General features: G+C 47.0%; 1 protein-coding gene across 1 annotated transcript; it reads left to right on the top strand.

Moving 5' to 3' along the window:
* Positions 1-19,593: 19,593 nt before the first annotated feature.
* Esyt3 (extended synaptotagmin 3) lies at positions 19,594-66,264 on the top strand. Its single transcript, XM_028788063.1, has 23 exons — positions 19,594-19,932; positions 38,316-38,357; positions 41,122-41,256; positions 44,074-44,150; positions 46,231-46,297; positions 46,863-46,952; positions 47,852-47,907; positions 49,682-49,802; positions 52,752-52,922; positions 53,568-53,650; positions 55,137-55,185; positions 55,603-55,692; positions 56,207-56,269; positions 56,352-56,414; positions 56,824-56,892; positions 57,196-57,282; positions 57,926-58,075; positions 59,169-59,668; positions 60,263-60,361; positions 60,839-60,970; positions 62,730-62,835; positions 64,129-64,178; positions 64,455-66,264. Exons 1-23 carry the CDS (start codon positions 19,594-19,596, stop codon positions 64,489-64,491), a joined length of 2,676 nt encoding a protein of 891 aa, XP_028643896.1. The 3' UTR covers positions 64,492-66,264.
* Positions 66,265-71,482: the final 5,218 nt, after the last annotated feature.

The raw sequence follows: 71,482 nt of genomic DNA, 5'->3' as shown, positions 1-71,482 counted from the left end.
TGCTCCTGCACCCAATTCTGCTCCTGAAACCTGTGCTTTGTTGCCCACCATGCTGGCACACTGAAGACGGAGCAACCCAGCCTGTCTCCCCACACCTATTTTCAATTTTACCCAGCTTTGAGGGAACGCTTTCAATGTGTGTCACACTTCCCCATGAGTGACTCAGCACAGAATTGTGAGCTTCAGTGACAGTTATTTTCCAGTCTGCACTAGAACACCACCCAGGGCAACCCTCCCTCACCATGGCCTTGGACCTCACCTCCAGTTCTGTCCCCTTGACTGCCCTTCCAACAGAGACTGTTAAGGCCAGGGGGCCTTACTCCTGTTCCAGGCCTCAGGCATTCTGCCTAGAGAACCTCCCATAGCCAGGAACCCTAATGACTGTCATCATTCCCTGGGGATGGGGTAGTTAGAGCACAGGCTTAGGGCTTAGCAGCTTTAATTTGCTTTTTAACAGGTTCTAGGTATGCTGGGCCCTCTAAGAACCATGAATTAGCAAATCCATGAGACACGTTTTTTGTTTATTTGTTTTACCTCTAGTCAGTCTCATAGCTTGTAACAGACCCAAGGCTGCTGCAAATTTCAAATAGTTTCCCAAAGTTATAAGATCTCATGGTGACCTCCGCATCTGTCTCCCTTCTACAGCCTCACTCCTCAAGTTAACCCCTGCCTCAGTTTCCACAGAGAAAACCCACCCTCATAACCATCTCTGAACTTTGCTGAGGACTTGTAGGCCCTAAGATGGCCTCTCAGTTGACCTCTGCTTGATCCTGCTCTTCTGCTCCAGCCAATGGAGCCCTGGATGCAAGCCACTCCTATTTGTTAACAGAGCAGTTCCTCTCTCTCCTCTCAGTCCAGACTTTTGGTTCCCTCTGTGGTTGGCATGACTGTGGCTCCAGTGTTGGCAGCGTGTAGTCCAGGCCAAGAGCTGTCTCAGTGGACGGTGTGCGCTTCATAAGAATGAAGACCTGAGCTTGGGTCCTTAGCACCCATGTGAAGAGCAGGGAGTGAAACGTGCTGTCTGTGGTATACTACTATCTGATGAGCCAATTGACCACCATCTTGAGAAGTTCAGTTGCACCCTCTTGCAGAAGGATTATCCCAGCTGGGTTTGTTAACTGTCTACACCTCCTCACTGAGGGGTTGGGAGGGTCAGGGTACCCTCACCTGAGCCACCTACCACCTATTTGTATGCAACTCTGCCTTAGTTGCTGGTGACCTTGTGAGCAACTGGGATATATAGGTAAGTGAAGACCAAGGGGAAAGGGGCTCTAACTGTGTGGCTCCAGGAGTCCCTCCTCCCTGCTGGGTAAAGACTTTCCAAGTATGGCCTATTGAGGGAAAACCCGTGACACCTTGGTAAGTAACTGCTCACCTATGCTCTGTAAGGAAGCCCACTAAATTCACTGGTTTTCTAGAGTGAACTCTAATAGAATGGTATCTTAGTTAGTCTTTGGGACCTTAGGAGGAAGGACTTACTTAGACAGGGCTTCAATCTCCTGTGGGAAGACATTTTTAGCAGCAGTACATGTCTAGGACTCAGAGACAAGAGGATCCTTGGAGCTCACTGACCTTCCAATGTAGCTGAAGTGAGACTCTGTTGTTCAGTGAAAGAATCTGTCTAAAAAAAATAAAATAAAATAAAGTGTCAGCTGGTGTAGTAGTACACACTTTTTTGAGAAAGGGTTTCTCTGTGTAGCCCTGGCTGTCTTAGAACTAGGTCTACAGACCAGTCTAGCCTCAAATTCACAGAGATCTGCCTGCCTGTGCCTCCTGACTGCTGGGAGTAAAGGCAGGCTCCATCGGTGCCTGGAGGTGGTGCACACAATCCCAGCACTGGGGAATCAGAGGCAGGCAGATCTCTGTGAGTTCTAGTCTAGGCTGCTCCTCACAATGAGTTCTAGGCAAGCCAGGGCTGTATCTTGTCTCAAAAAGGAAAATAAACAAAATAAGCCCAGTAAAATCTAGGTTGCAGCCTACAATCTTCTACCCCCAAAATTCCACTCTCTCCTAGGGAATAGAATTCGAAGCTGGTAAAGAAGATCCGTAAATCTTTATGTCAAGGACCTAGGTGAATCCCAGTTAGGGGATGGTTAAATAACTAAATACCGCATCAGTATAACAAAGGCTGGTACACCTAGTGTGCCAATAACCTTAAAAATCTTCATTTCCTGCATCCTCCTAGCTCTGGAGGTTACAACCTCTTTTGAAAGACCTGGGCAACCCTAGATGTCACAGACCTGTCGGTGAAGCTAATCGCGGAACTCTGACCCGATTCCCCAAGGTAGCATGTGCTCACTGGGTCTCTCTGGGTTGATGACTTCATGGACCTGGGTTTCTTCCTCTGATGCTGGAATCACATGACTACTCATCTCTAGGGCTAATGTGGGGATCAAACGACTTAATGCGTTCCAGGATCCTATCAAAGTATCCTGAGCACATGCTGACGAAGCTTCTCAGCGCAGAGTATCTATTATTTCTAGCATCACTATCGTTGTTATCTCTACTTGACATTCTGGCCTCATAAAAAAGCCTAGGAAGCTGGCCCAGTGCCTTTATTGACCACCAGAGGGCGCCATTGAAGAGCGAAAACAGCCTTTTGGGTTAGCTTCGGACTTCGCTCTGAGCCAAAGCTCAGGTACCTCAGCCTGCTTGTCTCCTTCCTTGCACATGCCCTGTGGGACTTCCTAACCTTCTAGACCTCTGGTACCAGATAAATATACACTTGGAGTTCAAGTCCACCATTTTCATGTGTCAAATGTTTGTCAAACCTCCAGACCAAAGGCCCATCTAGACAACTGTTCACTTAGCCATCTGGAACTAAACTTTGCCACCCCAGGCTAGCCTGGCTCTTCTGGACACTTTATGCCTAAGACTCTGCTCCAGTTCCTCACAGTTGACTTCATGTGCCTTCTGGAGACTTCTTATACAGTTCTACATTTTACATATGGAAAGAGAGTCTTCCTTGAATCCAGCCAGCTTCTTCAGTTGGAAAATCACTCTCATCTCAACATCTCCAAATTCCCCCTGACCTTTGGCTTTACCTGAACACCCTTCATCCAGTATCCAAGAGTGTTTGGTGAGGGACACTTCTGTGGATGGGGCTTCAGAGAAAGATTCCTAAGTCCAACTCTGGGTCAGTAGCCTTCAAAGTGTAGTCCTGGTACAAAGGGCATATGCTTGGGGACTTGTAAAAAATGGACATTCCCCAGAGCCACTGCATCTCAGTCTCTGGGGTGAGCCTGGAAGGCCAAGTGGATAGAACTTGTGGAGTAACATGGGGTCATTGAGGACGTCCTGGCCTGCACACCTCCTCACTTTGGGAGCTGCAGGATCCCTTCCACAGACTCTCTTGTAATGTTTCAAACACTCCAGCTTACAATTGGCCAGGATATGTTTTTTCCCTTTCAGACATAACGCTAAGCAATTTTTTCCCGTATGCAGGTATGGAACACTGTTGTGGTATTAGCCTTCAACCTTGATGAAAAGATGTCATGTTTTGTTTAGTTGCTTAGCAACTAGCCCTGACTTATGACATCCCCTATCAGATGATGTGATCCTGCTGTGGTCCTGCTCCCCAAGGCTGGGAGAGGGGAAACTCAGAATGGAGGGGAGAGGAGGCAGGCATTCTTTGTCCCATGAGACCAGCAAAAGTCCACCCTGTGTAACAGCAAGGGACAGAAGAAGTGTGATGCCCTGGGGAAGGAGAGGCATGGGCCTACTTTGTAGGAAGCTCACAGTCAGATCTTCAGATAGGCTCCTGCAGGAAGTGTGAAGGGCTCCACTCCCCACTGCTCGTCCCCAAGAAAGGTTTTATAGTGCTCAGAACTGTCCTTCAAATGCAGCACACGTGTACTAAGAGAGAAAGAGAGACCCAGTATCTGAGACTATGGCTCAAGGGTCATCTGATAATTCAACAGAAAGCTTCTGGAATACACTTCATTTTATTTATGTATGTGTGTGTGCACATGTTCACATGAGTACCCATGTGCGCATGTCCATATACAGGCCAGAGGTTTCAGTGTCTTCCCCAATCATTCTTCTACATTTTATTTTATTATTATTATTATCATTATCATTATTTGGTTTTTTTGGTTTTTCAAGACAGGGTTTCTCTGTGTAGCCCTGGCTGTCCTGGAACTCACTCTGTAAAACAGGCTGGCTTCGAACTCAGAAATCCACCTGCCTCTGTCTCCCAAGTGCTGGGATTAAAGGGGTGCGCCACCACCGACCGGCCACATTTTATTTTTAAAGACAGGATCTCTCACTGAATCTAGAACTCTCCAGCCCAGTGACACTTGGCCAGCAAGTCTTGGGGAATCCTCCTGTCTCTGCCTCCCCAGCGGTAAGGTTCCGGGTACCAGCCCCCACATCCAGATATCTTACATCAGTGCTGGGGATCCGAAGCAAGGTTCTCATGCAAGCATGGCAAGGACTTTATTGAGGAAGCTATGCCCCCAGCCCTTGATTCTTTTTTAAATTTAAATGCATATAGATTGAACAGCAGCTCCCGATGGTTCACTTTCTTCTTACCATGATATATGCATAACAAAAAAACAATAAAAAAAACAGGGAAGATTAATTTTGTTCACAGCTTCAAAGCTTTCAGTACGTGCTTGCCTGGCCCCATCTCTTCGGTCTGTAGCAAGGCAGTGAGTACACCATGACAGGAGCATGTGGTAGAGGCTTGTCACCTCATGGCAAACAGGAGGCAAAAGAGAGAAGGGTACAGGATAAGATACAGCCCCAAAGGACTTTCCCTCCTTCCTCCAGCCTACTTCCTCCAGCTAGCCTCCTCTTTCTCTTCCTCCTCCTCCTCCTCCTTGTACTCCTCTTCTTCTTCCTCCTCTTCTTTCTCCTCTTAAACTGCCTAGACCCTCCCAACATAGCACACCACCCCAGAACCAAGTGTTTAACCCATCAGCCTATGGGGGACATTTCATAGTCAAACCGCAACAGGCCCTAAATGGATATGTCTATATCCCAAGCTCCAATAACTGTAAACTTATTTGGAAATAATAGGTCTTTTTTAGAAGTGGTGAAGGATCTCATGGCTTCATCTGAGTTTCAAAAAGGCCTCGAGTCCAGTGACTGGTGCTCTTACATGACATGGGGGAGAAGATTGGAGACCAAGGAGAGAGGGGTTTGTAAAGACAGGCTGACGTTACAGTATCTACATACCAAACATATGTCTACATGCCAAGAAACCCCAAGGAGTTCTAGAATGATTAGAAACTAAGAAAGAGGTGAGGACACACTGGAGCCTCAGAAGAGACTAGGGCTCAGTGGTTAATAGTGCTTGGTGCTCTCCCAGAGGACCTGAGTTGATCTGAAGCATTCACATCAGCTGGCTTAAAACTGTGTGTAACTCTCCAGCTCTAGAGTTTTGTGCCCTCTCCTTGGGCACATACAAACATGTGGCACATACTCGAATGGGTATGCATATGTACATACAAGTAATGATACAAGTAATGGGTATGCATATGTACATACAAGTAATGATAACATCAAAATTGTTTAAAGAAGAAAAAAAAAAACTAGTCCTCTTAATCCTCGACTTTGCATTTCTGGCCTTGACAACTTTGGGGAAGTTAACAGCCACTACCTTCAGCCTCTCAGCAGAGGACACAAGGGCAAGATTAAGCACTCATCCCTGGAGAGACCCTGTTTCTCTGACAGACCACGGGAATTCCATATCGCCATTTCCAGACCATGGTAACATCGCACCCATCACAAACAACAACAAAGAATGGTGCTGGGTTCTCAGGGACACTAGGCTGCAGCACGGCACAAGACCGAGACACAGCCTGACCTCATGTCTTCAGTCACCGGCACTATCATCCACCACCATAGCCCTGTTGCTGGCACAGCTGTCCCCGCTGTCAGCTCCTCCATCCTTCACACTCTCCAAGACCGATCAGCTGGCTGGAGAAGGTGGCTGAGTTCAACAAAGAAGTTTCTCCATACCCAGTAAATAGGGTGACAGCACAGTCACCACAAAGCAACTTGCAACTGTTGCGAGGTCATGTGGTCAAAGCCCAGCAGAGGCTGAACTGCATGATATGATCTAGGAAGTAGAAGCTGATAACAGCACCATGGCATGCTCGGAATTTTTTACTATGATGACTAGATAAAAGAGAGAGAGAATAGAGATCCTTGATGTTCCGACAGATAAAAGATACAGAGAGAATAGAGATCCTCAAGGCTTCTGGGTCTTCGGTGGTGATGGAGATGGTTACAGCAGTGCAGTGGAGCTACATCACATGATGATATGAGAGAGCAAGGCTGATAGAATATGAAAGTGCCAGGGACACAGAAGTTGATGGAGCTGGGTGGTCAGCCATGGAGAGCTTACTCAGATGATGGTTCTACAATCAAGATCAACTTATAAACAACTCCTGCTTCCAGAAGGGTGCGACTGAACCCTTTACATCACGACTGCATCAACAAGAAGGCCATTTATTTATTCTGTTTCTAGTTAACAAAAGAGAATATCAAATGACCTTCTGTATTGGTGGATAATCCTGCTATGAAAGGCCAAGCCTTCTTGGTTTCCCGAAAGATTCGCTTTTCCTCAATGATAAAGAAGGTCTTAATGAATTCCTTAGGATTCTATTTATGAAGTCCAGCAATTAGAAGCCATCCATGACGACTTGAAGACCACATCACAAGGAATGGGCAAACTCTGAAAACATTACCTTTAATATCAGGTTCTTTAAAATCAGGAACAAGACAAATGTCTGCCTCATCACTAATAGTCAATGCAGTACTTGAGAGCTTAGTCACTGCAATGAATCATGGGAAAGAAAAAAAAGACATAGAAACAGGAAGGAAGAAGCCAAATACCTCCACTTAAGGATGATGTGATGTTAGAAGGCCTAAAGATTCCACCAAATGCCTTCTAGACCCTAAAAGGAAGCCTAATAAACAAGATATGAAATTAGCAAACAAAAATCCTGTGGCTTTTAAATATACCAATAACAAAGCCATACTGTACCAACCAAAATAGCCACAGAATAATAAAAAAAAAAAAAAACTTGGGAGCAAACCTAATCAATGTGGTGAAAGATTTCTATGATGAAAAGTATAAAAATTGGAGAAAGAAGTTAGGAAATACAAGATGGAATGATATGTATCATCAGAATCAATATTGTGAAAATGACTGGATGCTAAATGTGATGATCTTAACATATTCAGTGAGATCCCCATCAAAATCCAAAATATTTGCTGAACTAGAAAAAAAAATGTAAAATTCACATGGAGGCACAAAGATCTCAAAAAGCCAAAGTAACTGGGCAAAGAGAGCATGTTGGAGGGTTGTAATGCCTGATTCCAAAGTATGGCATAGTGCTGTAACAGGAAAACCAGTGGGACACTGGCATGCAAACAGACACTGTGCTGGTTGGCTTTTATTGCCAACTTGATGCAATTTGGAGTCACCTGGGAAGAAGGATATCGATTGAAGAACTGTGTCAATTAGGTTGACACATGCCTGTGAGGAATCATCTTGATTGGTTGATGTGAGAGTGTCCACCATGGGCGGCACCATCCTTGACAGATAAACCTAGGCTGTATAAGAAATCTAGCTGAGCAACTCAGAGAATGATGCAGTACACAAGTTCCTGATTGCTTTCTTCCCTGATTTCCCTCAGTGGTAGACTGTTATCTGGAAATGTAAGTTAAAAAAATCTTTTCCTCCCCTAAGTTGCTTTTGGTTGGGTTTTTTTTTTTTTTTTAATCATAGCAACAGAAAAGCAAAAAGAATTAGAGACCCATGGAGAAGAACAGAGAGTCCATAAACCCAACATCTACCTACAGTGATCTAATTCTCAGCAAGGCAGCCAAAATATATTAAAGAAAAGACAGTCACCTTAATAAATGGTATTTGGAAAACAGAATTTCCGTATATAAAAGATTGAACTTAGAGCCATCTCTCTCACACTGTATAAAATCAACTCTAAGAGCTGGATATGGTGGCACACTCCTATGATTTCAACACTCAGGGGGCTGAGTCAAAAAGACTACAAATTTGAATCTGGGGTAGGCCATATCGTGTGGTAAAGGCTAGCCTGAGCTACATAGCCAGACACCATTTTAAAATAAATCTATTCAAAATGGATCAAGACCTGAAGCCTGGAAACTACTGGAGGAACACACACGGGAAACCTTCACAATATAGTCACAGGAGTGACTTCCAGCCTGGGGAATAATATTGAACTGACAAATGAGGTTGTGTCAACTTATAGAGGGTCTGCACGGTAAGCAAAGGAAATAACAACACGGTAAAGAGATAGCCTGTAGACTGGGAGAAAAATCCCTGCCAGGGAGTCTCATCCAGTATAAGCAAAGAATTTAAGACGTGGAACACCAAAGGAACACATGATCAGAGCAGTGAATGAACAAATGAACCCAGTAGACCCGGATCATTTGTTTGTGGCAAGGTCTTTCCCACATAGCCTAGACTGGTCTTAGCTTCTGATCCTCCTGCCTCAGACAAGCATCATTCCACATGGCTGAACAAACATGTTTTACAGAAGGAAATACAAATGATCAATCGAGGAATAAAGGCTAGCATCTTTAAGATTTGTATTGCATGTGTGTATGTGAGTGTGTGTGTGTGTGTGTTTATGAATATGTCTGTGCCACTGTGAAGGTCAGAGCACTGTTTTCAGTAGTTCTCCCCAGGCAGAGGTCACAGGGAGCCGTTCTGACTTGTGAGGGTGCCAGGAGTCCCCCTTCTCTAGTGGCACACTTTGTGAAGGCATTCTTAAGCAAGGGTTATGATATTTGCATATTTCCTGTGAGTTGAAGGGGACCCCATAGAACATGGGGGTACTTATGAGGGACTCTCAACCTTGGCAATTAAGACAGCAGGGAAGCAGAGAGAAAAGGCTCTGCTGTGACCTTGAGGATGCATGGTCTGTAAAGGAACCCTGTGCTGGGAGTGAGCCCTACCTGTAAATGCAATGGCCCAGTGGCTTCACAGCCACCAAACCACCCTCCTCCTCTCTGTGCTCTCCTTGGTGGTTAACTTGAGTAGGTCACAGGGTACCAAGATCACAGGATGCCATGATGTTATCTCTGGGTATTTCTGTGAGGGCATTTGGGAAGAGAGTTTGGAGTCGACATACTGACTAGAACAAATGGCCTTTGCCTTGTGGCTGGCACCATCCAATCTGTTGATGTCCTGAACAGAACCAAGAGCTGACAAAGGAGACTCAAATCTTCCTTCACTACTGAGCTACAACATCTGTCTTCAGCTCTCTTCACTGAGAATCACATCTTCTGGTACACAGGACACTAGACTCAAACTGAACTACATGCCTGGCTTTCTTGGGTTCCTAGCTTGCAGATGCCAGATCGTGGGACCCCTTGGACTGAGTTTTCTGATTATGAATTTCTATATATCTGATGGGTTCTATTTCTCCAAGGAGTCATAACTAAGGTAGCCTCCAAAATAATACTTAGGAACGAGGTAAAGCCACTGTCTCTGTTGCATATTTCTGAGCTGATGGTAATACAAAAGGAAATGGGAAATTTAAATCAGATTGAACTTATGAATTTTAATACGAGATTGCATAAGACTAAATTGTTATCTTCATTATTTAAAATGAAACTGTCTTTAGGCCAGAAAAACTTGAAGAACTCTGAAAGGTTGTCACAATTTTTTCCAGGGGAGAGGCACACACACACAGGGGTGGGTTTGGGGGCCGGTAGAACAGCTGAGTTGCTTCATGGTGCTCATGGAGAGGCCATCTATGTCACAGCTGGCTCTATAGGCAAGCATGGCTCAGGTTAAAGATGATTTTTAAATCCTGGATTTACATGCATAACTGTCAGGAAACTTATATTTAGATATATAATCCTAACATAAAAATCCCTAGAGAAAATAAGAATAAAAATAAGTTGCATACAAACTCAAAGACACAGATACCTCAAGCCAACAATATATATTTTTGTTTTTAAAATGCAGGAAAACACACAGAAAATGAAAAAGTAATCATTCCTAACTAGAGAAGTTCTCAACCTTCCTAATGCATTGACTCTTTAATACAGTTCCTCATGTTGTGGTGACCCCCACCCCCACCCCCGGCACCATAAAGTTATTTTTGTTGCACTTCATAGCTGTACTTTTATAGAGGAGTGGTGTCTCAGTTCCTAAGACCATCAGAAATATGTGTTTTCCAGTGATTGCTACTCACAGGTTGAGAACTGCTAGCTAGATCTAAAAAAGAAAAAAAAACTGGTATAGTTAATTTTTAAAGAGCTATTATTCTGCTTTGGAATAAATACAGTTTTGTGACAATGTTTGTGAAACATACACAAAATAGGAAACTTTCTTGACACTATTAAAATTGGCCCCCAAGAAAATTTCAACTCAAATTTGGATTAAAAAAAAAACCAGAATTTGAAATGTAAGACACATGTAGGGATCATGTGTTAAAAAGAATTCAAGAGGGGACTGGAGAGATGCTTTGTAGCTAAAAGTACTTGTTGCTCTTGGAGGGGTCCCTGAGTTCAACTCCTAGCACCACAGGTAGCTCGCAACTCTCTAACTCCAGTTCTAGATGAGCTGATGCCTTCTAAGTTAAGGCAACAGATATATGCATGTGTTGGACAGACATACATACTCATAAATCAACAGACAGAAGGGCATAGACATATAGATGCATACACACATACTTACACACACATAGTTTTAGTTAAATCTGCAACTATGTTCATTAGGAATATTGGTCTGTAATATTCTCTTTCCCTGTAATATATTTAATTAGTTTTGGCTTTAAGTTAATGTTGCCTATATAAGATGAGTCTGGAGTTGTTCTGAAAGAGTATGTATTGGTTTTTCTTTTAAAATTGTTTTGTAGGAGCTGAGAGACACACAGTAGTTAAGAGCATAGCACTCAGGTTTGATTCCCAGCATCCAGCATGGTGGCCCATAACCACCTGTGACTTCAGTTTCCAGGGCATCCAGTGCCCTCTTCTGGCCTTCATGGGCACCGGGCAGACATGTGATGCTCAGATATTCATGCAGACTAACACTCACAGATATAAGATAAAAATAAATCCTTAAAAATGTTTTGTAGACTACATGAATAAAACCTAGGCCTGGAGTTTTCTGTTTGAGAAGTTTCCAATAACAAATTCATTTTGTTGTTGTTGTTGTTCTCCCTCGATGTAGACACCAGTCTCAACTTCTTTGATATCTGCAGAGGGAAGCAGTAGAGGCCAGGGAGTAAGCAGCGGCCATGAGAAGAGTCCTCTAGTAGTTGGGGGAGGGAGGTAGTATGCATATGTGTGATATGAAAGAAGGAGAAGGACTGAATGTGGGGGAGATGGGGGATGGGGGATGGGGGATGGAGATGGGGGATGGAGATGGAGATGGGGAGGGGAAGGGTGGGGAGGGGAAGGGGAGAGAGGGCTAAATAAAACAATGCTTGTATGAAAAGTATGAAAATGAACTACTTTATACCTATATATACACGAGTCTGGGTGGAAGAACTCTACATATACAGATACTGCTGCTCTCAGGTGTCAAAAGTTCGTAAACTAAAACCTAGAGCCCTGTGAGAGCCCTCCCTGTGAGTCATTGGACTGGAAGGCCTCAGAGGACCACACAACAACACAGGATATTGGCGCTGCTCTTTGTTTCCCACAGGAACTAGATTGTAAGGACCTGTTGCTGAAGAGACTGCATGCTCTTGTTGTAGGGCACAGAGAAATCAGCCTGGCACAGAACAGGAAGCTTCTTCCTTGGTAACTAACATCCATAGTGCCTGAAGGAGCTGTACAGTCTTCTGGGGAAGAAAAGTCACCTATATTCTCTCCCCAGCTGTGGACTCTGTGTTCTCTTAGGGACCTGCCCAGAGAGCTAGCTCCTTTGATGCAATAACGCTGTGACTGTCACAGTCAATCAAACATTTTCTATTTGGAATTATAGGAGGGAATTCATGTCTGATGCAAGCTATATACTGGTTCTCTCAGCTTGCTTTCTTATACCACCCGGGGTCACCTGCCCAGGAGTATCACCACCTATAGAGGACCGGGTCCTCCTGCATCAATCAGCAATCAAGAAAATGCCCTTATAGACATGCCCACAGGCCAGTCTGATGGAGGCAACTCCTCAGCTGACGTGCCCTCTTCCTAGGTTGTGTTACGTGACAAACCCCAGCATATGGCACCCCACACATACATACATGCCACCCACACAATAATAATAAATGGAGGTTTAAATTTTAAAAAGAATTCAGGCCAGGTAGTGGTGGCGCACGCCTTTAATCCCAGCACTTGGAAGGCAGAGGCAGGCGGATTTCTGAGTTCGAGGCCAGCCTGGTCTACAGAGTGAGTTCCAGGACAGCCAGGGCTACACAGAGAAACCCTGTCTTGAAAAAACAAAACAAACAAAGAAACTAGCATTAAAAAGAATGCAGGAGAGTACTTACCTCTGAGCATGAGCTTTATATGTGACTCTCTGGGTTGATTCATATGCCTTGTATCTGGACTTACATTTAGTGAGTGTATTTATATGCCTTGTATCTGGACTTACATTTAGTGAGTGTACAGATGTTAAAACTGTTAAAAGTTGACAATATGTACTTTATTATTAGTGTGTTTTATTAAGAGTAAATTATACTTACTAATATAATAAATATGTAATAAAGCTTATTGTAGCCCTTTTACATAGGGTCCTCTTGCCTCAGCTTCCTGGGTGCTGGGATTATGAGTATGGACTGATATATTGGGCTATAAAATATAATATTAATAAATGTTATCAATCTGTCATGTTGCAGTCTTGTAGGATGTAACTGTAGCTAAGCTTAGAGGGTGGACTAGCATTCTAAGTGTAAATATCTTTAGAGAAGATAGGTTAAAATGATTTCAATTTCTATCTTAAGAAACTAACAAAAGGGAAAGCTAGCAAAGAAACCTCAACCATGGAAAGTAAGAGTAAAAAATAAAATAGAAGCTGGTGTGATCAAATCATAAAGAGACATACAATAGGAGAGAGGAATCAAAATGTGGTTATTTGGAAAGCCTTTAGTGAGGCTGATAAAGGAGAGAAAGGAAGCTATCACAGTGAATCTACAAGACTATAAAACAAACATTAGTGCGGTTTCCGCAGACATAAAAAGAAACAGTACTACTGTCACATCTACGCCAGTACATTTAACTCAGGCAGGTTTAAAAATTCCTTGAAAACAACTTCATAATTAATTTGGAAAGTATTGCCCATGCCTGCTTCTCCCTTGGGGTAGCCAGGCCCTTGTGCACTGAGCTGGACTGGAGGGAGGGCTTAGCCTGTGTGGGTCAGTACAGCTCAGGATCCTGATCAGAGATGAGTGCACAGGCAGGAAACACACCTGGGAACAGCTACGGAGAACTGGTTTGTTTATTAGGGGTAAAAGGAGTATTTATGCCCCTGGGGAGGTGGCAAGGGTCTCTGGAACAAGGTTTGTGTAGCTGTGTACCATTGGCCAGGGCAGGGGTGTCGAAAGATGCTTCATCTACATACTCCAGGACTGTAGGGTGGGGAGGGGGGGCAAGGGCGTATAAAGTCAAACTAGTTGTGGAGCCTGATAACTGTCAGGGTAATAGGTTGTTACTAGGATCGATGTTGGGGAAGTCAGCTTTATGACATCAGGTTGGGAGAGGGAAAGTAGACAACTTGTGCTGTCCTCATCTTTCAAGGTTTGAAGCTCCCTTGACCCTTTTTCTGTAACCCTGGGCCATTACGGTCCCACAGGAAAGCATAACTGGTTTTATAAAAGAAAATCTTCACATCTTATGCACATCAAAACAATTGAATGTGAAATATAGGCTCACCAAGTTGGGTCCTGCAGTCAGAAGTAGAACTTCCTGCCCATGTGGAGTTCTGCAATGGGCAACCTGCTAGCTGACAGGACAGTAAAGAAGACAGCGGCTTCCCATTTCTTACCTGGCCCTTGCCCCACAGAGGCAGTGTGCAGGGTTCCCCATGCTATCATTCATGACTTGGTGATGGTAGTGACTGGAAGCACTCCCTCCCCATAGAGAGAAGTCTCAGTGTCTGTGTGGATTACCTGAGAGAGAGTCCAAAGATCTTCCCCTCAGGACACAACTAACCACACTGGCGTCTGCCAGCGTTGGGAGGCTCTAGGGGACAGAATCATGTATCCTAACAGCTACGCAGAAATCTGAGAAGCAACCTTCAGCTGTTTAACAGGCTCAGACCAGCAAACACAAGGAAACCTAGACAGCATTAAATGGAAAGACCCTCCTCTGACACCTGTGTGTGACAGGACCCTGGACAGAGATTCTCTGCTGGTCACTGGGGCTGCTGATTGGAAGCAGGTTTGCTCCTAGACACAGGAACAATCTAAACAGTTCTTTTAGCCCCCAATTGAAGATACTAGAACAAATTTACATTAGCTAGGCAAGTGGGTTGAGACGCCAATGCTATAATTAGCCTACTAAAATTATTTTCCTTAAAGAAGAAGGCCAGAAAAAAAATAATAATGCAGGAAGGAGAGACAAGTCGAGAAGTTGAGTGTAGTTGTGCTTGCCGGGAGTCCCAGCTACTCAGGAAGCTGAGGCAGGAGGATATCTTAAGCCCAGGAGTTTTAGGCCAACCTGGGCTATATAGTCAAACTCCATCTCAAAACACAAAAAGGGTATCAGGGATGTCTTGACACACAGTATGGTATGAATGAACTCTAAGCTAAGCAAAATGAGACAGTCAGAGAGATAACACACTGTATGGCTCCTGGCCCAGTGAGAGTCCTAAAGACAGAGAGCACTTAACACCAGGAGCTGGCCAAAGGATTGGATGAGGATTCATTTTTGTAATGGGTACAAAGTTTTAGGTTTGCAAGATGAAAAAGACTGGATGCTGCTTGTGACTGTGCCATAGCACAAATGTCCTGCACACCAGGTCAAGCCATGTAAAGGCTGAGGATGAGGGTCTCACACACAGAGGCCTAGGTTTGATGCCCCCTTCACCCTCCCACAAGCACAGCATCAGCTGATTGTGGTGGTGCACTCCTGGAATCCAGCCATCGGAGGTAGAAGCAGGAGGATCAGGAATTCAAATTCATCTTTAGCCACACTGGAAGTTTACGGTGGGACAGAGACCTGCAGAGGACTATCTCAAACAAAACAGGTAAAAATGGTTAAATGGGTAAATAGTATATTTTACGCACTTTAACTCAATTTAAAATTTATGAAATTTGTACACAAATGCATTCCTGTTTTGAAATCAAACAATACAGACAAAAGAAAATTTCACCCTGGCAACTAGTTCAGCTGGGCCGGTACGCTGTGTGCTTTACATACAGCATGTCTGACTTGCCCTATACCGCCGCCCGATGACTCAAGCCTTATAATAATTTCCATCCTAAGCATGTGGAAGTAGAACAGCCAAGAATCACAGATCCTTTCCACAGTCCCAGAGTCCAGAAGTGCCTGAGCTTTGATTTAACCCTTCAAGTGCAGACTGCTCTTCTCCAGCCTGCTCCAGAGTCAGGCTGGTACCCCAGCTTGTCTGAGACATGAAGGTGTGTCACACTCAGGTCTGACAGTAAACTAGGTCACATATGGGATGCAAAGCTAATGACACAATCCTAACGGTGGATATTTATCTTCGTGTCCAAAGGAAAGATGATTTGTCAAGGGTTTTAAAATGGTGGAATTGTTTGAACATGTTTACTTGTCTTCTGTATTCTCAACTCAAATCACAGCTCCAAGAGGAACTGTCTCCAAGTCACACTGGCTGTTTGTCTTACACTACAGACCTCGGTGTCCTTTTCCTTGTCCACATTTACTCTGTGTCATCTATTAGAGACAGCATCTTCTCCATCCCATTCATCCAGACTCTCCCATGCCTGGACCAGTCCCTGGCAGTTGGTAACTGGCTGTGTACTTTTCAGAGAACTGGGTTACAAATTACACAATTTAGGTGTCTTACATATTGTTTTAAGACCCCGGAAGCCTGAAACCAGAGTTTCTTTCTTCGATTCTTCTTTTCGTCTGCTGGCCGCCAGCATCCATCCCTTGGTTTGCAACTCCATCATTCCAGTCCCAACTTCAGTCTCTGTGGTTCCTCCTTGACCGTTTCCACTGTATCTCTATGCACAAATTTCCCGTGTGTGTGTGTGTGTGTGTGTGTGTGTGTGTGTGTAGTGTGTGGTGTGTAGTTGTGTGTGTGTGTGCATGTGTGTGGATGTATGTATATGTGTGCATGCATATACATGCGCGTGATGTGTAGTTGTTTATGTGTGTGCATGTGTGTAGTGTGCAGTTATTTGTGCGTGTATGTGTGCATATGGTTGCCTGTGCATATGTCTGTCTGTCTGTCTGTCTGTCTGTCTATGTGCCTATGGAAGCAAAAGGTTCAGTTTGGTTGTTTGCCTTCATCAATTTACATCTTTATTATTTATTTATTTTTATTTATTTATTTTGAGATAGGGTCTCACTGAGCCTCTCTGCTGGTCTAAAACTCACCATATAAACCAGGTGTGCTACCTTACCCTGCATTTTCACTGTATTTTATTTATTTGTTTTTTATTTTCTTTTTGGCAGGTTCTCTCAAAGGACCTGAAACTCATGATTTTGGCTAGGCTGGCTGAGTTCCAGGGACTCACCCATGCCTGCCCACCCCCAATGATGGGGTTACAGACACTTACTGCTTGTACCCAGCTTTTTACATAAATGTTGAAAATCTAAACTCAGGTCCTTATGTCTACACAGTGAGCACTTTACTGACTGAATCTTTTTCCCACCTCCAAAGTCCCCTTTTATTAAAAGGGCACTATTCATTGGGTTTAGAGTTCACCATATTCTGGCATGATTTTTGCCTTGATTTCATGTGTAACAGTTATTTCCAAGTAGGAGCAAGAGTTAGGACTCAGTTCTCCCTCAGCGAGAGTTAGGACTTTAGCTCCAAGGAGGCTTCAGCTCAAGTGTGACAGTAGCCAACCACCATGGAAGCTGCTGTTCTCTGCAGAACAGGTGTTTGACGTGCTGATCTCTCAAATGAGTGCAGGCACAAGCCCTGGAAGTCATGCTTCTCCCTGGAGTGTGCTGCAGTCCATCCCTAGAAAGCCTTCATGAGACATTGTAACTAGACCCTGGCCAGGAGAAGTAATAGAAGCCACATTCTCAGCAGGAACCTGACCTCAGGTGTGTGTGTGGGGGGGAGTTGAAAATAAGATTTTAGATGCCATATTCTCAATAATCTCTTATAGTTAACTTAGGGAGCAATTTGTTGTTATAAACAGGGTTTAGTAGAATGGAAAATATCTAGTAACATTCTTACCTCTAATGTACATTATGGAAGACTAAGGAGGAGGCCATTTTGCAGAGAGGAACCTGAAAGTTTTGATGCTGAATGAACTTGGTGTGTCCAGAAAGAGAGAGAACATTCCAGCTAAGGCAGTAAAGTCCCTAAGGATGTCCACGGGTCTCACATTGGGCATCTGCCTCGTTGAGTGTCCATTGCACTCACAAACAAATGCTTTCTTTGTAATAGCAAACCTCTCGTGTTCATCTTCCACACTCTGTAAAAATGCGCTGAGCCAGGTGGTAAGGAGATGTGGGTCTGGTGAACACGAAAGGCAAAGGGATGATGAATGCAGTTCATCCTCTCTCCAGGGAGTTTGGCAGTCTCACCAGGACCTGTTCCTGCAGTTCTGGACACTGGTGGGAAGGCCCAGCACTCTACAAGGGAGAGGGGCAGAGCGCTGACAGGTAACATCTCCATCTGTGTGTCCTCACATTGCTGGAGACAGCTCTGAATCCTTGACACATAGCCTCATGTTAGCTTCTGTTGAGCTAACATGATCAAGAGAGAAGTGTCCTTTTTTGTTTTGTTTTGGTTTTGGTTTTGGTTTTGGTTTGGTTTGGTTTGTTTTTCGAGACAGGGTTTCTCTGTATAGCCCTGGCTGTCCTGGAACTCACTCTGTAGACCAGGCTGGCCTTGAATTCAGAAATCCACCTGCCTCTGCCTCTCAAGTACTGGGATTAAAGGTGTCTGCCACCAACGCCTGGCTGAGAGAAGTGTCTTGAGGAATGGGTTCCATAGTAAATAATTGGAGAAACACTGGGTTAAATTGTGTTTACCAGCTTTTGTTTCTAGGACTTTTCAGAAACTTTGTATAAGATTTGAATGCAGCTGACTCTTCAAAGGTATGGGAAGGAGCAGCTTTGTGATTATTATCCCAGGATTCCTTGAGAACAAGAAGGTCAGGAGCAGACAAGGAAGATTCAGGTATTCTGACCTCCAGGAACATACCCAATATTGTAAAACCTTACTCTGACAAATAAGTTTTTAGAGATTTATTCTTAATTTAAAAATATGTATGTATGTGGTACACAAGACCATTCCTTGGAGCTGGAGTTGTACGAATGTGGAGAGCCTGTCGTAGGTGCTGTGACCTGAATTAGTGTCCTCTGCTTGAGCAGTAAGTGCTCTAACCGAGGAGCTGTCTCTCCAGCCCCTTGCAGCAAGTAATTTTATCCAGAGGAGATAAGGAAGAGAAGGGAAGAGGAGAAGGGTTCGAGAAAAAGAACACACTCATTCTTTGATTGTTCATGGGCTGTGGAGAGTGAAATTACTCCAAACCAAGCCTGTTCTCTTGACTCTGTCTCACCATCCGGCCATTGCTGTGATCTCCTGTATAGGCGCCTACAATATGTGCCATCCGCAAGGTGAGTCACTGTCTGAATTTACGGAGCCATGCTCCTCTTGGTCTGATTATTCGGTCTGGGATACACGAAAGCAGAAGGCTCAAAGATTTCCAAGCACCTCAAGGCTGGCTTCCCCTTTCTTTTTCCATTCACGGGTCGCTTGCCCTCTCTGGGTGCACGAAGAGAGAGCAAATGACTATGAGTGAAGATGGCCAGGCTCCTGGAAGCCCTCAGTCCAGGAATGGCACTGACCGACTCGGCTGCTGAGAGGGTTTTTTTTTTTCATGATGCTGAGGATGAGGGATACAGAAGGGCCCTGAAGCTCACTTTGGCTGTGCTGGACGCTGGGTCCAGATGGCTTAAGTAACAAATAGCTTAAAAAGAGAGAAGAGCAAGGCTCTAAGAACCAACTGGGAGTGGTTCAGGACTCAGGGTCGGGTCCACCCTGGTGCTGACCTGGTTTGTGAAGGGCCTAGAACATCCCTCAAAAAGTCCAGATGACACTGTGTATAAGGAACAGGTTTTGGATGATGCTTATCATTGTTGAGTCCATGTGAAGAGTAATGCTTAGCTCACCCCAAAAGACAACTGCACCCCCTTCTGTTGACATATATGCCAGATAATGGGATCCCAGGATTCCCTCAAGGCCTCATCGGGCTGACCCCGCCCCCTTTCCACCTGGGCCCGCCCCTGGTGGCGGAGACTTCCGGATTTCCCTGCCGGCCAGAGCTCCACCCCTCTGGCCTTATTCCCAGACTCTGCAGTCCGGGGCTGGTAGAACCCGAGCTCAGAGCTCGGAGAGGCTGGCGGAGCAGGAGCAGCGCGGCTGCGGAGTCCTCGTGCCTTGAGGACAGATGTGCGCAGGCACAGGGAGTGCTCCAACCTGAGCTGGGGTGAAGCTTCTGGAGAGGACAAGACGGCGACAGCGAGATGCAGCCGGAGGAGCCCTGCCCCCGGAGCGCGCCCCGCGGTCCCGACGTCCCGGAGAGAGGCCAGCGCTCGCGGGACCCCGAACTGCGCCTGTCGGGCCAGTTACTGCCCGAGCTCTACAGCTTCGTGGCGCGCGTCCTCTTCTACCTGGCACCGGTCTACCTGGCGGGCTACCTGGGGCTCAGCGTCACCTGGCTGCTGCTTGGCGCCCTGCTCTGGATGTGGTGGCGCCGGAACCGCCGCGGGAAGCTGGGGCGCCTGGAGGCCGCCTTCGAATTCCTGGAGCACGAGCGCGAGTTCATCAGCCGCGAGCTACGGGGCCAGCATTTGCCAGCCTGGGTGAGCCGGGCCGGGGGAAGGGCTGTGGGCTTCCGAGGGCGAACTGGGGCGTACTCCCGGGTCTTCACGTAAGGGCCCGGCTTCAGAGAAGAGTCGGGGGCGGGACACACCTAGGATTAAAACTGGGCGTCCAGGACTCCGCAAAGTTGCTCGCGTAGGAAACAGGGCGCTTCTTCCACCCGCCTGTTGATTTAAGAGCCAGCGAAGGGCGTGACACGTATATGGACACATACAGCAGTGACAGGAGCACAGGACTCTGGTCGCCTTCAGCCAAGGGTTAGCAGGAATGCCCCGCAGGGCTAGCCGGGATACTGCGTGGACCACTGTCCTCTCTTTTCTTATGCCATGGGCATGAACAGGCCGTGTGCACACTCGCAGTCCAGGGATAAACCCGCTTCCTGGAGCGGCTGGCCTGGCTATGGTTTCTCAAATGCGTCTGGTCCTGAGAACCCCACCTGGTTCACTTAAAAACAAATTCTCTTCCCCCAGTTTAACTCCTTGGGTGGGGCACAAGAACGCTGGGCAGTCCTTAATATTGGATGTTTCACAAACATTGACCAAAGGAGTCTATTTCAGAGGGTTAGTGTGTGACAGACCTGCCCCCTTTGGAGCTGGAGGCTTCTACTTCCCTGAGTATCCTGTACCTCAGACTCCCAGGGGAGATATGCAGAGGCCCCCCAGACTCTTCATTTCCACTAGCTTGCTTGTTTTGCTTGTGGCCTGAACTCTAAAACGCAGCAGAATCTTGGAGCATCACATCTGGCTGTGATTGAGAAGCAAATGTTAACATGGCCTGTTAATCTCATTTGGAAATTATGTCTTGCCCGAGGGTAGTTTGTTAAGGCCATTGCAGCAAAGTGCCACAGATGTGGTGGCTCGGACAACAGAAACTTAGTGTTTTGTAGTCGTAGGTGATGAGTACATGTATTTGACTTGAGGGGGCCAAACGCTTGCAGATAAGGGTACACACTGTGGAACTTTAGTGGGTATATTCCTTGAGTAGAAACCATGGGAACAGGTCTGATCCAGCTGGCCGTGGAACACAGAGGAGGTGGTTGGTTTCTCTTAGGGATGCCAGATTCAGGTGGGAGATGGATGCATGACTGGTAATTGTTATGGAGGTCCTGGGGAAATCAGAAGCAGGAACTTGCTGAGATTCTAATCACGGGGTCAGAGGTTTACAGTGGACACCTTATTGATTTTCACATCAGGTTGTCCGTAACCACAGTCATCTCAAGAGGGTTTTACCTCAGCCTAGGTTTTCCAGACTCTTAGCTGCTGTGGTTGGCTGACTCTGTGGACCAGATCCTAGGTAAGCTTTGGGATTAAGGTGATGATGCTAGACCAGGCTCTGTTGACCTAGAGAGGCTTGTGAACACAGCCTAGAGGAATGGACTGGTCACTCTGAGGAGTAGTGTGTGCTTGGCCTGTCTAACATGGTCAGGGTTGATGGCCAGGGCTGAGAGGAAGCAAGCATTGAAGAAACCTGCAGATTCTGAAGGCTTGAAGCCCTTGTAAGGTGCTGGTGCAAGATTTTGAAAGACACCACAGAAAGGGGGAAGGAATGAGAGGATAGAGAACTCACCGGAGAAAGATATCTGAGCCTGGCAGTAGTGGGCACAGGAGGAGATGAGGAGCAGCTGGAGAGGGATTGTAACTGCCTATGGCCTCTAGAGTGAGGGCAGAGCCTAGGGGTCTTCTAGGGTACTTCCTGGTGTAGAGAGCTGGGTGACAGCATGCCTGGGCTTCCTGATAAACAAATCTAAAGAGGTTACTTTCCCATGACCACCTGGGAAGGATACACAGCTTGATGCAAATGTGGCCTTGTGACCAGCCTCGTGCGGGACGAGGTAGGAAAGCTGGGGCCCTTGTGGTTGAGTGTTCTGCGCACTTCCTCTGTTTCTACCTCAGAGGAGGAGCGCAGCATAGTACTGACAGACCCAAACAAACAGTGAGGGAGCCCTGGCTGCGGTGTGGAGGTTAGCATGCAAAGGAGAGAGCCCTTGCCATGATGGGCTTAACCCCTGAAACTCTGCTTCCATGTGCTGGCTGCAATGCGTTGAATATTTGAAAACTCTAAGTTCAGAGTGAGACATGCCTGTAAAAGTCTGAGCATTCTAGAACTAGAAGCAAGAGGATCAAGAGTTCAAGGCTAGCTTTAACTACACAACAAATTTGAGGCCATACTAGACACATGAGACCCTATCTCAACAAAACAAAACAACCAAACTAAAGCACTTGTTCAGAGCCAGTCACCAATGGGTGTTCAGTAAAAGTTGTTGCTTTTTGATCCTCAGTTTTCTAAGCCTCCTGAGGACCTTTTCCCAATATTAAACTAATGAACAAATATCCTAGTAGCACATGTATCTTTCTGGAGCTGGTTGACCACAGAGAGTAGAGCAGATGGGAGAGGTGTACAGAGAATCTTTGGGAAACCTCATTCTGCCTGGCTCTTGCTGGGCTTGTTCTGTGGTTTCTGGGATGCTGACTTCAGTACTGTAGTGAGTATTCACCTACTGGCCTTCAGAGCTGGGCCTTCTTGCTCTGACCTCAAGATGGTCCATGAGATCAGCATCTGTTGCTTCCCTGCCCCAGCCACCTCCTTAACATAGGTGTGGGCCTTTACTGGTCTGCCTGTTTCCAGGGCATCCACTGAGCCATTCGTTGATGATAATAATACCTTATTTATCAGGTGTTTACTTTGGCTCTGCCTTGGTAAAGAGTGAACACTGGTGGCTGCTTTCCTTGGCTCCTGGTTTGATGGCGTGTGTGTGAGGGATGAGAGCCGGTTGGTAGGCAAATATCCCGAGGCAGGGTAGAGGGTGGAAAGAACGGTGGGAAACATTGGCAGTCTATCTGCCTGTGGTTCTGAGTCTAGCCTAGCTGGTTACTGCCTGCTGATAGCAATCAACTGGCAACCTTGTTGGGGACAGTTAACCCTTGGGAAACTTCGGGAGGGTGGTGCTGATGGGAAGAGGGAGAAGGTGTAGAGCCAGAGCCGAGCATCTCTGGGCATTCACCAGGGTTTGGAACCTCTGTGAAAGTAATGAACTTGGGGAAGATCATCTGGAGAATCCTTCTAGCCACGAACCAACCCCAGGTCAGCTTTTCTTTGCTTGCACACCCCACCCCCTGCCCAAAACCTATTCCCTAACCCTTCTTACCCTTCACATGGCTGGAATGCCAACATAAGAGCCAGGGAGGTGATCCACCCGCTTAAAATTATAGCTATGTATAGACAGCAGCAGCATCCCTGGTAGCTATTCTGACAGACACTGAGGTCCTGAGTGCTGCCTTTTCTGGATCTGACCATCAGCCATTCTTATTGGGAGAGGACACAGCAGCCCTTCTATAAGCCACCACTCCTGTTCTGTTCTCACTGATGGTTCTGTTAATTAGAGCAAGTTAATGCAGTGAGCCTGGGCACTCTGAAATGAGTTCACAAAGCTTGATGCTGGAGTCAGTGCCAGTTGATGGCCACGTGGGACCAGGGAGAACTTCATATCTTGAGGTGCTCACAGCTCCAAGAGTCATACAAGTCAGTTTAGAGCTGGGTCTAACCTCAGGAAAGAAGAGGAGGCAAGGCTAAGTCATGTCCTCTGTGTTTCGGTCCCATGTCTTGGTGATGTTTCATAGACTTGTAGTGTCCTAGGTCAGGATTGGGCAATAACTATGACTGAGTGTAGGTGTCCTTTTCCTCCAAGCCCAGCAAAGGGATTTTAGGCATCCGGGTGTTCATCCTTTGCTCAGTCACCAAACATTTATAGAAGGCTTGCAGTGTGTGAGGCACAGTTCTACAGGATGAGCCAGAGACATGAGTGTCTCATGGTCTCTGCCTCCAAGGAACCATGGAGCAGAGTGGGCATGAAGGCCCATGAGAACAGTCTTTCCAAGACATGTCAAAGGACCAAGATGTTGCACAGTTTCTGGGTGGGATCTAAAGCAGGCAGCAGCCCAGGAAACCTTCCTAGGAGCAGAGGTTCTATAGCATGAAGTTGAGGACTCTGGTAAGGATGGGAGACTTGACCCAAAACTTTCCACAGGTTTGGAAATGATTCAGATTCTAGAATAATATCTCACAAAATTCAAATTCACCCAAGATTGCCTGTGGCTTCATTTAGAGGTTCTGATTCATGCTTAGACAGGAGTGTCTGAGGCAGCCTCTCCTGCAAGCAAAGACCTGAGTGACCAGGAGGTCACATGGTAGATGCAGATTAGTGCTGTGGGTGGGAACAACCCCTGCCATCTTGTGTTGCAGGCCCCTCCCCACTGGACAGAAAGGAATGGAAACCAATTGCTAGCTTCCTCTTGTTGAGCACTTCAGAAGCGAGCAGAAGGTGGCACTTCTGTGGGGATGTCCCTGGTGATTTAGGGAGGTATGAGCTTCCTTGTGAAGAATTGTGAGGGTCAAAACGTGAGAGTCACAATCTAAATGTATTATTGGTTGGCGAACAGAGACTGGGGACCCTAGCCTGCCTTTCTGTGATAGTTTTAATACTTCGACAAATACTTTAGTGAAACAGTTTCTAGAGGAAGGATTGGTAGATTTGGCTCACTAACTCAGTGATTTCTGACCAAAGTTGGCCAGATCCACAAAATTCAGGCTAAAGGTTAGGGAGTCCATTTTGTGAGCGTGAGCATGACATAGACTATGCACGTGGAGAGGAACGGGTGGGACAATACACACCTTTCAACGCATGCCTCCAGTGATCTGCTCCCTCTAGCCTGGTCCCATTTCCTCATGTTCCGTCATCTCCCAGCCATGTTGTTGAGCTATGACTCTACCAGAGACTAATCGGTTCATGAAGCCAGAGCCCTGATGATCCAGTCACTTCCTCAAAGCCTCGCCTCTGAACACAGCCACACTGGAGACTAAGCCTTTGCAGGGACCCTCCATGTCTGAACCCTCTCTGGCATCTTCCTTCTTCCAGCTGAGCCCCAGGGGTTCCTAATCTCTGGGAACATAGAGTTTCAACACAGAGCTGCTCACAGGTACTAGAAGCAAGACTTTTTTTTTCTTACTCCTCCTTGATAAATAAATACCAATGCAGGGTTAAAGCTATGTCTGGCTGTCCTGTCCTGCACCCCAGTGTGACTTGTTATAGGGACAAAGCAACATTGTTTGACACACCCTATGTTCCTACTCACTATAAGAGATTTAACTCTAGTCTCTCAGGGACCCAGGTCTCACACACTCTGCAGCAAGACAGGGCTATGCCTACCCTATACCTATGTGTCATGTGTCCTTGAAACCAAGGAACATCTCTGGATTGTTTCAAAAGTCCATAATCTGCACCCGTCCCTTTGCACCTGTTTATTTTTAATTAAAAAAATTCCCCTTCAAAATTTTAATTTTTTTCTAAATGTCAAGGTTAGAATACATTGTGGCCTTTTCATATATGTATATCATTATGCTTATTTCTCATCATCTCTCTCCCCTCTGCTGCTCCTCCCCCCAACCCCCGTGGTGCCCTGCTCCCCTCTCATTGGTTCCCTTACCTCCTCTGGCTCCACTTTCTTTACATCGTGTGACTCTATTGCCCTTTCTTTCCCCCTCCTCGACCAACTCCCTTAATACCCCCCCCACAACCCCCTTTCTGGTTTCATGACTGTATATGCAAATACATATGTGTACATATGTCCTGTGTGTAATTTTAAATCTAGATCACACAGGTGAAGGAAGCTATGGTATTTGTCTGATTCCGACTTGTTTCACTTAACGCAGTGCTTACCACTATTTTCCTGCAAAGGCCTTGATTTTATCTTTCTTTATGGCTGTGTATATACATTTGGACCAATTTTTCCTCTATTTGTTCTTCTTGCTAATTTCATTTCCCAGCTGTTGTGAACAGTGCAACAATAAACAGATATACAAAGGGTTTCTGTGGTCTGCCAACTTGTGGTGTAGGCCAAAGAGAGGTACAGGTGCTTGCTTCACATCACTAGGAATCAGCACACACACACACACACACACACACACACACACACACACACACACACTGGTTTATATCATAGCTGTACAAGTTTATACCCCGACAGCAGCGAATAAGGCTTCCTCTTTCCCCACATCCTCCATTGCCAGCATTTGTCACTTGTTTTCTTGACGACAGTCATCTGAGTAGCAAGCAGAAAGTGACATCTTGATTGAAGTAGCTTTAATTTGCCTTTCCCAATGGGTAAGGACATTGGACATCTTTTAAAGTATTCCCTCACCATTTGTTATTGTTTGTGTATTTTTAAATATATGATTATAAACTAGTTCAAAACCCGCATTTCTTATCTATGAATGTAAGTATATTCCCCTTGTATGGAAGGTGGAAGGTACAAAAAAAAAAGTACAAAAGAAGGTACTTAAAAAACACACAGGTCCTCCACGCATGGTTCTACTTGGAGTACGTTTCTGTGCAAGGACCATACGTGAAAGTTAAAAGCTAACTCAGAACCTTTCCTTACTTTTTAATATTCACTTAGAAGAAGATTCACTTGTATTTTATGGGCATGAGTGTTTGCTTGCATGTATGTATGCACACGCATGGTATGCATGCTTGATGATGCCCTTGGAGACCATAGAACGTGTGAGATCCCCTGGAACTACAGTTACAGTACTTGTGAGCCACCATGTGGGTTCTCTGTGAGCGCAGCCAGTGAACTGCAAAGCCACGTCTCCAGCATCATTATTGTTTGTATAGTCTTAGCCTGTTACAAACATTCTCTAAGAATACCAGTAACAGCTATGCTTTCTATGATATGAATATACTGTCAGTTACTTGGCTGTTTCTTTACTACTGACAGTGTATTTTCATATTTCCCCTGGTATGGCCAGCTAAGGTTCCTAGATCTGCCTGGAGTTTCTCCCTCTGATCTATCAGGGTGAGTCCTACATCTTACCCCAGGGCGGCTCCCTGGGCTCAGGCTCTCTCAGAGCACTTCCTTCCTGAGCTGATTTGTACCTTCCACGGTGGGTCTGACTTTCCTCCAGCCTGAATGCTCTCCCAGGCAAGGTGGCTGCTTCGTTTCTGTCCTCTCTGTTCCTGGCTCGGGGCTCAGCCTGCAGCAGCTCTCAGTTAAAAACCTGCCTGGCTGGAGAGATGGCTCAGCAGTTAGAGCACCGGCTGCTCTTCCACAGTACCCGGATTCAATTCCCAGCACCCATGTATCAGCTCACAGCCGTCTGTAACTCCACTTTCAGGGACTCCAATTCTCTCTCAGCTTCCAAAGGCACCAGACACACACAGAATGCAGAGACGTACTTTCATGTAAAACACTCACACATAAAATTTAAAAATCTGGAAACACAATAGTAAATAAAAACTAAAACCCTTTTGAGCTAATGATACTGTAACTGCTGTATAGATCTTAGTAATTTTTCTCAGTTCCCCAGTGTAGACTCCTCCTGTCAAAGCTTGTGATCATTTTAAATACATGTTTTTATTTGTTCTTTTGAGAATTTCATACATATGAATACTGTATTTTCTCATAGCTCCTCCCCCCCCACTTTAACTCCTCCCAGACCAACTGTCCCCAACATGTACCCCTCCCAACTTGATGGCTTCTTTTTTTTAATTTGAAGACTTTATGTATCATTGTACTGTACTTTGCACGTTTCCATCCCTTTTCTTCCTTCCTCAACTCCTCCCACATCTCCCTCCACCTTACACCTCTTCTTGAATTCATAACTTTTTTGTCTATATTTATTTTGTTATATATACATATTCTAGGAGTCTAGTTAATATTGCCCTTATTTGCATGTGTTTCAGGCTAACCCCTTAGGATTGGGATATCAGTCTTAAAAAAAGGAATAAAACAAAACTGGCTCTCTCTTCCTTGGCAGCCATTGACTGCCTCTAGCACTCCGTCTAAAGTTGAGGCCTTGTGAGCTTTTCCTGCACCTGTGTTTGCTTGTCAATTGGTATAGTCTTTGTGGGTCTCATGCAGGCAGTCATATTGCTGAGAGGCTTGGGAACATCTCTGTCCTGTTCAGAAGAAACTGTCATGAAGCAGTCCTTGCTCCTCTGTTCTTTCTGGCCCGCCTTTTACAGTGTTCCCTGAACCTTGGGTGTGAGGTTGTGTTACAGATGTCCCATGATCATTCCATAGGCACCCCATGGGCACCTCTCCTCTACATTACTGGCTGTGGGTCTCACTTGTAGTCTCTGTCTGGTGCGAAAGAATGTTCTTTGAGATGTGAGTGGCATGGAATCCAGTTAGTGCCACCTGTATGTGCCTGGTTGTAAGACCATCCACTGGTAGAGCATGACATTACCCCTGAAGAGAACTAACTGCCTACTCCAGCAGGTTTCAACTACCTCAGCTAGGGGTGGGATTTGTGACCACTTCCCTGGCCACACTGTAGCTTTGACTGGCTTGATCTTGCACAGGTCTTGTTCAGGCAACCACAGGGCTCTACATTCATGAGAACAATGGTTCTGTCAGGTCCTAAAGATCCTGTTTTGCAGCATTTATCTCCAATTGCTGACTCCTATGATCTTTTTGTCCCTTCTTCTGTGATGTTCTCTCACCTTGGGGACATGGATGACCCACTTAAGGTTAGCGTTTCTCTCATTCTCGGCACTTGGACCAGTTGTGAGTCTCTGCATTAGCTGCTCTCCACTGCAAGAAGTTTCTCTGATGAGGGTTGAGAGTCTTGCTGATCTACGGGTAGAAAGGTAAATATGTAGAAGATGGTTTGACACTAAGTCCACTTAAAGCTTACGAACATTTAAAGATTCTTTTGTCCAGGTCATTGTCCACTCACCAGCCTCAGTGGCTATTATTTTGGGGTCTTTATTAATCTGATGAGCAAGAAAATAGTTATTTTAACCTCTAGGTATTGTCACACCTGTCTAGATCATTGACTTTTCTGGCAGCTTACACTATCACTGAGGTCTCCTGGAATACCTGGCTCTGGGGCTAGGGGGGACGGCTCAGTGGCTAGTGCTTCCTATGCAAGCATGAGATCCTGAACTCAGACCCACAGCACCCACATAAAAACTGAGTGTGGTCACATGTATGTCTGTTACCCCAGTGCTGGGGGATGGAGCAGGTAGACCATGCCTGCTCACTGGGTAGCCAGCCTAGTCAAATGGTGAGCCTTATGTTGAGTGAGAGGCTTTGCTTTAGAAAATAAGGTGGGGACTGGAGCGACCCCAGTTTGGTGATCAGTATCCACATGGCAGCTCAAACCATCTGCAACTCTAGTTTCAGGGGACTCAATGCCTCGTGTCTGACCTCCATTGGTGCCCGAATACACACTTTGTACATGTATGCTTTCAGGCACACATGCACGTGCACATAAATTAAATGCTAAAAAATAAAAAGGTTTAAAAAGGTGGAGAAGGCACCCAGTATTGATCTCTGGTCCCCACACACATGCACTTACACCCACATGGACACATGCACGCATGCACACATGCACACACATAACATGCACATCACACCTGAGAAAACCTACTGTGTGGAGTCTTTATCCTTAGCAGGCTTCTGGGCATCAATCAGGTCATTGATGGCCACTATTGGAGTTCCAGCTGATCTTTCTGCTCAGTTCCAGCTGGTTTAGACCAGTTTGCTAGCTGGGTGTGTTATTAAGAGCCTGTGGATTACAGGATAGCGCCAGGTTGGCAGAGCAATTATTTTCCTGTGAGCACGTTTAGCAGGGTAATTTAAAGCAGAAAGGGGTCAATTTAAAAGTAGTTGTCAGCCAGGTGTGTCACACGCCTGTAATCTCCAGACTCAAGAGGCTGAGAAGGGAGGACCACAAGTTTGAGTCCAGCCCGGATTATTTAATGACATCTGTCTCAAAATGAAAAGTAAAAATGGGAGTTTTCATGACTAAATATTTGTCTCCTGATAACAAAAAGGGGAAAGGCAGGGGCTGTGCTTCCTCAGGAGAAAAGTGAGGGAAATGGAGGGACTGCTCTCCTAGAAAAGCCTCTGGATCAGCTCCTGTTGTGTGCTCTCCGGTCCCAATCAGGGCAGCATGAGGACCAGTGACTAGCCTTTGCAAGCTGTTTCTGCATAGTTCCAAAACGAGTGGGTCTTGTCTCATCTGACCATGAGATAGGGGTAGCAACATCTGTTTGAGCCAGCAAGTATTGGCTTGCGCTTGTTTGTGTGTGTGTGTGTGAATGTGTATACACTACGTTGAATGAATGCATTTTGGAACAAGTAAAACCCATGAGGCAGGTGTGTGTGTGTGTTTGTGTGCCGCGTGCGTAACACAAACCTATTTATACTGTTTCATAGGAGGAGTTATCAACCCTTTGAGAGGGAGGAAGCGGAATCCACCTAGAGACAGGAAGACCCTTTAAGTGATGCCTCAGCCAGCATCCTGCCTCCTCCTGAGAGGGTCCAGTGGCCCAAAACTCCATAGTGACTCAGACACTCAAACCAGACCCTTCAAGATGGGACTTTATAGTCACTCTGGGCTCTATTTCTTCACTGCTTTGGAATCACTGTCCCCAAAGCCTGTATTAAATAGGTTTCAGACATCTCCACCTAAAGATGGATGCAGTGTCTAAGGTGAACTCTGCTTTGTGATTTGACTTGAACCTGAGCTTGCTCAGGTTTCCCTCCTCAAACGGTCATTCATTACCTCTAGTCAAAATGTCATTGGTAAAATTATCAGCCTATGGTCAGGTATTTCTTCCAAGCTTGACGACATGAATTTGATTCCCAGGACTCATATGTTGGAGAGAACTGACTCCCCCAAGTTGTCCTTTGACTTTCTGGCTTCCACATGTACCCCAGGAATGATCCTGGTAGTTGGGCCATGTGCCAGGCCTGGTTTTAAAGACATAGTCTTGCCTGTGGTATATACTTAGAAGTAGACTCACTTCCTGTATCCCTGGATCATGTGTATGAGTGGAGCAGAAATTGCCTGAGGCTGAAGACCAGGCCAGAGCCCACTCCTCTAAGTCCTTGGCTACACTTTCTGTTGCAGAGGCAGGTCTGGTCGGGCAAGCAAAATCACAGTATTAATATCCAGAGTTTGCCTTCCAGCTCTTTCCAGAAGGGCCCTTGTAAAGGAAAAGCTAAGGCCCAGAGGGCAGGCACTTAGTGACAGCAGTGCCACCCAGGAGAGCTGACATCCAAACAGTGACTTTGGAGCCATGGACAGAGGCAGCAGAGGAACTGCCTCCTCCTGGATCTGAGAAGACTCCCCCAACACCCCCAATCAGGAGAGCATGACCTCCTTGTTTCCTGCCCACCACCAAGATCAGAACCATGGCTGGGGCATGCTTGGTAAAGCTGTGGTGGCCAGCTTTCTGGAATCAGAACCCCTGGGGGGCTAAGATAAAGGCCCCAGGTTAAGGAACATCCCAGGAAGTTTGATTTTCCTGGTTTGAATTTCTATAAACGTCTAAGAACCACTTCCAGAATGATCCCAGAGACTCCTCTTTCTGGAGCACTGGAATGGAAGCCCTGTGGCTGAGGGCCTCTGTCCCATGTTGAGCCATCATCTATCTTTCTTTGCTGCCTTCTCTGCTCCTCAGAAACTTGGGAATTTTTACATGACTATAACAGAAAGACAATACATGTTATCATTTCTCTATGGTTTCATAGGCACATACACTGTCATACAGTCAGGTAAGAATGAAAACTAAAACCTCCATGAGACTGTCTCTTCAGACTACCCTGGTGTTTCAGCAAGCTCAGGGGAGATCCCAGTCAAACTCTTGCTGTGAAAAGGCCCCGGGTGAGGGATGTTTTCCTGTTAGGTTCTGCTGCCTCTAAACATATCAAGTGTATGCTCAATGGCTCTTAAGCTTGGACTGTGGCTCCCTGCTTTCTGTTTCCATGGTGACTCAAGCACTCAGGCTGGTAGTGTTCCACATCCTGGCTAGCCCGTCTCCATCAGCTCTGTAGGCATCTTGCCATCAGCTGCCGAGGAGAGCCAACCTTACAGTGGTGGATCACAGCTGGGTTCAGAAATCTCCATCTCAGGAACCTTGATCTTCCCCACATTCCAGGTCAGTCCTGCTGACCCAGGCTTAGAGTTTGGTCCTATCTTTAGTCTAATGAGTCCTGGCAGGAGAGAGATGAGTCTGTCTTCTGGTGAAGGAATTCTAGGAAAAGCCAGAGAGCCATCAGCTGCAAGTACCATGCTAAGCATGTACAACACGCTCGTGTGCACGCACACACACACGTACATGCACACACAGTCAACTTACATGTAAAATAAAATTAACAAATCTAAAAATTAAGAAAGAAAGCATACCCTGAAAGGGTGGAGGGGGAGAAGGACAATGTATTCAACAAATGGTTCAGGGAAGCTAGATAGCCACCCAGAGAAGAATGAACTTAGACCTGCATCTCACAAGATGCTCAAAAATCAACCAAAGACACAGCAGACTTTTTAAAAACTCCAAATTCTGAACCTGCTAGAGGGAAACAATGGAATACAGCTGATTAAGTTGTAGGTCTAGACAAGAACTTTTTGAATGAAACTCCCAGCAGCACAAGAATCAACAAATGTAACCACACGAAGTTAAAATGTTTCTGCCCAGCAAGAAAAAGTATCAGCAGGGGAAACAACCCATGGAGTGAAATCTGTGCCAGCTAGACCCCAGACAGGATTGATACCTATCATATGTAACGAACTGTAAAAGTTCATCAGAAACACAAAACTGCCGGGTAATACTCAGGCTAATGAAATGAGCAGAGCATTCTCGAGAAAAGAAACACAAAGGAACAGTGAATATGTTTAACATCCTTAATCATCAGGGAAATGCAAATCAACACCATTTTGAGATTCCATCTTACCCGAGTCAGAATGGCTATGATCACAAAAACAAACAGCAAATGCTGGCCAGCATGTAGGATATAGGCCCAATTAACTACTGCTGGCAGGAGTGTGCACTTGGGTAATCACTAGGGAAATCGGTGGGGAGCTTCCTCCAAAAAAGACTAGAACAACCATCTGACCCAGCTAGACCGCTCCTCAGTGGATAACTAAAGGATCTGTGTGCTACCGTAGGCATACTTACACATCTCAGTTATTGCTGCATTATTCACAGTAGCAAAGGAATGGACCCAGCCTAGACGTCTAGCCTATGACAGATGGGTAGATAACAAAACAGTGGCATACATACGCAATGGGATTTTACTCAGCTCTTAAGAAAAATTGAATGATTAAAATTTCAGGAAAATAGGTAGGACTGAAAGGTATTAAGTGATCAAGTCTCAGAAAGACAAAGATCACATGTTCTTTCATGAGTGGAGCCTAACACTTGTATTTGTTTATGCAAATGAAGGATGTGAGAATGGCTGTAGACTATGGAACTAGACGGGAGACAATGAAAGGTGAACAAGGGGTTAAGAAAGGGAGAGGCATAAAAACTACAAGTGACAGGAGGGTGGAAAGGAGGAGCTCGGGTGAGAGAGCACAGGGGAGGAGGGGGCACGTGGGAAGGAGGGACAGAGAAGAAATGGAGAAAAACAAGGACAATTTTAAAATACCATAATGAAACCTAATTGATTTTTAAAGACTCTAAACTATCTTCCTATTTTAATTTCTTATTTTTTGTGCTATCTGTCTATGTATCTATCTGTCTGTCTGTCTGTCTGTCTGTCTGTGTCTGTCTCTCTCTCTCTCTCTCTCTCTCTCTCTCTCTCTCTCTCTCTGTGTGTGTGTGTGTGTGTGTGTAAAAGTGTGGAAGCAGAAGATAACTTGGGAGAGTTGGTTCTCTCCTTCTACCATGAGTTTTAGAGATTGAATTCAGATCACTGGGCCTTAGGGGCGGCTGTATTTTCCCACTGCCATCACCAGCTGGTCTCAAACTTAATTTTTTCATAAGCTAATAAAAGGGAAACTTAAGAAAAGTAAACTGTTGAGGGCAGGAGAGAGCGTTCCACAGCTAAGAGAAGTTACCGTTTATGTAGAGGCCCAGAGCTCAGCTCCCAGTAGCCCTGTTGGGTGCCCACAACATGGGCCTGTAACCACAGCTCTCTTCTGGCCTCCTCAGACTCTGCACTCATGTACACAAATTCCATATGCACGCGCACATCCATGATTCAAAATCCTGTTTAAAAAATGTTCAAAATAGTATAGAAAAAAATACAACCAAGCAGCTTGGCAACGAGGGAAGACTTAATAGCAGCTGTCATATTAGACAACATGGAGTTTAACACAAGGCTGAAGGCCATAAAGGGTGATGCAGGCTCGCACAGGGTGCTAATTAGATGTCGTCATGGGCAAGTGGCTTTCACAATACAAACCTGAAATCAAAGTTGCCAACTGCCATGGGGAAGTGGATGGGCTTGGAAATCCTAGTCTGTCCCTCTCTGAGAACAGCTGATCAAGCAAAAAATAAACACAAGACAGAACGTATTAGCAAGACATAATTAACAAGTCACTCTTGGAGCAGTCACAGAAGTTAATCCTGTACCGGCCCACAGCAGAGTTATCAATAGGTTCCATCTTGGTTCATACCATAAAGAAATACTAATAAACAGTAGTAGGGAGCTATAGAAATCTTAAAATCTATGTAGTTATTTCTTATTAGGATTATTCATTTTATTTTGTGTGTGTTTTGTCAACATGTATATATGTACACCATGTGTGTGCTTGGTGCCCAGGGATGTCACACACACACACACACACACACACACACACACACACACACACACACGGTGAGGAAGGGCTCTGATCCTCTGGCTATTACTGTCTGTCCCTGCTCCCTCTTCTGTAAACAAGCCGTGAGCCTTAGGTGCACGGGTTGTTTTGTAGATGTATCTGTTGGGACTGGACTCCACAGCTCTGCATTTTGACTGCTTGTACTTTCCTGTAATCGTCTCCATTTGTGGTAAAGAGAAGTTTCCTTGATGAAGGGTAAGGACTACACTTTTCTGTGGGTATAAGGGTAAATATTTAGAATGTAGTTAGGAGCCGGGTGGTGGTGGCACACGCCTTTAATCCCAGCACTTGGGAGGCAGAGGCAGGCGGATTTCTGAGTTCGAGGCCAGCCTAGTCGACAGAGTGAGTTCCAGGACAGCCAGGGCTATACAGAGAAACCCTGTCTCGGGGGGGGGGGGGGGAAGAATGTAGTTAGGGATTATGCTGGTTTAGTAAAGTAGCAGTTACAGGCTCTCCTCCAAGGTCCAGGACTTCACAGTCCTGGGTAGTTGGTAGGTTTCCAGTGTCACGCATAGTTCCCTCTTGTTGAGTGAGAGCTGGCTCTGTTTAAAACACATCATCACCTAAGCTGACAATGTTCACAGGATAACTACGAAAGGTTCTGATGATCACAGTAGACAATAGAAGGTGTCAGATATCCTAAATGCTCTTTTGTAATGAAAGCACACAGGAGACTGGGAGAGCTCTCCCTACTCTGATGAGTGCTGACCGGAGAACCTTTCCTTGAAGGCCTTAACCCAGGCAGAGATGCTAGATTTTTTTCCACTGCTGTTTATCAAACGCAGGCTCTGGCTGATAAGGTAAAGTACAGAAACTATGCAAGGGCAGCAAGCAAGAAAGATAAAGACTGTTACTGGAGATGGGAATGAGAGAGAGCTCGAATCTGTATCTCTGCCTTTGAGGGTAGAAGTGGGAGGCTCTGGAATTGAAAGGCAGTCTTAGCTATGTAGCAATTTTGAAACTTCATGAAGCCCTGCCTAAAAGAAATACATGACTAAAACCCAATAAACAACCAAGAAAAACCAAGGAACAATTAGAACTATTCATTTTCGGCAAAGTTTCTCAGACAATAAAATACTGACTTCTTTTAAAAAAAACAAAACAAAACTGCAAAACCCAGTTTTAAAAACTGCAAAAAAAGTTATCTGACCAGTCTTCCTATGGGAGAACAAATACATTCTGCAGTGGGTTGATTCGGAATCCCCCCCAAAGCCCTGTGGCAAAGGCTTGGTCTCCACTGGGGTGCAGTTGGAAGGTGACAGAGCCCATAAGGGGTGGAGCTTAGTACGGTGGGTGTTCTCTGATGAGATACTGGGACTCAGGAGCTGAAGTGAACCTTTCTTTTCTTAAAATCTGATTGTCTCAGGTGTTTTATCACAGCAATGCAACACTGCTGACTAACAAGCTGCCATTATCTAAATAAGTTTGGAAAACAAAAAGTGAGAAAGGATCTCTCTGCCCCAGGTCATTTTGAAAAAACAGTCACTGAAAGTGTGAAGAGCCAAACAAACCAGTGGGGTTGAAGCTTGACTGGAGACACACTCCAGGTCACACAGAAAGGGTGTATGTGCCCGGCTTTGTTGTTTGGTGGCTAAGCCTGCCTTAGGAGAAATGGGACAGAGACACAAAGTTACATCCTTATCTTACTCTATTAAAAAAAAATCCAGGGAGAGTAAGTTCTAAATATACAAGCCACAGACAAACACTTAAGATAGCCTTGAGAATTTGCCATGGGGAAAGGTTTCTTCAGAAAGATGAAGATAGGCTAGTTCTCATGGGAAGAACGCTGACAACCTTTCCACACCAGACCCTGCTTATGTCACGCTTCAGTCTCCGGCTCACTGGGCACCGAGAATTGGCTCCTGTGTGCCTGCTCACCAGGCTGAAGATAGGTGCTGAGATCCCTGCTGAGGGAGGTCCCCCAGGAGTGTGCACCGAACTGGATGTCTTGTATTCTTAGACAGATTTGCTGTCCAGGGGCTTCAAACCACCTATGAGTGGCCTTTTGGTAAAGAGCAGGTTTGGTGAGCTGAGAGAGAGAGACCATGGCAACTTCAGGAATGCGAGTCTGATCGGCTTCTTGCTCCCACACTCTCGGGTGTGGGTCACCATAACACAAAGCGTGGGCTGTTCCTTGATATCTCAGAGCCAGCCCTGACTGAGCTCCAGAATCACTGCAGGAGCTTGTTAAAAATAAGTCAGAGGGCCCCACCCCAGTGCACTCTGATTCAGCAGGTGCCGGGCGGTTTAGGAATCTACACTTGACTAGCTCCCATGGGTGGCCATCGTTAGACCTGCCAAGCTGGGTCAGCCTCCAGGGTCCAGACACAGAACAACTCAGCTCCCAAGGATGTAGAACCACCTCGGTAGGGAATGTGGAAGGGTTCACATCCATTGTGTGTCAGAGCAGGAATTACGGCAGGCTTAGGATGGAGAGTGAATGGTCCAGAAAAAAAAAAAAAAAGAGCAATTGTGCCAGTAAGGGCTGGGCTGAAGCTGATCCCTCCTGGTCCCTTCATCCTGTCTCTGTCTTGCCCTGTGCTCAGGTGGTCTGTTCTCTGCATACCGCTTCCTTCGTGGCCTTGAGCACTCTTGAGAGCAAGAGCCTTGCCTTCATGGCTGCATGTATCCATCCGTGTTCCTTCATCCCCCTAGTGTTTATTAGAACATCTATGAGACGGAAGGTTGCAGCAGGGAGCCACGCGTTTCCAGGCTGGTAGGGAAAGGGCCTGAGACCAATAGGCTGCCATAAAGTTTATTTAGAGTTCTACAGCGGAGAACCATCAGACACCCAAGAGGGACATCTGTTCTCTACTTGGGGAACCCAAAAGTGAAGTGTGGGATAAATAGTGACAAACAGCAATCCCCAAAACCAGGGAGGGCTGAGTGAGGGTGACTGTTTGACACCCCAGAAACCAACATGTGCAGGAAGACCTTGGTGGGTGGCTGGACTAAGAGGCCCAGATGATACCATAGGGTTGAGGCAAGCCATTATGGAGGTGACCGTGCTTCCTGGGACCCCACCAGGAGCAGGGAGAGTGGTTGGGAGCTAGAAGAAGTTAGGAGGCTATGTGACAAGGCCTCTGGGTCCTCTTTGCTGGAGCCAGTGTGTGTGTGTGTCTTGGGCGGGACTCTTCAGAGTAAAGAGAGGATGATAAGTACTTATGACAGCCACACACCACCCCCTAGTGGCTACTGAAAATGGCACCCTGTTGAAGATGGCTGTCAAGGAGTGGTGACATTTCCTGATAGAATTCTGATTTTCTTTTTCTTTAGTTAAGTTTTGCATTTGCTGGGGTGCTGTTGTTGATGACATAGAATATATCGCTTACCTCCTTGAAATGAATGAATAAAATTTGTGAAGTGCAAACTTGCTTATTAACCCCAGGGAGTTGGGGGTGTCTAGTCCAGTGCATGAGCAAAGGGGTAGTCTCCAGCCTCAACGTAGCTGCACTGGAGACCAGGGGAAAGGGGAACTGCGGGGAGTCTTCCTCAGGCCTGGAAGGCACTTCTGTGAAGTCAAAGCAGAGCTAAGAGAGCAAGGTGGCTCTGAGTTGGCAGGACTGGGTGTGCGGTAGATGCTGAGGACACCCTTGTGACCTCTGCAGAGGCAGGAGTCCAGACACAGGCGAGGGGCGGGGACTCGCCGAGCCACCTACCTTCCAAGCAGCAGGACCCAGCTTGCCAGACCTCTTGCTAGGGGCATGTGGCTCTTGCCTAAATCCCTCTTGGTTTTTCTCTTTTCTAGATACATTTCCCAGATGTGGAGCGTGTGGAGTGGGCCAACAAGGTAAGGCCATGGGGGGCAGGGCTGTGGGCGGGCAGGGCAGCTGGGTTCATTGCAGGTCTGGGCATCCCCACGGCAGCCTATTTGCTACTCACCATCCGAGTACCCGAGCACTACTGATGGGATCACTGTGCAGACCCAAACCTTAGACCATACTTCTTCCATGAGGGATGGACAGAGAGGCCTCTCCACTGCCCAGCTTGAGTGACAGGTGTCCCCAATTTGTTCATTCACAGAAGAGTCCCTCCCCCCCCCTTAAATCAGTTTTTAATTAATATTTGGACTGAGGAGAAAACTGATCATGGGGTTCTCAATAGAGGAGTTAGAGTGAAGACTGAAGGAGAGCTGAAAGGATTTGCGGCACCATGAGGAGAGCAACAATACCAACCAACCACAGCTCCCAGGGTCTAAACCACCAGCCTGGGAGCACTTAGGGAGGGATCCAGCGCTTCAGTTGAATATGTAAGAGTGGAGGGCCCTGCTGGGCATAGGTGGAAGAAGAGAACCTTGACCGCATGAATGCCCCAGGGGGTGGGAATTTTGAGAGTGGGGAGGTGGGAGTGAGGGGGGGTAGATAGAGGTTACATCCACAGAGAAGAAGGAGGAGGGGTGAGGGGATAGGGGGTTCCTGGGTGGGTGGGGGATGGGGTAAGGGGACAACATAGGAAATGTAAATAAAACATCCAATAAAAAAAATAGAGAAAATGTATAGAGAAAAGTACAACCTTGCTTCCCTCCTCAGGAGCTCATTAAGTAAAGGACCATGCTAATTAGACACAGCATCTGGATTCCATGTGGCTCCTAGCCCAGCTACAAAACTACTGCTGTGCAGCCTTGGACAATTTGCCCAACATCTCTGAGCCAGTTTCTTTATCTGTGAAATGAGAGTGATTATGATCCCTGCCCAGGCCTAGGGTGTGTATGGGTCACTGGAGGAAGATCATGGTCACCTAAGGGAACTCCCCCTCATGCTGGCTAACTGCTCCATGTCCTGCCTTCTGACCCACGTACATCAGGAATCCTGACTTTCCAGATGAGAAGCCTGAGTCCCACGGCCCAGGCATGATCTGTGGGGGCTTCCCTACAGCCTGTACCTGTAGGCACCTGACTCTCAGACTCTCCTGAGCTCTGGGAGGAGAACAGCACTCACTTAGGTCAGGTACTGGCTAGCTTTCCTTACGATTGTTAAGCTAAGGTTGGTATCCTCATATTCCTGGAAGTGTCCTTGTCAAGTGCATCAGGAACTGCCCCTAGCCTCCAGGAAGAGTTTAGAGGAAATGTCTCACTACTTTAGGAGTGACCTGGGTTCTGTGGTGAATAGCTGGGCACCAGGCTTCTAGGACACACTCTGCAGAGCCCTTCCTGTGCATACCAGCTAGGTCCTGGTCACTGCAGAGCCTGTGTCAACACTGAGTGATAGGTGGCCCTGGAGGCACCTGTGCATGTGACCCACATATGAGGGTGTATGCCAGAAGCCCCGGAGAACACAGCAAGATGGCGGAGGAGAGGCCTCTGAGGAAGTGGGTGGATGAGCCCCTGGTCCCATACCTTCAGGCTCTGCTGTGACCATAGGAAGGAGCACAGTGGGGGAGGGGCACCTTTATATTGAAGCCCAAAGCCCCCATTCCTACTGTCACTTGCCCCTGTGACCCAACATCTTCACTTCACACCTGTTACAATAGAAAATGGCCATTACTGGTTAAAAAAAAAAGGAAACAGAAATAGTCTATAGGTCAGTTAAAAACATTGTGCCTTGACAGTGCAGGATGCCTGGCCATCCCATAATGCCCATGATAGGGGAGAACAGACTCGTACAGGTTGTCTGACCTCCACGTGAGTGCTATGGTGCAAGCAAACACACACACACACACACACACACACACACACGATGTTAGAAATAAAAACATTGTGGCAATGTCATTTTGGAAAAATTTTATCATTGTATGGGCATGTCTGCACAATATCATTTTTTTTTGTCAACAATAAACCAAAATACCATGGTGGTCCCATTGACTATAGTGGAGCTGAGCATGTCCTGCCTAGCATTTCCACTATGTCTTTTTCTAGGCTTGATTGTGTTTACTAACACTTCCTGCTGTGTAGACCTATGACTACAGGTCATAGCTGACCTGTACTATTCATTCACCTCAGTAACTTGGTGGGCAGGTTCATAGTCTAGGAGCCATAGGCTGTACCACCTAGCTGGGTGTGTAGTAGGCTAGACCATCTGGGTTTATATAGGTACTCTTGATATTTGCATAAGGACTAGAGCAAGGGTACATGTGGCCCTGGTATCAGAAGGAACTTGGTCCCTAACATGGCTCTAGACTAGCCCTGAGACTCATCCTAGTGTAGCACTGGGCCAAAGGCTGCCTTTGCTGGCTTCTAGAAATTAGACCCACAGGAAACAATTCATCAGTCTCTTCTGTCACTGTTTTTTTTTGTTAAACACTCAGCATCTGTTACTCTGTATATCAGCCGCAATGCAGAGTGAGGATGTGGTTTAGCTCAAATCTAAATAGCTTTGTATTAGAGAATTAAATGGAAGCATGTTTCCATGGTACCCTGAAAAATGCACCTCAACCTCTGCATGGCAGTGAGACCTGCCGATGACCTTGGGTGTTTGCAGAATGGATTGATGGCTTCGTGGGAGGCAAGTGGGTGGGCAACGTGAGGGCTGTGGACTCCACCCGTGGGGCCAGGCTGCAGAGGATCTGCCGTCTGCAGCACAGGCCTGACCTCCGAGGCCTTCTGTCCCTACCTGCAGATCATCACACAGATCTGGCCCTACCTAAGCATGATCATGGAGAACAAGGTCCGGGAGAAACTGGAGCCCAAGATCCGGGAGAAGAGCATCCACCTCAGGACCTTCACCTTCACCAGGCTCTACTTCGGGCAGAAGGTTGGTACCGCCTCAGTGAGGTCAGCCTGGACTTGCAGGGTAATCTTTTCTCTGTCCCCTCTCCTTAGTGCTCCCCAGCCCAGGTCAGTCACTTGATTACGAGGATCTCTCAGGGCGCCAGAATGCCACAGTCCCTGCCTGTGTTTCCTTGCTTGTCAGCCTCAGTGCACAGTCGTCCCCTCCTGTCCTACCAACTTCCTAGGTTCCATGGAAACCAGGGCCAGAGAGCAGAAAGAAGCTGAGGGAAATAGCTCCTCTCTAGAAATTGTGGAAGTATGCATGCAGGGAGCAGCTGGATACAAGGATGGACAGGTTGTAACTGCTAACTCAGTGCCCACTATGATCACCTCTCTGTCTAGTGGTTTATGACAGGCCCACAAAGAAGTTCAGGGTTTTTGGAGATCATGCTAATTCTGTGGAGACAGCAGACACCCTGAAAGAAGTGATGACTCAGTTGCTTTTGTAGAACTCAGCAGGCAGAGCCACTAGGACTGCAGACGGGTGAGACTGGAGAAGAGCCTGCACCACCAGGCCAGTCCTTTGGCACTGAAACTGAGGAAGTTGACCAGATGTTCTAGCCCTGCCCTTCTAGACTGGCCAGACTCCCCATCCTGCCATGTGAAGGCCTTCTGTTCCAGGCCTTGCCTGTCTCCTCTCTGTTTCTCACCCTCCCATTTCCCCTCCTTCCACTGACTGACTGAAGTTTTCCCAGGATGCCCCTGTGCACTTGTCCTACCCTGTCTTTCATATCTGCCAGTATCTCTAGCATTCCATGTGCTTGAGTTAGCTTGGGTCAGTGACCTACGTTCTCTAAGCTCCAGTTGCCTACCATATAAAAGGAAAGGACCCACTTCTAAGGGCTTCTGTGGGGCATGACCAACAGGCTTGGCCTCAAGCGGCCTCTGAGGCTGTGTGGGCAATGTCCCACATGTGGAAGCCATGATTTAGCCTAGTGCCCTTGTCCAAATGTGAGCTTTGACCAGGACTATCCTGCCTGGCATAGAGTGTGTGCTCCGAGTGTGTCCCTGAAGGTGAGGTATTGGGGTAGCTGAATATCATGGGTGCCCAGCAATTCTCTGCTCCCAGCAGGCACTGAGAAACGGTGACTGAGCATAGCACCCCCTCCCCCAGCCCACACCTCCAGTGAGGCCCAGCAGAGCCAGGCTGTGCATGCCCTTTGGAGCTTTTACCATTCTGGGGAGTCTGAAAGAAAAATAATATAAAATTAAAAATTGCTTAGGATGTGGAAGGTCTTGGTTTCAATTTCAGATGCTACAAAAAGTCTAAAACTGAAAATACCAAATGAATATTAAATAAGTGTGAGAAAACTAATCACAGATGTAGAGTAAATATTTTGTTCATAATGAACTCCTGGACATATCCCTCTAATGCATTTCTCTATATTTATGCTCATGTGCTGAGAACCTATTCAGAGGTTAATACATTTTTAGATTGTATATATGTGTATGTGCCTGAGTGAGTTTACGGACACCATATGTGTGCCAGAGGACCCCCAGAAAGGGGTTGGGGGGAAGGAAAGGGCGGCCTCCTGTGTAAGGTTCTAGGTATTGAACCCTGGTCTCCAAGAGCAGCAAGCGCTCTTAACCACAGCACCATCTCTCCAGCCCCAATAATATATTTTAAAAGGACACTTTGGGGATGACTAGAAATGTAATGGAATCCTTCCTTGTGTGACTGATTGGATCTTTCCTCCAATAATTTATCAAATTTTCTAAACATTTAAATTTTTAATGGATTATTCAACGAGCTTCACAACTTGACACCTAAACTGTACGGATGTTAATCTCTCGCTGTGTCTGATTTCAATATATCCATATCTTTACATTCCTTTTTCTCTGCAGAGCTAAGTAGATCAGTGAACTTTCCCCTCAGCGCCTTGCTAGACATATTACTAATTCAGGTACAAATGAAATTTAGTTTTTACTGATTAGTCTTAACCAGGGTACCTGAGAGAACAATGGGCAGAGGGGGAGATGGAAACAGAAGGGATTGGACCCCCCCAGGAAGTCTGTAAGCATAACAGAGTATCATTATCAGTGTCAGGGGTTGGTGCTTGCCCATGGGATGGGTCTCAAGTTGAGCTGGCTATTGGTTGGGCATTCCTTCAGTCTCTGCTCCATCTTTGTCCCTGCATATCTTTTTGACAGGACAAATTTGGTGTCCAATGTTTTGTGGGTGGAGTTGAGTCCTTATCCCTCCACTGGGGGTCCTGCCTGGCTATAGGGTGTGGCTTCAGGTTCCATGTCCCCACAGTTTGGCATCTTGGCTAAGGTCACCCACGTTGACTCCTTGGAGCCTCCCAATCCCAGGTCTCAGAGACTGCCTTGAGACTGCCCACCCTCCCGCCCCCAAAAGTTGCAGATTTCCATTCATTCTCCTAGCCTTCTGGGTCACTCTCCTGTCTCTTCCCACACCTGATTCTGCTCCACATTTCTCTTCCCCTCCCCTCTCCCATCCAAATCCCTCCCTCCCTCTGCCTCCCATGACTATTTTGTTCCCCAATCGAAGTGAAATTCAAGCATCCTCACTTGGGCCTTCCTTGTTTAACTACTTTGGGTCTGTGGGGTGTATCATGGGTGTTCTGTACTTTATGGCTAATATCCAGTTATCTTTATTTGACTCCTCCTGTTCCACTGTTGTCTGGGGCTGGGCTGTGGGTATATGAGGCCAACCTAGGACTTCACTGTCCCTTGGCTTCCTATCCAGGCCAAGGCCTCATAGGTAGATACTGGCAAATAGCTGTGGCAAGAAGGGACAGGAAGAAGGGGACCCAAGCCCTTCTGTCATCTTTTCTAGTGTCCCAAGGTGAACGGCGTCAAGGCACACACAGACAAATGCAATCGGAGGAAAGTGACCCTGGACCTGCAGATCTGGTGAGTCCTTCTGTCTAGGGGCAGGCATTAGATAGCAGTTTGGAGATAGAGTGGATTGTGTGCACACAGATTTGGGGTATGAAAGACTTTCTAGGACCACAGCCACCTCCAGGCCGGTACCCAAGTCTTTGTAAAAGGTTGGGTATAGAAAAGTGGATGGATGAATGACTATCTCCAAATAGCCAACCATGGCTCACTCTTGAGCCTTAGTCTGGCTTCCTGCACCCCAGCAGCTCTGTGCAACCCAGCCAGGCAACAGAGCTTTCCTGCGAGCCACAGCTGGGCTACCTGAGGGTCAGAGCAGCCTCTGCTGAGGAGGCGGCCAAAGGGAATGGGTGTGGCAAGAGAAGAAGAGGCTTGTGCTGAGGAAGGGAACTTTAAGCTCAGAGATGACAGGCTGGTCTCTGACATATCAGGAAAGCTAGAGGGTCAACTATGAGCAGTGACTGTGTACTGAGCTGGGCATGGGCATCTTTCCTGTGAGGCTCATGATGGGCTTGGGTCAGGAAGTAAGTCTCTCTAGAGGTGTGCTAAGAGGACAGAACTAGCCCCTGTGGCTGCCATTCCTTCCCAGAGTTTCATATTCCTTGGCCTTGGCCAGACACCAGAAGTTGAGTCTGGGGCCACCCTCTTAGGAGCTGATCTCCATTGTGTTGGGATGCCAGCAGGCCATAAAGTACCCCTGGCCCCAAAAGCTCTACCGTGAGATCCTCATATGAATAGTTCAGCCTCTCAGTAGGTGCTTGGCACCCCTGCACCCCCTTCTGCCTGTCCCTTCTCACCAAGGATTTCTGTGGTCTGTGACAACAGGCTCCTATGCCCATGCGTGCAGGTGTGTGACAATTACCTCCCTTCCCCTTAGTCTCCTTCAGACCTTAGGCAGTCTCGTGACCTTTACCCTCAAAGGCACCCATCCTGGGCTCCTCAGGGCCCATCACTGACAGGGGCCACCAGTTGACCCCATCTCCAAGACTTTATCACCTACCTCTACCTCCAGCAACAACTAGGGGTGATGGCAGGAGGAACCCTGGGGGCACTACCAGTGTCCCCTTGATCAGGGACCCAGAAATGGTAGAGGGATGCGGGGGAAAAGCTGATGAGCCCACGTGTGTCCACGCAGGCGTGGATCTTGGTTGCATTGTTGGTCCGCGCATCTTCTGCCCGGGGCAGGTGCCTCAGGAAGACGGTGGCCCACTCGGGGAGCGAACTCCAGCCTGGTTTTGGCAGGGCAGGGCAGGGCAGGGCAGGGCAGGGCAGGGCAGGGCAGGGCAGGGCAGGGCAGGGCAGGGCAGAGTTCTTATGGGGGGAATCCCTGAGCCCAGAGGCAGCCTGGGATCGATTGGCCTCAATCTGTTCCCGTGGCTGGAATGCAGAGAGGTCCTCCACAACAACAGCACCAATAACACGAGAAAATCCCGGGTTCCAAGGCTTTATTGTTCATGGGGAATGTAGATGGTCTGGGTGAAGCCCCCCCCTTAAGCCAGTGTGGGCCTGGCTTAAATAGGGAGGGAGAGGGGGAAGAGGGTCACTTAATTAGCTACGCCCTCTGGCCTTTAGGTACCTTATTAATGTGGCAATCTCTTGGGGCTGAAGCCTGTAGTCACGCCCTCTTGCTGTGTTAGGTGACACCCCTTTGGGAGGGGCTGCATAGCCAAACGTGACTGCAAGACACGAGTTAAATGGAGGGCTAGACCAAGTGTCAGGAGCCTGGATTCTGGGGGCGTTGCCGAACACCTGCCATTTCCCCATTGGGGTCAGGGTTCAAGGCCCATGCCCAGCCAAGAACTAAGCCATCCTTTTACACCTGACAGAGGGACAGTAGTGTATTTATCAAAAGTTGGTCCTTTTCATCCATGGGTGCCCTGGGGCTAGGTGGTACCACAGGACACTGCTGTCACAGAGTTGGGATATGCCCAAGCCATCAGGTGCAGGAGTCTGGGAGGGGCTGAGGCTGTAGGATAAGTGACATGCTGAGTGACAGCTGGGGCTTGATGGCCAGCAACAATGGCTGAGGCTGCAGAGCACTGGGCAAGTTTCCTGCCTGCTCTTTCCTCTCCTTCCTTCACTCTTCCTGTTTCAGCTACATCGGGGACTGTGAGATCAGCGTGGAGCTTCAGAAGATCCGGGGTGGTGTGAACGGTGTCCAGGTGAATGAGGACGCTTGGCTGCCCCGGCCCCCACAGTGGGCTCCGTGGAAGCAGCTCACCCTGGAACAGGCTGGGAAGGTCACGATGGTACCAGACATGGGTTGGTAACATCATGGCAGCAGCTATGAGGTCACATAGTCAGCAAGTGGTCCTGGGCTTCACTAACCTTACTGGTCCTTGGGCTCTGGAATCACCTGTGTGTCGAGTCCCCAAAGGCTTTGGACACCTAGGGAACTGAGGGAGAGCCATAGCTGAGATCCAGGTAGTCTGGGAGGTGGCAATACCCCTCACCAGAATCTGTGTCCAGATTTGGAAGTCACTTTGGTGTCCCAGCCACCCCATCTGCCTACACAGTATAGTTAGCTCATGGCCCTTGGTGGCCAGCATCAGGGTCATAGCCGTATAAGGCTCCTGAACATAAAGTATGGGCCTTTTAGTGACAGCACGTGGCCCAGGCAGGTGGCCTTGACAGTGTCATTGGCATGATAACAAGGCCACAAGGGGCTGAGCAGAGCAGCAGGTATGAGAAGAAAGGAGGTCCCTCACGGCTCTCTGTGCCTGCCAGTTGCAGGGGACCCTGCGTGTCATTCTGGAGCCGCTACTGGTGGACAAGCCCTTCATAGGAGCTGTGACTGTGTTCTTCCTTCAAAAGCCGGTGAGTTCAAAGCCTAGGAACAGGCCTGATACTCCCTGTGATAGAGCACTGGACCTCATATATTGGCATTTAGGCTGAGAATGGAGATTACTGTAACTCACCACAGCTGGACGCCTATGCCTGAAACCGATGTAGTCCTTAAGGCAACCTCAAGGAGTTTGGTTCAGCTCTGCCCATACTGAGGAGACTGAGCTGAAAGATGGTCACAAGGTCTCAGAAGGTGGAGCTGAGACAAACCTGGGCTCTGGAGTCCAGACCAACCTGGCTGTGTGGCACAGCCCCCTTCTGTAGTGGTCTGGGCATGAAGCAGCAGCCTAAACTAAGGCCTGGAGCCTCCTCGTTCTAGTCTCTTTGTGCTGTTGTGTTTGAACGCTGATCAGAAGCAATCAAGGGGAGGAATGTGTTTATTTCGCCTACAGCCCCCTCACTGAGGGAAGTAGGAGCAGAGATTCAAGCAGATACATAAAGCAGAAACCAGAGGAAACCTGCTTGCTAGCCCACTGAGTCTCATGCTTACCTAGCTTCTTATACAATCCAAGACCACCTCCTGCCCAGGGAATAGTGTCACCCCCAGTGGGCAGGTCCTTCTATATCAATTAACAATCAAGACACACCCTTACAGACATACCCATAAGCCAGTGTGGTCTGAGCAATCCTTTAATTGAGGCTTCTCAGATGACTCTAAGTTGTGTCAAGTTGAGAATTATAACTAGCTAGGACACTCCTCCATATCCCAGGACAGGTTCGGCAGGCTGAGAGACATCCTTTCTACCTCACTCCTGCTGAGGGTGGACCCCAGCAGATACGGTACTCCCTTCTGGGGTATGAAGAGTTTGGGAGAAGGTATGAGCCCTGGGTTCCCAGCTCCTTGAACCTAATAGCTTCCCTCTGCCCTGCAGCACCTGCAGATTAACTGGACAGGCTTGACCAACCTGCTGGACATGCCGGGTATCAAGTAAGTGCCTGGGGTGTGGAGGACTCTCCTAACAGTGCTGTGAGCTGAAGAGGCCGTACCCCACAAACACACTCTGCATAAGGAGTGGGCAAAAGGGGCAAGCACCAGGGGACATGTGGGAGTGTGCATGTGTGCTTGTGTGTGCTCATGTGTGGTTGGAGGGGGCTAACGTGTGGACAGGTGCGAACAGTCCTGCTGAGAGCTGTGCTCAGTTCTAGACTGAGGGGCCAGGTTTTTCAGTCCTGAGGTTCCCAGAGCACATGCACTTATGTATGGCCGAATCACACTGTGATTGTATATGTCCTCACCCTCCACCCTTCGCTATCCCCAGTGTACTAAGACTCCCAGGTGACTTCCGTGACCATAGTTGATATGCACAGAGATGGGAAGGTGCATTTCCCAGCAGAGACCAGAGAGAAGGGGCAGGACTAGGATCTCTCTCCTCCTCAGGCCAGGTGCAGGCACCCTTCTGAAACCAGGCATCTTTCAAGGAACGGAGGAAGGGCTGGCATCATTGGATTTGGCTCCTCAGGAAGCAGGGTCAGCTGGGCTGGCCAAGAAGGCTATCAGCTGTCTGTCTAGGGGATGCTCCCTGGGGATGTCTCTTCTGTTCTAAATGGAGAGGACCCAGTCACGAAGCTTTTCTCCCAGTCTTTGCTTACATTTCATTTATACATGCGTACAGTGAAATCCATCATCCGCTATCTGTCATCCACTTCCCCCTCTAACTTTTCCCAGCCCTCCACATCCTCCTTCTGACTTCATGTCCTCCTTTTTATTTTAAATAACCTGTTGGCCAATTAATGCTGCCTATATGTGCATGAGTACAGATCCCTCCACTGAAGCATGAGAAATCTCCCAGTGCCCAGACCCTTGTAAACAATCCCTCTATCAGCAGCTGCCCACACCCAGTAAATTCTCAGTTATCGGGGAGAGCTCCTCCCCCATTTATGCTGGAATTTTGGCTGGCTTGATCTTATGTGTGTCCTGTGCAGGTCACCGTAGCTGTGCTGAGTTCATGAACGTGATGGCTGTGTCATGTGTAGAGGCTGGCGTTTAACTCCTCCCTGTTGTCCTCTGCCTCCTACAGTTCTTCCCACCTCCATCATGTCCCTGAACTTTGGCAAAGGGGGTTGATAAAGATGTCACATTTAAGCAAAAAGCACTGTTATTCAAAAAGGACTTTTTGAGCACCTACTGTGTGCTGGCCCTGCTCTGGGTACTGTCCCCCGCCACCCCGCCTCCGCATTGTGGGGGAAGGTGAGCCAGGGACTAGAGAATGTCAGCAGGGTCAAGGAAGAAAAAGGCTTCAGTGGTCACTCATAGGTCATGTTTCCAGTGGCCTCAGGGATGTTCTCAGTGCTGTACCCACCACCCCTTCACATCTATTCCAAGCATGGCCATTAGCATCCCTGAGTCAGGTCACTGAGGTCAAGAAAGAGGGGACATCCATCTAAGGCAGGGCAGCTAGGGAATATGAATGGGACTCTTGACCTAGGCCCTGGGACCAGTTATTAAGGTGCTTGGTGTTGCCTGTGAATAAAGCAAAGCCTTTGGGGGTGGGATGCAAGCAGGATGCTCTTTGGGTCAATATGTCTAGGTGTCAGAATGTATAGCCACTTCAACCCAGCATCTGGGCAGCAGGTCAGCGTTATCTGGGGTGGAGCCTTCTGCCAAGCTAGGTTCTCAGTGTCAGCACTGAGGATGGGTACAGGGGCAGGTGACACAGGGGAGGCAATGTCACCCCTCCACAGCTGGTCAATGTCCCTTTCAGTGAGTTATCAGATAGCCTGTTGGAGGACCTCATTGCTGCCCACCTGGTGCTGCCCAACCGTGTGACTGTGCCTGTGAAGAAGGGGCTGGATATAACCAACCTGCGCGTCCCTCTCCCCTGTGTGAGTACTGGGAGCTAGCTCCAGAGCATCAGGCCAGTGAGGGGGGGGGGGGCTGCCAAGGGCAGGGTTCTGAGCAGTGCTCATTGGTGAGAATCCTTGTGCTCTTTTTGAGGTCGTGGTAACCAATTTCACAGGGTGCCACTGAGTCTGGGAGGGTGTGTGACTTGTCCAAAGTCACCATCTGGGAAGGATCAGAACCCTTACTCTTCTCCTGTCCCCAGTGTAGCCTGCAGTTGGAACTATGGTAGACACTCTGTGACATCTGAGGTCCTCCTTCCTCCCTAGGAAAGCTCCCTTGACACTGTTCAGTGGTGGAAAGACCTTCGGATCTATAGAATAGGAAGGTTCTTGGTTAAAGTAGGACTGGAAATTCTTTGGGTTCTGAGTCAGCTTTCCCCCATCTTCCTGGGGCCCACTCACGAGGCCTTGATTTCCCTGTGGCTGCCCTACAAAAAGAAGCACTGGCTAAGGACCTGCGGTTGGGGGCCATTGAAGAGGAAAACCTATCCATTTCACTGTCTGCCAGGTGAAAAGTCTTAGGCCTTCTGCCCGTCCTCACTCTCACACACACTGTAGTGCGCACACTAAGTTCAGGGGCAAGAGCTGGCTAGGGAGGGGGCATGGATGTCCCCAGTCTTCCCATGGTACGTCATGGGCTCCCATCCACATGACATATACAGCAGTCCGTCTCACCCGTGTAAGAATCCCTAAACACATTTATTCTCCGAGTATATTCCATTGGGAATGTACTGACAGTTTACACATTTAAAACTCTTTGGTGGTAGTTTCTGTGTTTCTGGTAACCGACCACCAATATTTACATTGATTTCATTCTGTTCTCTATATTCAAGTTTAACTTTTTAATTTTCTTTACAATTACATAAAGTAGCCGTGTGCTTCTAAAGGTCAATATCCAGTCCCTGCCCCCCACCTAAGTAATGTTTTTGTTCTACTGGATTTGAGCATTAGTAAATGTGGGCACGTATACATGGTCATATGTGTACATCTTTGCTTACACTTATGTCCTCATTTCCTTTTATTGTTCGATTTTGATTTGTTTTATGAGAATGTCATACAGTATGTTCTGGAGAAGGAAGCTGGACTCAAAGGCCATGAGTGCTCACTCCTAGCTGAGGAGCTACTGGCCATCGATCCTGCTGGGAAGAGAATTAACTTACCAGGGGCTATAACCTGAGAGAGAACTGACTTTCCCTCTCCCTGTAACTGGGTCTGGCTTGAGCTTGCCTAGGTCTTGTAAACGCTGTCACAACTACTGTGAGTTCATGTATTCAGGTCCACGGCTGTGTCTGGAAAACACCGTTTCCTTGTAGTGACCCACCACCTCTGACTCTTACAGTCTTTCCACTTCCTCTTCTACAGTGATCCCCGAGCTTTGGGGGGAGGGGCTGGGATACAGATGTCCCATTTAGGGCTGAGTATTCTAGTCTCATGTTCTGTGTTAATCACCACCTGCTACAAAGCGAAGCTTGTCGGATGAGGGCTGAGACATGTACTAACGTATGCATTTGATAAGTCATTGGGAGTCAGTTTAATACTATATTAGCAGAATAGTGGAATCTAGCTATAGATTCTTGAAAACAATAATAGTCCCGGGTATTTCCATCTAGAGGAATGGACTGTAAGTCCAGTAGGAAAGTGGTTGTGTACCACTATATGTCCACTATTGCACCAGTGGACATGTGTTGCCAGCCCAGTCATTACTGGAGCTTTTAGGGTTCACAGCTAGGTACCATTGATTACTCTTCCCCCTCCAATAACATGCATAACACTATGAAAGTTAGCCAGTAGAAAATAAAGCTTCCAGGTCAGAACCAGCCTGATTGCTCCACGTTCTAGGACTCAAGTGTATGGTATCTTTAGCAAGACTCTTATTGTCAAGTTCTGGACGGTGACCAAGAGCAGTGACAGTAACGTTTAGGGGTCTGTGGGGACAATAGTTCCAACACAGGTAACCCACTCCTGGCGCTTGGAGTGTTGTTAGCCTATGAAGTAAGTCTAGCAGGGCATATTCACCCTACTGTTATAGGATGACACTATTTGTGTGTACATGTGTGTTAGGAAGATTCTACAGTAGAAAAGGGCTTAAGGGTATTTACCACAGTCTCTATTTCTTTGATAGATGCTAGTGTTATTTCCCTTCCTCGCTTTTATCGCTACATTTCTCACAGAGCCCTGCTGCCACAGTACAGATAGAGCCTTCCACATTTCTGCTGATGGCGCAGAGTGCTTCACTGTGGGAATTACTGTCACTGCAACACCAGCTCTGTTGACAGTCAGATTATGGCAAAAACATAAAACACTGGTGCAGTGTGCAGCCTGCGCACAGGTCTTTTTATGTTTTTGCCAGTGTGCCCGTAGATACATTACTCAAAGTAGTTTTTTAGATCAAAGAACTGTGTATACATTTACTGGTATTTTAAAGAGTATTGTTCCAGGAAAGAGTCATACCTGAAGACCAATGAACTGCAACTTTCCAAGTTCAGTTTTGCATTTCTTTTAAATAGTTGGAGTGTGGGAAAAGGGTCTTCCTTGTGGTGGATGATACTCAAGGAGGCTCTTATGCCTTATACAGGGACCTACCACCAATGCAGGCAGGGCCACAGCATGCTGCCCGGAGTATCCCTAGCATTGTTTATGTACCAGTTTCTTAGCAGTGCTGAAGAAAGGGGGAACAGAAACAGCCTCAGCTGAACCAGCTGTTTGTAAAGTCTGGGGAGTGTGTGGGAAGGCCAGAGCCTTTAGAGCACTGGGCATTGTCCCTAGGTGCTGTGTGGCCTTGGCTAGGTCACTGTTATCTCTGGTTGCCATTTCTGTCCAGACTGTGAAAGGGGGCAGCAGTGATCTCTAGTGGTTTGGGCCCTGATATCCTGGACTTAAGGCTGGTATGTCAAGAAGGCACTTGTGAACTGGAGCTTGCGTGTTTCTCAGGGTGTGATCAGAGTCCATTTGCTGGAGGCCAAGAACCTGGCCCAGAAGGACAACTTCTTAGGGCTCGGAGGCAAGTCAGACCCCTACGCCAAGGTGAGCATTGGCTTGCAGCACTGCCGGAGCAGAACCGTCTACAAGAACCTGAACCCCACCTGGAATGAAGTGTTTGAGGTAAGGTTCTCTTCAGCCTCCCTCAGAAGTCCTGGTGTCTGCAGGCTTCACTCTGGGCTGTGATGGGCACGGTGGCTCTCATGGCCCCTCAGAGAAGCCATGGTTAGTGTAAAAGTCTTGTTAATGGGCAGGTAGGTCTGTGTAACTCTTGCTCCCTGTCTAGCAGGCTCTCGGAGGTAAGCTATTCTGACCCCATTTTCTGTGCCATTTCGTCCTCGGAATCATCTGTGAATGTTTTCAGTGAAAGGAGAAGACTGCATAAGCGGTTATGTCCAGGCTCTCAACCTTCTCTGTTACTGGATGGGTGGGACTCACAGCCTGGCAGTCACATTTCAGGGTCACCACCTAACTGCCCCTTTTCTTATAACTATCTACGTGCTCTGTTACATCCAGTCCCAGGCAATGAAAGCAGGTGGAGAAAGGGCAGCTTAGTTTCCTGATGTCCCACAGTCCCCATGTGAGGAGAATGTGACCGCCTAAGGCAGAGCAGATGGCAACCAGTGTCCTCTGGGCACCATGCTATGGAGTGCTTGTGTTGTCTCTGGTCCCCTCTGCTTCCCTCCAGGGAGGCCCTAAGCTGGGCTTTGGCAGTCTGTGGGTTGGAAGGTCTGCTTCGGCAGTCAAGATGCTTCTCTGTCCTTGCAGTTTATGGTGTATGAGGTGCCTGGGCAGGACCTGGAGGTGGACCTGTATGATGAGGATACTGACAAGGATGACTTCCTGGGCAGGTGAGGACTGAGGATCTGGGCTTTGGAGCTTTGTCCGTGCTTAGGATACAAGGGTGGGACTTGGGGCATATAGAAAGGACAGGCTCTCACTGCTTAATGACCTGCAACCCCCTGTGACAATGGCCACTGTGACAAGAGTGACTGTACCAGACAGTCTGCCACAGCATTCTACAGTCCTGTTAGAAACCTCTCTAGATGTTTCTAGCCCTGACATAGGCCCTGGAGGAGAGTGGTAAGAAGTACAGAGGGGACCCCAGGGCTCATGTCCCCACTAAGAATCTACCCAGAGTCCCTTTTGGAACAGTGAGCAAGGTGCTCAACTCCAAGGAGGCTTGGTCATTCCCTGTGTGCTGATGCTCAGAGCTCAAGGCTACTGAAGGGACCCCTGTGGGCTGGTCAGCAAGCTCAGACTTCTTTTTAGTCTAGACAGGATCTACTTACAGGAACCTCCTATAAAGGCACTAGCCCAAAGTTCGCTTACTGCCAAAGTCTCTGTGGCCACAGGAAACACTCTCCCTTGTTAGATACTAGCTCAGTGTTAGAATACATTTGCCTTTCTGTACAAAAACTTCAGTGTAGAGCTTGTGTAGTGACTTGGCCATTGTGGATCCAGCCTTCCATCCAGAAAGGACAGAGGAACAAGAAGGGGTGATATAGATGTTTCTTCCTCAGAGCAGAAGTGACTCGAATCTTATGCCCCTGTAGTGTGCAGCTCATTTCCCTGAGTATGGAGTTGTAACAAGTAGAAACATGACCAAAGAAATAGAATACACGGCTCATGGCAGGTGCTGCTCGTTCTGGAGGCTCCGTGGTCACAGAGACTGTAGTTTGTAGTGCTGTGGGTGGAAGGTATGGGCTGTGGTACTTCCTTCCAGGGCTGAGTTCAGGTACATGCTGGATGCGTGCACACTTCTGAGTCACACTCACAGGACCTGCAGGTTGGGTTTGGCTTGTGATAGGCTAGGGGAACATTGTGATACGGGATTTCCTGGCTTTCTCACACATATGTCATCTGTTATTGCCACCTACATGACACTAGTACCACTTATTGCCACTTATAGTGCACTGGAACCAGTTTTCAAGTCAGGGCATTTGACTATTAAAGTGCCTCTGGCATTTAGAGGGCATGGGTCCAGCCAGGAAGGCAAATTCCTGTGATGCATGAACAGTTTTGCACAATGAAGAATTACCCCACTCAAAATGCCAACCGCAGTATTGTTGGAAACCCAGAGGGGATGTATCCAGACCTCTGCTTGTCCCTACTGGGGCCAGGAGCCACTTCCTCCCTACAGAATAGGCCCAGTAGAGCAACCCTGGAGGTTAGTTAGACCTACCTTCTATCCAGCTGCAACTGGTCTCCCACTGTTTACCTGGGATGACAGAGACCACTATCCCAGTGGCCACATCCAGTCATTTGAGAACAGAGAGGCCACTGTGGGCCCCTGGCCCCCGAGGCACATTGTTGTCCTTACTCTCGGTCTTTCAGCCTGCAGATCTGCCTTGGAGATGTCATGAAGAACAGAGTGGTGGATGAGGTAGAGACGGCCACCCAGCCCCGGGGTTTCCAGGGACACCCCTCTCAGTGCACAGCTCTCGCAGGTCACTTCAGCCACCTGGCCCTGGGCTGCACACATGTCCATCCCCAGGGAGGAGAGATGGGTGAGGCCAGGTTGGCTCCGGGGAGCCCCCTCTGGCTGGAGTTAGAAGTTTCCCTGGAAAATACCTGTAGAATAAGCCAACTCAGCAAGGGAGTCACATCACAAGGAGGGAGGCTGGAGCTGGTTCTACAATCCCAAAGTGTAGGACTTTCCTCCTACACCCGCCAGTCCCTCTGAGTCTGCTGGGCTCTCTCTGGGTTGGCTAACCTTTGCCTCTAGTCTTGAAACTACAGCCCCCAAATCGTCAGCAGCCTATCTCCATCCTTGAGCTTTCCTTTCCTTCCTGACCCACAGTGGTTTGTCCTGAATGACACAACCAGCGGGCGGCTGCACCTGCGGCTGGAGTGGCTCTCTCTGCTCACTGACCCAGAAGCGCTGACGGAGGTGAGCGGGTGTCAGTGGCTCCCTAGCAGAAAGGATTGTCAGGGGAGGAGCCTCAGGTAGAGGAGGAGAAGGAAGAGTCCATTCTTTGCCTCATGGTTCAAGTAGAGACAGGAAAGGAGATACCCTCCACACATACTTCTATTGCGTGCAGGTAGAGGCGAAGAAGGAAGGGGCCCCCATTTGTTGCTGTCTCCTAGAGAACATGTCACGCCAGCCTTTTCTCCTCCAGAGCAGCTCCTCATCTCTCAGTAAACAGCCTCTGAACTTCAGTCAATAATTTTCAGCAAAGATGGGGGTCTTTGGAGCTCTGTGTCAGGGCCTGTCCCCCGATTTCAGAGGGACATCTATTTTGTCTAACTTGAGCCTATCCTGTGCAGATGTGTTCTTGGCCGACATAAAACTAAGTTGTTAGCATGAGGAGGGGCTGGCTGCTTTCTGCCCTGAGTAGACTTTTCCCAAAGCTGCCTGTCTCCTGCTTCTGGGAGTATTCAGTGAGGGCTGTGTCTGTTTGCAGAACGATAGTGGCCTCTCCACTGCCATCCTTGTGGTCTTCTTAGAAAATGCCTGCAACCTGCCGGTGAGTGGTGGTGAACATCTGCCTTATGGCCAGCACTGTCAGATGCCCCTGTGTTGCTTTAACCCCAATTCTTGTGCTGCAGAGAAACCCTTTTGACTATCTGAATGGTGAATATCGAGCCAAAAAACTCTCCAGGTTTGTCAAAGTAAGTGAATGTAGCTGAGACCCTAACTCTTTCCCTGAAGTGACGATAGCCAGGGTCTGTCTGTCACATAGCCTTGGCTCACTTTGTTCTCAGTCATTACCCTGGAGTCCCATAGTAATATATTCCAGCTTTTCTTGTTGTTTGGGGCAAGAGTGGTTGCTATTTTATAAAAACGATCCAGAGGGTGGAGGGCCTGGGGATCGTGGTAGGTAGAACTGGACATGTTTGTTCCAGTTCTGGCCTCTGGTCTGCAGCTTGGGTTCCTACTGCCATAGTGCAGCCCTTGACGCCAGGAAGCTTTTTTCCCCAACAGGAGGCACAATATACCTGGGGGTGGGTAATGGGGAGGATGGAGAGGGATAGGCTGTCTTGGGCCTACCCTGAAACATTGTGCATTTCCCCCTTACAGAATAAGGCCAGCAGAGACCCTTCTTCATATGTCAAGCTCTCTGTAGGCAAGAAGACCTTTACAAGTAAGGTAAGAGAGTTTCTGTGTAGGCCTGAGAGAAGGACATGGAGCTCCTACCCCTTTTAAGGAGAGACAAAATAAAGGGAGTTTTCTCATGCTGAATGCTTAAAAAACCTTCAGAATCCCTTCCTATGTGGCAAGCGACTCCACCAAGAACAGGCCAGCAGAATCAGGGTTTACCTTGGAGCATGGTCTGAAGCCACACCTTTCTGCTACACTCACTGTCCCCAGGTTCCCCAGGTAGCTGGTGGCCACACTGAGCAGAGCGTATCCACCTGGCCCTCAGATGATCTTTCCCTTTTCTGTTCTCAGACCTGTCCCCACAGCAAGGACCCTGTGTGGAGCCAGGTGTTCTCCTTCTTTGTGCACAGCGTGGCATCTGAGCAGCTTTGCCTGAAGGTTTGCTTGAAGCTGGGCTCTGCGGACAGTTGGGAGATTTCTAGGCCAAGGGCAGGAGAGAGTTTTCTGTGTACCTTGGGCAGTTCTGGGAGTCAGTCCCATTGTGCGTGGCGGTGCGGGGTGCCATGAGGCCCCACAAGCCCTCCTTAAGGCTGGTGAGGTCAACACGTAGGAGACTGGGAAGATAAACGGTTCACTCCCTTAGTTCCTTCTGTACAAATGATCTTTACAGTATCACAATATCAGGGTTCTGTGCTAGAACCTAATATTTACAAAGGAGCTGCAGAATTACCTTTTCACACAAGTAAATAGAGGCTAAGCCAACGATCTGCCCAAGAGCTTATGGCCAACAAGTGGTGGAGCTGTAACTAAGTCTAACTGTCCTCTCACGCAGCAGCACAAAAGCCCCCCCCCCCCATCCTGGGTGTATGCAGACTAGCCTCCTGCAGACCATCATTACCTCTGCTCTGAGTCACTCTCCCCCCAAGAGTCTCAGCAGGTACAGGGTCTGGCCTGTTTTCATTCCTGCCAGATGCTAATTACTCCATAGTCTATACTTAAGCCCAGACTCTCCAGGACCAGGTAGCAGTGGTAGCACGTGGGCTTAGCTCTCCCCTGATTTGGTGACTGGCCCCCTGCCCAGGTGCTAGACGATGAGCTGGAGTGTGCTCTGGGAGTGCTGGAGTTCCCCCTGTGCCGCATCCTCCCCTGTGCCGACCTCACCCTTGAACAGTGCTTCCAGTTGGATCACTCAGGCCTGGACAGCTTCATCTCTATGAGGCTGGTGCTTCGGGTAAATATCTCCTGTCTTGGTGGGTGGGGCTGGGGTGGAACAGGTCCCAGCACTGAGCATGTGTTGAATGTAAAAGCCAGGAGAGAGGTTTATGTCTCCATCTACCCACCGGGTCAGCACATCAAAGATAACCTCTGAGAGTTCCTTCCATGCCGGTGTATTAAGGAATGAAAACGTAACAGGCTAAGTACAGTAGGATAGCGGGTTAAGTACACAGTAGGGATAGTGGGTTAAGTACAGTCTTAAATGGTCTCAAGGATATTATCAACTTTGCTGTGAGGTCTGCTGAAAGTTCAGTCTCATTGGGGCCAGGAGATATTTCCATAGAAATGTATCCACTGTCCACTCTTGTTGCTTCAAACTCTGCCTGTCCCATTCGTCTCATCGCTCTTTCTAGAACCTCCATGCTTGCCTCTGTCCGTCCTTGGTCCACGCCACCACACTGACTGGCCCTGGCTCTCCAGGCTCCACACCTTCCCTTCCATTCGCAGCTGATTTCCTCAGAACCATCATCCTAATCACTGTTTGCCATACTATCTTTCAGTGTGGTTTTTATTTTAACAGTAATTTTCTTTTCGTCTTAATTTCAACCCTTCCAAATCCGCCTGGTCTTTTTCATGCCTACCTTCCCATTCTGTCTTTAGTCATTTCAAATGTTTACATTGTAATCTGTTAGTTCTGTTGTCTGGAGATCTTAGGGGTTTGGGAGTGTGATGGTCGTAAAAAGGTTTAGGGAGGCACATGTTATACACCCACAATACCCAGTCTTCACACTATGACCCGTAAAAGGGTATTGGGAATAAATTTTGCTGTTTAGCTTGTCTGTGTTTTCAGGGTGACTCTTCTGTGGCTATCGTGTGTTCAGTGTTCCTTGGGTGTTGATCAAGGCTGTTCTCTGCTGGAGAGGTTTAGCTCTTGCTCCAGCAGAGAACCGCACAACATTAGAGACCTAGACGCATTGTTATGTTAATTTTAGTGGTTTTTAAAACCCATAGCAAGTCTGAATATGAACTGGAAACTCTAATGACAGGTCTATCAGATGGCGTGTTTGGGGTAGACTTTCTCTATAAACAACCTTGTCATCTGCCTCCAGTTCTTACGTGTGGAGGAACGAGAGCTGGGAAGCCCATACACTGGACCCGACGCTCTAAAGAAAGGTCCTCTGTTCGTCAAGAAGGTGGCCACCAACCAGGGTTGTAAAGCCCCACCCCTAAAAGAAGGCCTTGCAGATGTGGCAAACACCTCAAACCCTGCCTCTTACATCAAGGGAGCCTCCAAGAGCACTGATAACATCAGCACGCCCACCCCAGCCCCTGAACCTAAGCCTGAGCCCCAGGAGACAGGCCTGGAGCCCAAAGGGAAGGACAGTGCCAAAGGACTCTGTGAGTCCCCGGGGAAGAAGAAGAACCCAGCTACCAACTTCCTGACGGTTCCAGGTCCCCACTCTCCAGGGCCCATCAAGTCACCTAGACCCATGGGCCGCCCTGCCTTCCCATTCGCATGGCCACTCACAAGGGTGGCTCCCAGCATGTCCTCACTCAACTCCCTGGCCTCTTCCTGCTTTGACCTGACAGATGTCAGCTTCAACACTGAGTATGCATCTCTCTGCTTGATCTTGTCTAAAATAACTTGCATGAAAAGTAGATAGGAACGTACAGACTTGCTCACGTTCAAGTTTCTCACAAAGTGTGGTTACAAGAGGCAGCTTGGACTAATAGGAAGAACACGGGGTGAGGGGAGAGGTCTAAGGTTGGCCTATGGCTCTCAGTACATAGATGTCAGTTGTTAAGGTCCCTTCCATAGAAACATTTCCTGGATTCTAAGTATAGTGGGCTAACAAGAAAAGTTTAGAATATGGACTTACATGATAAGCGGCTACCATGTATTATGTGCTTCCTTTGGGCTTAGCATGTTACCTGATCTAACTCAATCTTCTTAATAACCCTACAAAACAGAAGAGACCATTATAAAATCCCAATTCAAGCAACCACAACATAAGGGCCAGTTCCCTCCAGGGTCGGTCGTGCTTTCTACTGAGAATCCGGATAATCACACTGAATGCTGAGTGGAGCCCTGAAGAGAACTATTGACTCAGAGGACTGTGTTCCTCACAGAGGACATTTGTCTCTGACTTCAGGTGAAGGGAAGAGGGACACTTCTGACAGTAACAGGACCCTTTTTTCACAGAGTTGGGGATTCCAGGCAGCGACGGCTGGGTGAGATTCAGCTCACAGTGCGCTATGTGTGTCTTCGACACTGTCTCAGGGTGCTAGTCAACGGCTGCAGGTAAAGAGGTTCTGGGACCAGGGAGGTCCTTTGGAAGGATCAGGTGACCATATAGCAGGTGTGCTTAGGGTGATGGCAGGAGCATGTCCTCCTAAGTGACATTTGAGGACCCATAGGCCATGGGTAGCAAAAACCCTCCAAGTGGGTGTGTTGAGTGGCCCTTCTCTCTGGGTGTTGATGGGGTCAAAAGGGCTTTGCTCAGGCAGTTCTGAGCTACTGTCTTGGGGCAGCCTTTCTAAGCAGGAACTACCAACTTCCTTAGGTACAAAGTACTTGGCTAGACAGCACAAAATATATGTTCAAAACCACAGCTGGTCTCCTGTCCTTTAATTGTGCAGACTTTTGCCTTGCATTTGTCTAGAGTACAGAGGATTTTAGTCCTCCAGCCCATCTAATCCCCAGTGGTTGGTACAGCCTCCTCCCAAATGAGTACTTTCCACGTGTAAGAACCAGGGACTCCTTTTCTCTGCATGTCAGAAACTTGACGCCATGCACCAGCAGTGGAGCTGATCCCTATGTCCGCATCTACCTGCTGCCAGAGAGGAGATGGGCAAGTCGGAAGAAAACTTCAGTAAAGCAGAAGACCCTGGAGCCCCTATTCGATGAGACGTGAGTAGGCAGCACTTAGCAAACCTCAGCCGTTTACACAGTACTGCGTATCAAGGTGATGTGTTGGAGCTTGCCAGATATGGGGGTAGGGGAGAACACTGGCTGGATGACTTTATGAAGTCCCTATATACTTTTTAGTGGGAGAAAGGGCTGCTAGGGCAATCTACCCAAAAATGTGGTCAAGGCTGCTCACATCTGCTGTCCTTCGAGGATAAAATGTTCCCGCCGGGCAGTGGTGGCGCACGCCTTTAATCCCAGCACTTGGGAGGCAGAGACAGGCGGATTTCTGAGTTTGAGGCCAGCCTGGTCTACAGAGTGAGTTCCAGGACAGCCAGGGGTACACAGAGAAACCTTGTCTCGAAAAAACAAAAATAAATAAATAAATAAATAAATAAATAAATAAAACAAATTTAAAAAATGTTCCCAGTGTTGGATTGTACAGATCCTTTCTCTCAGTTCTCTGGCCCGCCTTCCCTCCTGCAACATAGCAAAGTTGGCAGGTGAAAGACATCCTTTCTATCCGTCTATGTCGACAAAACTGATAGGCAGACTGTAAGCACATTTCTTGCTTTCGTTAAGAGTCCAGTTGTAGCAAGTCCTTTTAAAAAATTTATGTGTGTATTCCACATGTATAGTAGTGCCTTGGAAGTCCAAAAGAGGGTGTTGGACCCTCTGGAGCTGCAATTACAGGTGGCCTTGAGCCACGTGATGTAGGTGATGGGAATTGAGCTCCAGTCCTCTGCAAGAACAGCAGGGGCTCTTGACCATTGTACCCTCCTCTGCTCTGCCAGCCAGGTTGGACATATGACCTTCTTTTCCTCTTATTTTAATCAATCATAACTACTCTAAAAGGCCAAAACCGAGTCCTCTTTGGTCTGTGTGTATCCTCATCAAGAAAGACTGCAAAAAAGTCCACCATTCACTGAACACCATGCCAGACACACCATCCTCTAGCCACAGAGTGGGTACTGCCTTGAAGGAGTACTGACAGTTATACAAAGATGTTAAAATGGCTACAGCAGAACACAAGAGAGAGAGTTTAACATCTGTTAGTAATCCTCTCTAAAAATTTCAAGATGAAACTTTTCTAAAAGTTACAAGATGAAAGCCAGGGTTATCTGAAGGCACATGAGCAGACCCCAGCCTAAACAGAAACCTCTAAGTGAGGTTGGTTCCCCTGTCAAGCCATGACAAGGCTGGGACTCAGTCACTATTTTCCGTGGTCAGAACAGAGAGGGGTGAGGTGTTCCTCTGAGTGGGTGCAGGTGAGAGAGCAGCAAAACCATGGTCAGTGTAGAGTCCAGATGTGATGCACCCCGAACAGCAGCCATCTGAGAGGCCCTCCTCAGGCAGCCTCTTGACACTGCCTGGATGTAGCACCTGCTGCTCTTGCAGAGGACTGGAGCTCAATTCCCAAGGCTAACCTGTGATGAAGACACACTGGGAGCCCAGACTGACTCTGTCGATTTTAAAAGTTGATGGCTTGGGTTGGAGAGGTGGCTCGGTGGCTGAGAACACTTACTGCTCTTTCAGAGGTCCTGAGTTCAATTCCCAGCAACCACATGGTGGCTCACAACCATCTGTAATAAGATCTGATGCTCTCCTCTGGTGTGTCTGAGGACAGTTATAGTGTACTCACATAAATAAATAAATCTTAAAGTTGACAGCTCTGGTTTTAGTGGGAAGTGGAAGAAACAAGCTATGATTTCAACAAACATTACTACATGTCAATCTCATTTCTAATGCTTTGACTTTAAAGGTTTGAGTTTTTTGTTCCCATGGGAGAAGTACAGAAGAGGTCACTGGATGTTGCAGTGAAAAACAGCAGGCCACTCGGCTCACACAGAAGGAAGGAGCTGGGGAAAGTGAGTAGCCCATGTTTCCCTCTGTCCTAACACCTGATGGGTTCACTCCAGCTCTTACTAGAACCGACCCTAAGGAGGGACAGCTTCCTTTAAAGGATGTTGTATTTTCATATTCTTCAGACCTAATGGAGAAATACAACTTGGTGTATAGACATTTTAACACCCTTGAGAATATCCAAATTCAATATTCCATAAGTATGTGGCATCTACTCTGGTATTACCTATTTGGTTTTTTTTTTCTTATAAATAGATCATTATTAAATAAAACTTGGATTGTATTAGGTCAAGGTTTCTGTGTTAACAGAACTTTACCTAAAAGTAGAGGAAATATAACCCCAGGAGTTACCGAGACGACTCCTCCGTAGCATTTGTTCAGTGCCGCAGTTCTGTTTTAAATAACGACCGTCTGCACTCACCTCTGCAGTGCCTACTTCTATGAACTGACAGTAAACAGCAAAGTTAAAATATCTGTAATTCTTGAAGGTAGTCTTTGAATATCTTAAATTCATGTTCCAAACAGGAACAGCTTTTGTGTTGGTTTTGAGACAGGGTCTCACTACGTACGTAGCTCTGACTGGCCTAGAACTCAGTATGTAGACCAGGCTGGCCTCAAACTTAAAGAGTTTTACCTGCCACTGTCTCTTTTTTTTGTTTTGTTTTGTTTTTTGGTTTTGTTTTTCGAGACAGAGTTTCTCTGTATAGCCCTGGCTGTCCTGGAACTCACTCTGTAGACCAGAAATCCACCTGCCTCTGCCTCCCAAGTGCTGGGATTAAAGGCGTGCGCCACCACCGCCTGGCTATGCCACTGCCTCTTGAGTGCTGGATATGGAACAGTTACTTCTAAAACGCTGAGGCCAGTGTCTGTACTCTCTCTGGAAAGGCTCCATGGAGAAGAAAAGTACTTTGATGGATGGATGGAGAAGACCCCCACCATAGCTGAGGAGCAGTTAGTAGCTGCTGGGGAAGGGAGAATCATTCTATTGGGGCATGGCCATTGGTAGGCTGCCATACTCTGCACACACGGACAGCACTAACTGGATTTAGTCGGTTACTGACGGTAGAGACATGAAGTTGGAATGAGGACATACTGCAGTGCTCTGGTGGAAGCTGGGGAAGGAAATGGCATGTGTATATACAATTATATTTATTTGTATGTGTGTATAAAATTCTCAAAGAATAATTTAAAAAAAATACCCTGCAGGAAAACTGAAACCTTCACACTCAGCTCTTCACCCCAGAGCGCCCCCACTGAACATAGTAGTGGAAAAGCACTAACTGTTTGCCATTGTTTAGGTGCTGATTGACTTATCAAAACAAGATCTGATTAAGGGCTTTTCACAGTGGTAAGTGTGCCTTTTCCTTTATCACTGTCAACATGTAAGACACCATCTCAGCCAGCTGGCCTGGTCCCTAGAGTTCTTTGCCTTTCAGTATTACTCAGAGGCTTTTACTTAGGTGTTCCTGACTAGGTCTTCCTGCAGCCCTCTGTAACTGTAGCATTATCCCTGGCCAGCAACTCCCAGACAGCTGGCTTCTGCTGTCTCCACGGAGACATGTTGCTTGTCTTGTTGCAGCCCCAGATTCTCATTACTAACACACTCCAAACCCATGTCTTACAGGTATGAACTGACTCCAGATGGACAGCCCAGAAGCTGACCATGAGCTCTTATCTCCTGTGTTAGAAAGTGTATATGTGTATTTTTGACATTTAAATCAGAACATACATTTGATGGAAGTGTATATTGTATGACCTCTTAACTACGTGACACTACATGGATAGTAGAGGAAGGCCATGTAAAAAGCAGGGACTATTCCTGTTCATTTGGATTAATTCAAATCATCAAAGAAACTGTGGTATTTGTATCTAATGAGGCACCAAAACCTCAGTAGTGACTTTTCACTTTGGTAAGTAGTTGTTCACATCAGTGCCCTGTCCCCAGCACATGGTTGTGCAGGAGGGAGCCTGTTTAGAGTAACTCCTGGGCAGTTACTGACTGCAGGAGGGTACTCTTTTGTGGAAATAAAAAGCATCCAAAATCAAAACCACCCAGAGCTAACACTGCCAAAGCCCTTCTGGCTGCCACCTGTGATGCTTGTAAGCCTACATTTGCCCCAGGTTCTGGTTTGGAGCTACAGTGTGTTTTCCTAGAGGCAACAGTGTTAACGGTGATATCCTTAAGTTAAATGCTCTGGGAAAGCCTAGGGACAAACCTCTGGTATGTGGCATTATTTCCATAGGAAAATTTGAGCCCAGCCACAAACCAAGATCTATGTCTGAACTCTGGGTTCAGGAGGCTGCAGAACAGTCACTGCTTCCTAGGAGAAAAGGGGGCTTTGTATTTCTGTTAGGCAAGTGTGAGACTTAGTCCTGTTGTTCTAAGAAATGGACAGGTCACCCAAATAGACATGTTAAGAGGAAAATATGTACATAGTGTATTTAAACAAGTGCCTTTTACACATTTCAGACCAGATAGACTTTTGTTCTGTTTCTAAGGTGACTGTCACCCATTCAGACAACACTCCCTGCCATGTTCTTGTTGTCTTCAATGATACTTTTCCTTTTTATTTATTATTATTCCACGTAGGATGTGAGCAGGGGGTGCACGTGTCATGGCACACGTGAGTGTCAAACACTTTCCCTAAGTTCTGGGCAGGCTTGTACAACAGATGGCCTTTAACCCACTGAGCCAGCCATCTCCAATGCTCTGCTAAAGTATACAACAGAGTGGGTATGGTGGCAAATATCTTTAGTCCCAGCACTGGGAGGCTGAGGCAAGTGGTCTCTGAGTTCAAGGTAGCCAAGGTATGACTGAGTCTCAAAAACAAAACAATAACAAAAAATGGCAATGTTCTGCCTGGGCATGCTGGCTCACACCTGTAATCCCAGCACTAGGGAGGCTGAGGTTGGCCTGCCTCAACAACACAACAATAGTGTTCACTCTAACTTATAGGTTATGTGTTATTTTTTACAAACTGTAATATTCATAGCTCCTACTCACTTATCAAGTGTGAGATGTGGTTTCTGCTACTATATTCCTGTGCAGATGTGTTCATTCAGCAGCACTGAGGACACAGAACAGTCTAGATACTGTGCTATCTTTTCCAATAGCCAGTCCATACTGAATTGGTCTCTTCCTGTGTAGCACTTTCCACTTTAACAATTCTCTGTGTAGGCAGGTGAATCTCTAAGTTTGAGGCCAACCTGGTCTACAGAGTAAGTTCTGGGATAGCCAAAGCTACACAGAGAAACCCTGTTTCCAAAAACAAAACGCCAATTCTTAGTATTGTAACATTATTTTTTTTTTAATGTTTACAAGCTCTCTACTAGGTCACATACTAAGCAACTACAATGTTTTGTTTGATAATGTTTATAACCCCAGTTGAACCCAGATTACTTGATGCATAATAAAAATTTTGTAAATATTTCTAGTTGTGTGTGTATATTTCTCTTTTTATGTGTGCAGAGAGAGAAAGAGACTAGAGGATCCTCTCCCCCTTTTTTTCTTTAAAATAGGATCTCTAACTGGCCAGGAACTCATCAAGTAGGCTAGATTAGCTGGCCAGTGAATCCTCGGGATCCAAATCTCCAACTTCCCCAGTGCTGGAAACACAAGATGCACTATCATACCTGTTATTATCATTAGTTTGAGTTCTGGGGCTCAAACGCAGAGCCTTATATTTGCAAGACACATACTTTTCTGACTGAGCCAACAACTCTTCAGCCTGACATTTCTGTCTTAAAGTCTCACAATAAAATATGGCACTTGACACCCACCTCACCTAATGATGACACTGTAATTTTTCCCTAAATAACCATGTACCATGAAAGTAGAAAAGCACCAAAGAGAAAGGACTGTATCACATAAATATTAGCCATCCTAGAGCTGATGGTGGCAGACGGGGAAAACCTGCCACTCCCAAAACACATAAGGAACTCGTATATTACTTACCTTTCTATTGCTGTAACAAAACATCATGGTCAAAGCACCTTTCAGAAGAATTCACTTTACCCAATGGTTCTAGAGAGTCCCACAGTGACAGGGTGCTGCATGGCTACAGGCAGCAGGTATGGTGGCTGAACAGGAAGCTAAGAGTTCACATTGTACACTGAAAGCTGAAAGTACAAACCACGATCGACAAGTAGGGTGAGGCCTTTAGGCTTTTAAATCTGGATCCTAGTAAAGCGCTTCCTTTAACAAGGCCACACCTCCTAAACCACACCACCAAGTGTCGACCACGCCTTTAAACATCTAGGCCTATGGGGAACATTCTCATTCAAGCAGTTGCGCCTAGTTAAACAATGAACATGGTCAATGTAAAAGTATCTCAGATGAAGTTTCTAGTGATGATAAAGAGAAAACCTAGAGCAGCGTACAGGAGTTAAAGGAGATAACAGCATGGGGACCAAATTGTTAGCATGTACCAGAGGAGGGGCATCCCGTGAGGACAAGGACCAGTTAGCAGCAGCATAGAGAACAGCTCCTCTCTGCTGATGGAGTTTAGGGCCTGACAGTATACACAATCAAGCTGGTGTAAATATACCCCCAACTAGAAAACTGGTTTAAAACCTGAAACCCTGTGAAGCCTTGAGAGTCAAGCACAAAGCTCACACTTACGACACTCAGGGAATATCAAACTGAATGATGGTCACAAGGTATCAGCAAGAAGAAAAGCATGAAAATTAGGTTGACATCTTCAAAGTATTCAAGTCCTCATGGGAAAAAACTCCAACAGGTATAGTGAGACTTAAAAAATGTAGTCAGGCATAATGGCATACACCTTTAATCCCAGAACTTGGGAGACAGAAGCTGACAGATCTCTGAGCTTATGGACAGACTGGTCTACAAAGCAAGTTCCAGGATAGCCAGGGCTACAGAGAGAAATATTGTCTCAAAAAGAAAACACAAAAATACAAAACTAGAGCTGCAGAGATGGTTCAGCAGTAAGAGCATACATTGCTCTCACAGAAACCAGAGATCAGTTCCCAGAGCCCATGTTGGGTGGTTTGCAACCATTGGCTCTAGAACAGTAGTTCTCAACCAGTGGGTCTCGACCCCTTTGATGTCCAACGAGCCTTTCACAGGGGTCACCTAAGACCACCAGAAAACATGGATATTTGCATTACAATTCATAACAGTAGCAAAATTACAGTTGTGAAATATCAACAAAAATAATTTTATGGTTGGGGGTCAGCACAACATGAGGAACTATAGTAAAGGGTCACAGTGTTAAGAAGGCTGAGAACTGCTCTAGATGATCTGACACCCTCTACTGAACCCCATGAGCACCTGTGCTCACACATGCACATACCCCTTCCTCCTGCGTATACAATTAGAAATGCGTCTTAAAAACATCCATCTCCATGGATATGTGGCATGAGCTAGAGGGCCATGGCTGTGGTAGAGCCTGAGAGCATGAGCTGTCAACACCAGAATGGTCAGATCACATCTCTGAAGTAGGATTGATGCAGGCTTTGACAACAGAGGGCAATGGAGGGCGACTGCGAGGAGAAAGATGATGACAGCTTTTCTTCTGATGAGCAGTTTCTTTAGCTGGATGGGTTATGGGCAGTTTACTAGTAACTCATGCTCTCAGGCTCTGCCAGCACAGCCCCAGCCGTCTGTGTTAGCAACATCCATCTTAAGTTGCTAGTCAAGTGGATTGAGGAGTCCTGTGCTAGCAACCAAGGTCCAATTCAGCCCAACACAGGTGCTTAGCTATGTTTCTAAGCTCATGTCTTGTCTGCTCCCCCTTAGCTCTGGGAGGTAGTATATGCTTTCTCAAGTTTTTGCCCAGCACCGCTAAGAGCCTACTTCACCACTTCCCTTTCAGTGGCCAACCACCTTTTATTAGTTTGAAATTCTTTCATGTTTGCTTACATGAAACAGTGCGGCTTCTGTCTACTGGATGACAAAGTATATATTCAAAATTTACAACAATCAGCAAAATAAAGCAACAAAAATGACAACTGAAGCATAAAACTTTCAAGTCAGTAGTAGAGAAGACAAAGAAAAATGAACCATTTCCCAATGAAGAGATAGAGATATAGAGAAAAACAATAAATAATACAAAGAGGATGGTCAACATACCTCATTAATAACACAACAAATCTAGAAAATCTAGAATAGCAGCTAATAGTTTGAAATAAAACACAGCAATGTATGTTGCTTCAAAGAGAACCACTTCAAAGACAATACAATGAAAAGGTATGCCCAAGAATACTTTCAACTCTGTTTACATGAACGGTAGCAAACATGTTAAGAGAAGACTGCTTCCACTGAACCCCACATCGCAGCCCATGTTGTGGGGCAAAAGAGAAGCAAGTGTGTCTAACACCAACCACTTTTATAGTTGTTGCTAACTCAAAAATCACTGAGAATTCTCCACTCACATGGTTAGCCAAATAAACGGTATTGCCTCAAGCTGCACAGTATGTAGTCAAGTGGTTTCACACAGCACTTCTCCTTAAACCAGACATTTTAATTTTGAATATAGAAAACTTTGAGTCTAGAAAACTTGTACACAGGTGCAGAGGATATCATGCATGCAAAATCTAAAATAATCTAAAGGTAAGTTGCTTGAATTGACCAGAATGCTTTTTAGCAAGATTGCTGAGTACAGATAGATTTTAAAATCAATTGTAGCTCTGAGCAATTAGGAAATGAAATCAAAATTGCAAAGGTAATTTCTAAGTGAGGGAAGGCAGAGCCAAGGGAGCTGCTTACATAGTCCCTGGCCTCAGGCTCAAGTGCAGGACAGGTTAGGGTTAACCACGTCTATTCAACATCCAAACACGTCAGTGACATAAAACCTACAAAAAGAAGTGTTTCTACTGCTGTGATGAAACACCATGACCAAGATGCAAGCTGGGGGGGGGGGAAGGGTTTATTCAGCTTCCACTTCCATATTGCTGGTCATCATTGAAGAAAGTCAGGGCAGAAACTCTCACAGGGCAGCAACCTGGAGGCAGGAGCCAATGCAAAGACCATGGTGGCTGCGGCTTACTGGCTTGGTCCCCAGAACCACAAGCCCATGGATGGCACCACCCACAATGAACTGGGCCCTCCCCCACTGATCACTAATTGAGAAAATGCTTTACAGCTGTATCTCCAGGAAGCATTTCAACTGAAACCCTTTCCTCTCTGTTGACTCTAGCTTGTGTCAAGTTGACACAGAACCACCCAGTACAAGTATCCTTCTAGAAATAGGCACATCAGGGCCTTTCATTTCAGGACTGCTTCTAATGGGACTTGCTGCCTCAAATGGCACTCTGGTCATAAGTACACACAGACCAAGTCATGGCCTCCAAACGGCCCAAGACCACACAGAGGTGAGAATGCTGATCAGAGAGAGGTATGACCAGCAGAAGAGTCAGGAGTAGACCAACAAAAAGTAGACCATCCTCTAAAGAGAATAACACTGAGTACCAATTGGATGGGAACACCTTTTTTTTCTTTCCACTCCATCTGTTTATAGCTGCCATGGAACCCTGAAAGCCTTCATTCTAAGAAGCTCTTCTAGCACTGTTTGCCCTCATATTGCTCAAGCCCATGGGAAGATGAAGGGTTGGAGGTACTTCTGAAACTCCCATGATTTTTCACGTCTAGTAGAAACTGCTTCCGAGAACAGAGTTACCACTTTCCAACCAAGGATACATAAGAGCAAAGACACAGACATTTCAGGTTCTGGTTTGACATCAGCTAGGCTGAAAATCAAATCAGGCAGCTAAGTGCAGAGGCCTGGGACTGTGGGGAGCAAGAGGAACTGTCAGTACGGACAGAGAGGTGTCATATTATGTATGTATATATGCATGATGCTGAAAGGCTTTTTCTGACTCTCAGTAAAGGTCTAGAACATGGAATTGGAGCAGCTGGACCTAGATGATATTCCAATTTCTGAATAGTAACTTTTACCACAGGGCAAGGCTACTCACCAGTTTTCTTAGACAGTGAGTGCTTTTCTGCTCCTGCCTCTGATTCTCTTTTTGGGGCTGTCTATAGTTCAGTTGGTGGTTTCTGGTGGGATAGATTGACTAGTTGGGCTGGATTCTTCAGCCCTACAACATTGCTGAACTCTGCTGAGAGTCAGCAAGCTGTAAGATTAGTTCAGTGTGGTTGGCCAAGGTTGCTTTGAGTCAAGTAGACTATTCATCAGGGCACAGCACATATAAGCTTTAGCTTATATAAAGCACATATAAGCTATAGCTTATATAGCTTATATAGCTAGAAGAATAAGTGGCTTGATTCTTGATCATGGCTGGGGTTCCTGAGGATGAATGCTCTTCCTTTGCTGAGGACTGAAGCTATAGCACCAAATACTGAACTAAAGGCCTATAGACAGCTGGCAGTGATGGCTCATTCTGGTAAAAATCATCCTGGACTGTGGAGCTTGTCATGATTTTGTGGGCAGCTTAGGACACTGTCAGCTAACTGAAAGGCAGAAAGCATGAGATTAAAATGAATGGTAGAGAATGTGCTGGAATGGCCAGTGAATGAATCAAAGTGTAAGAGGACCTCAAGAAGGCAGTGACTACTGTGATGCACAGCTGATATCAAGGAAAGCTTTGGAGGTTTGACATGCACCAGGCACTTAAGAGTGCTGGACACTGTGCCAAGCCTAATAGACTGTACCCTGATGAGGAGGAGAC

This window comes from Grammomys surdaster, unplaced genomic scaffold, assembly GCF_004785775.1.
Source record: "Grammomys surdaster isolate TR1022 unplaced genomic scaffold, NIH_TR_1.0 125698, whole genome shotgun sequence".
NCBI lineage: Eukaryota > Metazoa > Chordata > Mammalia > Rodentia > Muridae > Grammomys > Grammomys surdaster.
The sequence above is the reverse complement of the archived record's forward strand: the minus strand, read 5'-3'. Positions and strand labels throughout refer to the sequence as shown.

Excerpts from the sequence above, each read along its gene's own strand:
- Esyt3 (XM_028788063.1), top strand. The coding sequence starts at position 19,594 with ATGCAGCCGGAGGAGCCCTGCCCCCGGAGCGCGCCCCGCGGTCCCGAC. Across the intron at positions 44,151-46,230 it reads ACCCTGGACCTGCAGATCTG|CTACATCGGGGACTGTGAGA; the intron begins GTGAGTCCTTCT and ends TTCCTGTTTCAG. Across the intron at positions 60,362-60,838 it reads GTGCTAGTCAACGGCTGCAG|AAACTTGACGCCATGCACCA; the intron begins GTAAAGAGGTTC and ends TCTGCATGTCAG.